This window comes from Panthera tigris, chromosome F3 (assembly GCF_018350195.1).
Source record: "Panthera tigris isolate Pti1 chromosome F3, P.tigris_Pti1_mat1.1, whole genome shotgun sequence".
NCBI lineage: Eukaryota > Metazoa > Chordata > Mammalia > Carnivora > Felidae > Panthera > Panthera tigris.
In genome coordinates, this window is record NC_056678.1 from 55866547 (window position 1) to 55938635 (window position 72089).

The following is a 72089-nucleotide window of genomic DNA, read 5'->3' on the forward strand; positions in this document are numbered from 1 at the left end:
TATATGTATACATATATATGTATATATATGTATACATATATATGTATATGTATATACATACATATATATATATTGTTTTCAACTTGTGAGGACTGTGTGATAATGTAAAAGTGTCTTTTTACCTGTTAGATTAAATAATCAGGATTTTTATTTTCATTTGTTCATGTTTTATTTATTTTTGAGAAAGAGAGAGAGAGAAAGAGAGAGAGAAGGACGCAGACAGAGCATGAATGGGGGAGGGGCAGAGAGAGGGGAGACCCAGAATCTGAAGCAGGCTCCAGGCTCTGAGCTGTCAGCACAGAGGCCATTGCAGGGTTCGAACCCATGAATCGTGAGATCATGACCTGAGTCGACGTCTGAGGCTTAACTCACTGAGCCACCCAGGCGCCCCAATCAGAATTTTTAAAAGTGTATATAAAATGATTGGAACTATATTTTTAAAGATCTTGGCATATTCAAAAAGACCAAATAGCAATACTAAAATGCTAGCAACATATTGCCTGTAGTTCCGGTGATAGAACTATTTGCATATTTGCACATACTATTTATGTTTCCACTTTCCCCCTAAATTTTCTTTAATGAGCTTGTTCCTCTTTAAATAGTTCTTTAAATAAAAAGTAATTTCTTGTCAACTGTGTCCAGTGACATTATCTACTGCCTAATCTAAATCAAATAAAACAAATTTATGGAGCCTGAAGTTTCCCAGTCTCAGATCATAGTAATGACATCTTTTTTATTTTTCTTCGGCACTCCCAGCTCAACCGAGAAACAAGCAATTTTAAATAGAGAAAGAACTCTCTTGCCAAGAATCTTTAGGTCAATGATCAGGAATATATAACATTTTAGAGTTTAAATATTTACCAAAGATTGAGATGATTATAAATTCACTACATATATATATTCTTACAACCATACTTGGTTTTGGTTAATGGTAACGCATCTTCTGTTTGAACTAGTTAACGATTCCCTGGAAAAATCTGTTTTTAGAGTGTAAAGAGGAATAAAAACCACTTCTTCAGGCATCTATATCATGATATGCCTGGAGCCTACTAACATCAGGCCTAAAAATAAATCAGATATAGTCCATCTATCTATCCTTTCCATTACTCTTTGGTTTCAATTTTCATTAGGACTCATGTTTGAGGGGCTAAATATGACCACTTCCAAGCTGTTTGGAGACACACATTCTCTTGGGAAGGAAGGGTATGCAATGGAAAGGCAGTAAGCCTGCTCTCTACCACTGTGAGTAGGACAATTCACAAAATACACTCAGTAAGAAGAGGTTGCAAGCAAAAAGAAGAAGAAGAAGAAGAAGAAGAGGAAGAAATCACAATTTCTCGTTGCACTAACACATCTGTATTCACTAGCACAGCTCCATTTAAGATTTTGAAAAAGTAGTTATGGACGATGAACATGCAGCGATCTGCTTTTTAAAGGTGACTACCCACGAAACAAACTCCCGTGACCAGCGTCAGTTGCTAAGCACTCGCGTCTAGAGGAAGGAAGCCCACATCTGGTTGCACGGATGTGTTCGCTGCTGACCTCTCAAAACTGTGTTTGCAGGAACACAGTGAGTACTGCTCTCTCCTATCAGTTTGACACCTCGACAACTCAGAGCCGGTAGGATTCTTCATCAATCACCTTGATCACAATGGCTGTATGGACAGGGAATTTAGGAGAGCTGATCTGCCCTGTCACTTTGGGCTATGTGAAGAACATTGTTCTTTTTTTCTTTCTTACTTTTCTTTAGGCTATCTCATCCATCAACCGAGCTGCACAACAATTGAGACCCAAAGCTAAAAAACACATATAATGACACTTGGTTAAATGATAGGGCACCGCTAAACCCACAAGGAATCAGGCTAACCATTCAGTTTGATTTACAGAATCAGTCCCCCGGTTGTTATATACTCACGTAAACAAATGAATGTTTGCTATCATGCATCATCTGGCTATAGGCTCTGGTCTTGCAAAGACTTTAAATGTCCAATGTAATGGGATACATTTTCAAAATTAAACCAAAGACTTTGAAATCTTGGAATAAATCAAAAAGTACATTCTTGGAAAAGAAGAGGTGCACACAGAATATCGTAGTGCTGGTAAGGAAGTTTCGACATGGGAGGCAGATGCAGGTGTATGTAGCCTATTAGTTCAAGGGTAAGCAGTGCCTAGGTGTGTCAGCCCAAGTTGTGGCGATGCATCGTGAGAAATACAGTGAGCGTGGCTGCAGTGGCTCCTAGAGACAGCTGGGAAGCCTCTGAGCTCTGATACCTTGGAGGTCACATCTCCCTCTGAATTTAAAGGTGCCTTATTTTGTCTTTTACATCAGTGAATATGATTAAACTCCTACTGTTGTGTTAAATTTCCAAGATTGTAAAAAGTCAGGGGAATTAAAAAGGTCACTGCAGTATTTCATTTCACTAGCAAATCTGTGGAATAATGTTATAGGAGGACAAGGGAAATTGCTTGAACAGAGAATCTGTATCCAAATTCTGGAAAACCTAAGTGGGAAAACCTAGGTGGGAAAGGTATGTACTTACGTACCTAAAAGGTACGTAAGTACAGAATGAGACTCCTTACCATGTGGTATTATACAGCCAAGAAAATTAGGATGCCATTTTAATGGCAGAAAGAGACTAGATTCTGGTCACTTAACATGAAGATTTGCCACCTGTTAGTGCCAGTGGCCCTCTTTCTGTGAACACCTGAAGTTGTTGATAAATTAGAAATGTCGATTCTATACCTCAAAGCCATAAAGTAACTACACAATATAACCTTTCCTATTTCGGTAAAATACCACTATTTTACACAGATGGAAGTAAAAAATCGGATATAAATACGAAATTAAGATATAGTGAAATCAACAAAAATTGAATATACACATGCGTGAGCAAGTCTGCACCTCATTTACCCAGGAACAAAATGTAAAATCCTTTGCTTAAGTCTATAAGATGAAAAAATATTCACGTGGCCCATAATAAAAATAACTGCAGTGCATGTTAATGCATATGTGTTCTGAATTCTGGTGCGAGTCGAGTCCCATTAGCAATATGATACTTTGCGATATTTTGAAATTCAAGTTGTTTCAAGGACAGACCTTTCAAGGCTTCCAAAAGGACTGCCTCAACTTTAACCTAGTTTAGTGTCTGCACAACCTCAAACACCAACATCGTCCAGCTTCAAAATAAGCTAATAGTCATGATGTTTGATTGTAGAGAATACATTTTCAAAATCCTACAAGTCTTTGATATTAGAATTTTGGATAGGATTTTTAGGCTTTCCAAGGTAAACGGTGTGCTCTATTAATCAACATTTGCTGAACTCTAAAAACATGTCGGGCAAGTGCATTATGGGTATTACCTCATTTCATATTCTCAAAATTCCTATGAAGTAATATTATGATGCCCATTTTATAGATTAGGAAACTGAGGTAAACAAGCTAAGCAAATTGGATGAAGTATAAGGTAGAGCTGTAATATGACTCCGCAGCCCAAGCTCTATTATATACTTATAGACTTATATATTTGGTGTCCTCTTTTAGGTAGGCACGATTTAAGCCCCAAACCACAAAGTCCTTCATTCAGTCAATTGTGTTGTCAACAATCACGTGGTTAGGAAAATAGTTTGATGACATTCACGTTAACAATTTTTGGTCTTCTTCATTTTCTTAATCGTCTACTTAATCAGAACACCAAGCTGATGACTATGAAAGAGTACGCGTTAATCTGCTGTCCAGTAAGGGTTTGGTGAACTACATGAAGAGCGAGCCACAGGATTCTCAGCCAAGGGGAACTGAGCCCTGTTACAATTGTGTGCAACATGAGACACACACTCCCAACAGACGAAGCTCCTAATATTGCCCATGTTTGTCTCAGTGTCACCTCATAACCTCGGGACGACAAATATAAACATGAGCTATGGTTTGATAGAAATGACAGGTAATTTTACAATATACGGAAAAGGGTCAGAGCAGAGTGTTGGCTTTGGTTGTCCTGAGATCGGCCCCGGAGCCAGGGCATGCGGGCAGCTGGTCTACGTAGGAAGTGACCGTAGGAAGCACGAGTAAGAAAGCAAGGGGAGTCAGGAGAGTGGGAAGCCCCAGCCAGGCTGTCCTCTTAGCTCTCACTGGGGGCAACTGGGCTTCATCCCACGGGGACCTTCATGGGTCCCATGGACATGTAGGTTGTGCCTCAGAACGGTCCCTCTCAAAGATGGAGAGCTGGAGCATTAACCCACAGATTCCTGTCCAGCAAAAGTTGAAAATCTCCCAGGGATCGAGGTAACTGATTTGCACTTCTCTGCTGCGCTCTAAGCAGACTCTGGAGAAAGCTTTAAGGTAGAAGAGTGGAGGGAGCCTACAGCAGCAACATCGTCGTGCACATGGGAAAAGTGACCTGAGGAGTCAGAAGTGAGCAGGAGACGTGCAGCCAGGCACAGGTGTGCCCTGTGAATTATTTTTCTTATCTGTCCGTAGCCTCACCTACTGACCTTTGTTTAGGAGAAGATAGATGTGTATGAGGACAAAGAGTTGGTAAGTCTGAGGTCATCGGGACTCTGCAGGAGTTTAAACTAGAATTGTGACCTTATTGTTCCTGCCATCTAAGCGACTGACCTAACCAGTGTGTAATCGTGGGTTTTTTTTTTTTAATTGCTTTAATGGAGTATAATTGACATACGATAAATTGTGCATAAAGCGCATAATTTGCTGTATTTTGACATATACCTCTATCTATGTATATCTATATCTGTACCTATATCTATCACCACAATCAGGACAATGAACATACCCATCTCTTTCAGTTTGCTTATTTTTTCTAGATGTTATAATGAATTCTCTTCCATTTTTTATAATAACAACTATTATTATTATTAATATGAAGAGTGACTAAGCATGTGAAATGGCTATTACCTTCCTTTCCCAGTAAGACTTCATTTCATTTCCAACTGTTTATGAATAGAAAAGATCATGTGGACTTAGGCATCAAGCAGACCTGGTTGGAATATTGGCTCTTTCTTCCAATTGCTAGTTGTGTGTCCTTGATCCACCCACTCGTTTCGGTATTTGTAAAACAGGGATGGTTAAGCCTATCTCAGATGTGAGGATTAATACAATGTCAAGCACGTAGGGGGCTTCAGCTCAGGTCATGATGTTGAGGTTTATGAGTTCAAGCCCCGCCTCTGGCTTTGTGCTGACAACCTGGAGCCTATGTCTCCCTCTCTCTTGGCCCCTGCCTCACTCACACGTTGTCTCTCTGTCTCTCTAAAAATAAATAAACATTTTAAAACTTAAAAAAAAAAAACAAACCCACAACACCAAGCACCTAGAGGTACAGCCACCACATCATAGACACTCAGTAAATGGTTGTTTTCTCTCTTACTATTACTTCAAGGTTTGAAATGTCTGCAACCGGAAAGTTATTCAATTTAAAATCCGATTGTGTAATGCTTTGAGCTCTTTAAGGACCTTCCATACTCCAATAATGGACTATTTAATCCCATGATAATACTTTTCTTCTCTGTCTTCTCCTTTCGCATGTGACCAGACAGTAACTTATATGATCAAATGGTAACCCATTCTAACAATACTATTTTGAGGGGCCAGAAACAAAACACTGATACAATCTTTCCCTTTTAGGAGGTCCCGGTCCGGCTGACATTCTGAGGACATTCTGAGGACATGATCTGATTCATTCTGATTGTGTTTGCATTCGACAGGGTCCTTTACAGGGGTATTTTTGTACATAAAATATAGCAGAGGTTACCACACCTGGCATCAGATTTATCTGGGATGCTGTTTGTTAAGAACACAGATTATTGGGGTGCCTCAGTGGCTCAGCTGGTTAAGCGTCAGACTTTTGATTTCAGCTCAGGTCATGATCTCAAGGTTCAGGGGTTCAAGCCCCGCGTTGGGCTTTGCACTGACAGCACGGAGCCTGCTTGGAATCCTCTCTTGACCTCTCTCTGCCCTTCCCCTGCTCGTGCACATGCTCTCTCTCTCTTGAAATAAATAAACTTAAACACACACACACGGATTATTATTTTTTTTTACACACACAGATTATCATACTCTATTCCAGACTAACTGAATCAGAATCTCTCAAGCTGGGAGCCTAGAAGATTCCGATTCACTAATGAAGGGGAACAGCAGCACTGGACGACCTCGCACTGGCGTGTGACAACCACAGAGAAAGCGCACGGTATACTAGAAAGTGTAGAAAGCCTGTGGTTTGGTTTGATTTTTGTTATGAACGAGTTTGTATGCCTTTATGCAACATGGAAATTGGAGACAGGATATTGAAGCAATGCTTTCGACTGTTTAACCTAAATAATTGGCCTCATTCACCCTCATGCTGGCATATTCAACCTCCGTGGACTTGGGGGACGTTCCTGAGCAAGCACAAACGTCTAGTGAAGAGTTAATTTCCTTTCTTGTATTTTGGGCTCCTGTGAAAGCTAACGTAATTGTGAGACCAAGCTCTGTTTAATATCAGCAGATGTACTTTCTAAGTTTTTCAGTGTGATCTTTGTCTAAGTATTCAAGGATTTCGTGGTTATCCGTAGCGTACTCGGTCCATTTGCACACCTGTGTAATCCACACCTTATGCAAGTCTAACAGGGTGCATACTATGAACTGATGTTTTCTACCATAAGCACGCATTAGGTAAAAATGGAAAAAGGTTCTTTGACATTGAAAACCATCAAGCTCAAACACCTAGAAAAGAAGTATTTGTGGGTAACTAACAACTTTCAGATTGCAAAACTAAGTTATTTCAGACTCAAATAATAGTCCTGGATAAGAGCTTTTGTGGTAACTGGATTTTTAGGTTAATTTGTGTAACAGAGAAGCCATTTGTGTTTCTGACCTCTCTATGTGAGTTGGCCTTTCATGTAAATAAATAGAAAGATCGTTGAGGACTTACTCTACCTTGCAGCCAAACCCTTGGCATACTTAACATTTACTATGTGCTCATTAAGTATCTGTTGATTATGTGAGCTAATCCATTCATTCATTCATTATTGAACATTCAGTGAGGCAAACCCTAGTCTTATGAGCAAACTAATATATGTGTTACACACCCTAAAAGAGTCTTCATAAATATGCAACATTAACTTACCTCTGGTGATTTTCTATTTCGGTCTTGTTCCAGAACAGAGTGGTATTTCTAAAACTGTCAGAGTAATCTTTCTAAAACTCACACCTAATCAGTAATCCTTCTTAAAGGCCTTCAAAACAATGGCTCCCATGATGAAATTTAAAGAAGAATAATAATCAAAAAAAAACTTCCTTGGCCTGATATATCAGGCCAACATGCAGTGACACTTTCCCACATCTCGAATCACGTGGTTCGCCTCTGACTTCCTAAAGTCTTGGCTGGACTGCCCACCTTCTCATGTGCTCCCAGGCCTCACCTCATCCATTCTATTTTCTGCCTGCTCAAGTCACCTGTATCTGCCTCCTGATTCCTCGAGTCTGTGCACACGGGTCTCTCTTTCCCTGAGGCTTTCCCTGACCCTTAGCCTGAGTTCCAAGCCACCCGTTGTGCTCCAGGGCCCCTGATCACACTTCTCTCACTGTGCAATGCACTGTGTGTGTCACTGTGAGAACCAACTGTCTCCAGGAGACGATGCATTAGCAAAGAGCACAAATGGTGTTATTTCTGTGTCTTCAATGATGACTATGGAGTCAAGCACGTAGTAAAGGTTCACAAAACACATAACGTTTATAGAGAGTTGACTATGTAGCAGGTAATGTGTCACATGCTTTGCGTGGATTATCTCATGTAATCCTTGCAGCAAACCCTAGAGGGGGCTCTATAATTATACCCACTTTACAGATGAGGAAACAAAGGTATAGGTAGGTAAGTAATGTGCACAAAACAAACAGCTAGTAATGGAAGAAACATGATTTTTTTTTCCCCTCTAAAACATCACTGAAGTACGAGAGAGAAGCAAGTCTAGAATTTGGTTAGAGGCCACAAAGGAATAGAGTTCTAGCTCTATTGGATCCTACTCAAACCATTTAAACTCTCTTGGTCTCAGTTTCCTTAAATGTTAAATGAGGGGAAAGGGTGCTAACATTTTTTGAATGGCTATTGTGTGACAAGACTGGGACTGTGCTATACTTTGCATGGATTATAGATAATGAGGTAGGATAATAGCGTCCCCATTTTAGAGATGGAAAAACTAAGTCTCCAACAGATTAACGTGGAGATACACATTTTCTAGACACTCTCCTATCTTAAGATCCTGGACTTAGATCTGAAAAAAAAGGAAAAATGTAATCATTGGAAAGCTTTTGCTAAAGAAGTCAAACTTATTCAGGTGGTTAAAAAAAAAGTAAATCAGAAGTTACTTCTGAATTTAACTTTTTGGATACTCTATAGAAAATGGAGAACAATATTTATACTGGAATCACAAGTTTAAACAAAGGCATTGTTTTAGTTCAAGCTGCCATAACAGAATACCATGGACTTGGTGGCTTAAGCAACATTTATATCTTTGAGTTCTGGAAGCTAGAAAGTCTAAGATCTGGTGTCTGATTAGGGCTTTCTTCCTGGTTTGCAGATGGCCATCTTTATTGCAACCTCATATGGTGGAAAGGAGGGGAGCAGAGAGAGAGAAATCTGTCTCCTATCCCTTATAAGGGCAGTAACCCCATTCATGAAGCTCTACCCTCATGACCAAATTACCTCCCGCTGCGCCCCCCCCCCTTAATACTTTCACTTTGGGGGTTAGGATTTCGACACATGAATTTCAGTGGGACACAGACATTCAGTTCATAACAGACATCAAAAGAATATCAAGTCAATAATGATTCCTGTTACTCACTCTTTCTTCCTCATATGCCTTTGTTCAGAGTTATATTTCTGCTCTCCAGTTTCAGATTTGTGAGTTTATCCATGCCTGTGTAAGAATATTACCTATTGTGCACAGTAACCTATGCACCCATATTAATTTCCTTCTGAGTGTGATTAATAATTAATTTAGCTTATAGGTGCCAAATAACATACCATGGTTTCCTGCTTGCCTAAGACTATAGCAAAAGTATAGTCTGTAATCAACATATACATAAAATCTCTCAATATCACTTCAAAGTCTTTCTTAAAACTGTGCTTCTGTACAACAGCGAGATCGCTTGTGAATACAGATATCAGGACATCCAGAAGAGTGGTCTACTCTCCACTGATTGCCTGAGACTCTGGATTCATTAGTATGCCAAGCGACTCATTAATGTTTGGACTGCTCTTGTCACAAAGTAGCGATGGTGTTCCCATCATATCATTTACTTCCATGCAACCAACATCTTTAACAAGGTCCATTTTGAGGGCCCCAGTAAAAGTTTATGAATAAATGGGGAAATATTGTAACTCTCACCCCCTTGAGGTAAGGGCATACCTCATTGGAGGATTGTATTCAAAGCTCTGGCATCTCTCTTGAAACCCTGAAAAACTAGAGGAAAGAAGTGACACCAGGTTCTAGGTGTGCATGTTCTTATACACTCCTGTGTTTCAGACTACTCTAACTTGTGTCTCACAGAGACAAAACTACAGACCTCAGAGCCTGCTGAGTACCTTCTTTCCATGTTAAGAAGATGCATGGCTGGAACTGTACAGTGAGCATCCTGATTTGGGGAGGAGAAATAACCATTAATATTCAAGTCCATCAATATCATTCCTAAATTTCCACATCAGAACATCAGAATAATCAGTTTACAGGCTTTCTATTCAAAACTTGGATACTAAGTGATGTCTTGCTTTCCCCTTAATAATCCCTCCTCATTGGTTGCATGAGCAACCTTTAGGAAGCAGAAACTGACCCATTACCTTCATCTCCTTCCTCCCCCTAAATTCCTTGCCTGTGTGGCTAGCAGATTCAACATTTGCGGTTAAAGAGAGTCAAACCAAATAATAGAAGCAAAATATTCAGCCTTAAGGGTTGAGGTAGCCGTTTACATGATCTGTCTCTGATAGAACAGGCAATGGAAAGGAAAAAAAAAAATCTACATTTTGAAGGCAGTTTTAATAAATATTTTATATGCTTCTATTGAAATATAGTGGTATTTCACAGAGACATATATGCTCAAGTTTATCCATTTTATCTTGAAAAAGAAGTTTTCATTTTCACACAAAGTAGAACAGTAGATAGAAATAGAAACATAACAGCAATCATTATAAATGTTTATAGACATAACTAAAGCCTTATCTAAAGTTCATCCTGTTTAAGGACATGTTTTATGTTGTACAATTCCTCTTAGAATATCAATCTAATAAGCACCAAGTGAGGCTGAAGACAATGCTGTTATAAAAAATGGAGAAAAATGATTAAAATATGATAATTATACTGACAGCTTATATGCTCAATCTAATCAACCAAGCTTCCAATTTGTCATAATGTACACTCACTCATACATTATTGCTTAATTATAGCAACACTTCTATTTGGAAAGGTTGTCAATCATGTGAATACCCATCATTTTTCTTTTTTTTTTTTCCCTTAAGAAGGGGCATATTTTAAGCAAGGATTTGAAGCCACCGTGCTATTAATTTAACCCTTGGAGTACTCTTTATGCAAAAACCACAATTCCTATTCAACGTTTTTCTTTGTACACAGATTAATATAAATTTACATTATGTAATATTACTCTTTTAAGTCAGAATTGATATTCATGTTCAAAATAAAATTAAATGTTGGCAGAATTTGATGATTTTAGGGTTATTAAGATATCTACGTGCTTGCAATAAAAGACAGAATACGTAGCTTTTTTTTTTTTTAAGAAAGAGAAAATTTGGCCTGAATGCTTCCAGTTTGCCTGTGATCCATACTGATCAAGAAATGAAATGCTTGAGGGTGAATTCTAGATAGCTCTCTAAAAAGAACATAAATGCTTATAGCAATTAAACGTTTCTCTCACCCTTCACTGCATCTTCTCTAATTCCATCATTCGTCTTCCAATTGATAAAAATGCTTAACATATTACTAAAACAGTCATGTGAGTGAATCTTTCAGGGTCACCTACTCAGCGTTAAGCGACCTGACCATATTGCTAAGTCTACCCTAGCAAAAATGAAGCAAAGTTGAAACACCTATTCATAATATTTAAAACACTGAAACTTTGCCTCAATTATTTTGAACATAGCATTGATTTCATGAGATACATATATACATCTTTATATATATATAAAGATGTTATAGATTAAACAGATATATATTATGTATATATGACTTACATGTATATAGTTTATTCTCAATTTTTTAACCTAGTTTACTTAATAGACCATTTTGTCAAGATGGTGAGATCAGATTATTAGCTAAGAATTTTTAAAATATTCTTATTGAGTGTGGGCATTTGGGGTACTTAGGTATAATTGGATAATTATTTCTATGACTCCATTCAACCACCAGGGTAGAAAAGTCCATAGAAAATGCTTTTTATTGTTAGAAAGAGGGAGGGAGAGAGAGAGGAGAAAGACTATTTCTCCTTCATTTCTCTAAATATTCTCTTCTGCAAGCATAAAATAAAGAAGCAGATGTGCACATTTGCAAGCCTCCATTATTCCCTAAAAGCTGGTTTTGTGATGATGAGACATCCTGATATGTACAATTGCAAATGTGGAATACGAGCCCATATGTCAGTGGTACCATATTCCTACCACTTTTGTGAATTACTAACTCTTAAGCAATTATGTCAAATGTTCTATTCTTTAAAGACTTAGGTGTAATACAAGCTGCATCCAAGGACGTAAGGACATGGAGCGCATACCTCACTGTTTTTAAGGGATTAATTTAAAAATTCATTACAAGTGTGAAAATACAAAAACCTAAAAGCATAATTAAAAGTGAGTAATAGTTTCATGGGGCACCTGAGTTAAGCGTCCGACTTCAGCTCAGGTCATGATCTCACGGTTTGTGAGTTCGAGCCCTGCGTCTGACTCTGTGCTGACAGCTTGGAGCCTGGAACCTGCTTCAGATTCTGTGTCTCCCTCTCTCTCTGCCCCTTGCCCACTCACGCTCTGTCTCTCTGTCTCAAAAATAAAAATAAACATTAAAAAAAATGTGTTTAAGTGAGTAATAGTTTCATAGCATTTGGAACTATAATACTGCTTGCAACGTTCGACCAATTTCTCTGTGCTGGAATGCAACAGAGGCTTGCACCACAGGTCGGGCTCCATAACCAGTTGGTTCCATTTTTTAATTAAAAAAAAAAAAAGTGTACTCTTTTCCTTTCTAAACTAGAAAATTTTAACTAATAGTTATAGATCATTGGAAATTGAAACAAGTGACTTTATCAGATCAATGTGAATATCACCATTAACTTGAGCTAAAAAATAACGGTGTAAATTCTCAATGTAAATTATTTTTGATGTTCTGTCAGATACAAAGTGAACATGCATATTGTATTCAAAAACTGGAAGGGGTAATGTTTTACCATGCGAGATATCAGCCAGTAAAATCCTAAACCTCCTTTTGGTTGCATTCAATTGTGGAAATAATGTTTGTATAGTTTGTTCCTGCACCAAGGTGTGCATTTAAAATAAGCCCAATACGGGGCGCCTGGGTGGCTCGGTCGGTTAAGCGTCCGACTTCGGCTCAGGTCATGATCTCACGGTCCGTGGGTTCGAGCCCCGCGTCAGGCTCTGGGCTGACAGCTCAGAGCCTGGAGCCTGTTTCGGATTCTGTGTCTCCCTCTCTCTGTGACCCTCCCCCGTTCATGCTCTGTCTCTCTCTGTCTCAAAAATAAATAAACATTAAAAAAAAAATTAAAAAAATAAATAAATAAATAAAATAAGCCCAATAAGGCAACATGTATAAACATCTACAACTTACTCTGAAATGCTTCTAAAGAAAAAGGTGAACGTGGTCAAATGTTACTTGTAGAATCTAGGTAGAAGGTATATATATCCACCTACCTATTTTTTACTGTACAATTCTTTAAACTTGTCTGTATGTTTGAATACCTGCAGATTACTTTTGTAATAATATGTTGAAAAAATAAATTCAAGAATATATCATTGATTTCTTTTCTCCCAAGTAACAAAAATCAATGTTGGAAAAGAGTTACAATCTTGGTATTTGACCTGTTTTCCGGAACTGTAAAAACTGTAATAGTTCACCCCTAAAGTAATAAGTTCAGGCAATTGGAGATACCCAACATATGATGGTAACAGGCCATTTGAAATCATAGGACATGGGGGGTGCCTGGGTGGCTCAGTCGGTTGAGCGACCGACTGCAGCTCAGGTCATGATCTCACGGTTTGTGAGTTCGAGCCCCGCGTCTGGCTCTGTGCTGACAGCTCGGAGCCTGGAACCTGCTTCGGATTCTGTGTCTCCCTCTCTCTCTGCCCCTCCCCGACGCACGCTCTGTCTCTCTCTGTCTCAGAAATAAATAAACGTTAAAAGAAAAAAAAAAAGAAATCACAGGACAAACTCTGATGGTATCAATGATGTCATGAAGAAAATGTTTTCTCTTTTACCAGATCACAAAATCTCCCATAAGCACCTTCCTCTCTAGAGCCCAGGTATGTTTATATGGAGAAGGTGAGGTATATTTTTTCCCCTTCTACTCACTTAGTGACTGCAAACTAACTATAGTCTCAGTTTTCCCTGTTTCTTTCATTTTAAATTAAGATCAGGGAGTATATTGTTTATTTCTATCTGTTCTGTGTAAATAAAATGGAGTGTGGATTTGCATGAAACGATAACCTCTCATATTCTCCGCATTGCCTTTTCCCGTTTACAGCAGTTTTTTTAAAATGGCCATGGATTCATTCACAGCTTTCTCATCCAGAGTTGAGGTCTAAGTGCCCTGTCCTTGAATCTGGGCTAAACAGCACTTGCTTGTAACCAGTGCGATGGGTGGATGTGAAACCATACGATTTTGAAGGCTAAATCAGAAAGGCCGTGGAGTGTCCCCTGAGTCTCTTGGGACAATTGCTCTGGGAGAATCCAGTTGTCTTAGTACCTCAAGAATGTCATGCTATAGAGGCCACGGGGGGTACTATGGCTGACAGTCTCCCAGCCACCCCACCAAGGTGCCTGGAAGGGGAATGAGGCCTTTGTGGATCTTCTGGGCTAGCCCATCTATCAATTAAGTATCACTACACGATCTTTGTCACTAAGACAAAGACCGGAAGAATTGCCCAGCTGAATTCCTAACCTATGCAACATAATTGACTGGCTGTTGTTTTAAGCCTCTATGTTTTGGGATAGATTGTTATGCAGCAATAGTAACTAAAACACTAGAGAGAGCTGTTCCGTCAGTTCTGATGCCAATTCATCTTTTCTAGTAAACATGAGGGCTCATAAAACATGAGCCCTCACAAAACATGAGGGCTCACCAACTAAAAGCCAAAGTCTCCAACATGAGCTTTCACTAATCGTCGGAGAAAAAAATAAATCTCTTTTCGGTCATTCTATACGTCATATGTGCCTGAGAGTGGTTCTATTCAACGTTAAACTGAAATATTTAACAGTCTTAATAACTGCAAAGTATGGCATTGAGATTAAGCGATATTCAACAGTTGAGTCTGATGAAGTAATTTTTACCAAAGAATTCATTCAGCTTTCTCTTTGAACGTATTTATCATTAATATTGTGGCTGGATTTATAAAATTATCTGGAAAAGTTCAATTTAATTACCAGAGACCACTGAGCTTCTTTGTGTGTGTTGGGGGGCGGGGAGGGGCGGGGGAGTAGAATTGTTATAACTTTTTGCTTCTTTCATACAACACAACTGGAATAATCTTTGTTTACTATGAAAAAAGGCAGGAAAGTGAGTCTTGTTCCTGGGTGTGTGTCCAACAGTGACCAGAAAATGCAAGGAACTTTTGATAGTCAAAAAGAATATTGTGGAGAACTTACGTTGGCTGTAAGGAAGAACAACCTGACATGGAGAATATTTCAACATGATGCTGGAATCCATAATAAATTTTGATCAAATTTCAGCCAATTGGATTAAGAAGAAAAAAACCAACCAAGCCATTTACATGGTGGTGTTAGATCTAGAAAGCCTGTTAATGATTTACTGAATTCTTTATTGACCTGATTAAATTTACCACACAGTTTGATATCAACATGGGTGTCATTAAGTACTAAAGAGAATCTATAATCTCATTCCATGGAGATGTTGAAAAATGTGACACCTGCCCTCCTGTCTCAAAGAAAGAGGCTCTTTTGAAAGAGAAAACAATAAACAACGTTGATGCATTCAGTTTTTTCTTGTTCTTCTAGGGGCACCTGGGTGGCTCAGTCGGTTAAGTGACTGACTACGGCTCAGGTCATGATCTCACGGTTTGTGAGTTCGAGCCCCACATCAGGCTCTGTGCTGACAGCTCGGACCCTGGAGCCTGCTTCAGATTCTGTGTCTCCCTCTCCCTCTGCCCCTTCCCCACTCACACTCTGTCTCTCTCTCTCTCTCAAAAATAAACATTAGTGGCGCATGGGTGGCTCAGTGGATTAAGGGGTTGACTTCGGCAGACGTCATGATCTCACAGTTTGTGAGTTCAAGCCCCAAGTCAGGCTTTGTGCTGACAGCTCAGAGCCTGGAGCCTGCTTCGGATTTTGTGTCTCCCTCTCTCTCTGCCTCTCCCCGACTTGTGCTCTGTCTCTGTCAAAAAAAAATGAATAATCATTAAAAAAAATTTTTTAATACAAAAACACTTTTAAAAACTAAAATAAATAAACATTAAAAAAATTAAAAACCAAAATTTTTCTAGTTCTTGTAACCAATAACTAAATACATACGTGAAAATTGTTACTATATGTGTATACATATATATTTCCAGGTTAACAGAAGTAGATATGTTGAACTTTTTCTCCTTAGCTAGTATGATTAAAAAATTCAACACACATTTATTTCAAGCCTACTATGTGTCTAGTGTTATAAATAGGGACTTCTATGTTCTCTATCTTATTTAACATCGCTATTAAATACTCATTTTCATTTTCCTTGTAAAAAATAAAATCTAATTCCTCTGTTGCCTGAGGGAAACCACTTAACCTTTATTTTTCAATTTTATTTAAAATTAAGATGATAATATTTACCTCCCAAGGTACCGTGAATACTGATTAACTAATGTTGGCAAAAGATCTTGATCAAAAAATATTGAAGCCCTAAACCTAATATTATTATGTTTTTCTTCTTCACAGTCCTCTTAATATTATTTTTCTTTTTTATTCCATTTCCTATCAGTAAATTACATTTAACTCAAAACAATTTGGCATTGGCTATACCTACTAGCTATTATCAAGTTCACTTGGCTAGAGATATTTATGCTCATGTTTGTATATACATACCAAAGTGTATGTACTTGTTCACAAAACATAGGTGTGTTTAAGTGAAAATGGTATGACGAAGTTCTTAAAATATTTAGGATAGCCCCAAAGCACTGCAGATGTTTTAGAAATACTCAGAATAGTATTGTTCTTACCTTTCTGCGGTTTACTTCATAATAATTAAGCAACAATTTTATATTCTTAATCCAAGATCAAAGCTCTTTCAAGGCTATAATTGAATTGGGTTCTTGTCTGAAAATAATATTAAAGTTTTCAAATATAGTATATTTTATATGGCTTTCATTTGGTACATGCTACTGTTTGAGTCCTAATGCCTGTAGCAATGAAAGAACCTCAGAAGTTCTGAAATAAAAAGGAAGTAGTTTGCAAGTAAACAGAATGAGTGTATCCATGAACTTGTAGTATGCTTCTCTTTAGGCACTGTTATATGTTATATATTTTTTTAATTTTTTAAAAAAATTTTTTAATGTTTATTTATTTTTGAGAACAGAGAGAGACAGAGCATGAATTGGGGAGGGTCAGAGAGAGGGAGACACAGAATCCGAAACAGGCTCCAGGCTCTGAGCTGTCAGCACAGAGCCCGACGCGGGGCTCGAACTCACGGGCTGTGCGATCATGACCTGAGCCGAAGTCGGCCGCTTAACCAACTGAGCCACCCAGGCGCCCCATTAATTTTTTTAAGTTTATTTATTTATTTTGAAAGAGACAGAGACAGCACGAGCAGAGGAGGGGGAAAGAGAGAGGGAGAAAGAGGGAGAGAGAGAACCCCAAGCAGGCTCCATGCTGCTAGCACAGAGCCAGACACGGGGCTCAAACTCACAAAACTGTGAGATCATGACCCGAGCCAAAACCAAGAGTCAGACGCTCAACCAACTGAGCCACCCGGGCACCCCATATGTTATATTTTAAGTGAAAAAGAAATGAAAAAAAAAAAACCTCTCTTTTAACTTCAATGTCAATGTCAACCTCAGTCCCTTCCCTTCCCTTTCTTTTCTATTTCTAGCTTAAAGATCTATGAATTGTGAGGTGATATTGCAAAAGCACTATCTTTCAATATAAAGCAACATATATGCCTTGATTTCTACCATATTCTGAGATTTAAAAAATTAATTCAGAAATGTGCCTGCTTTATCAGACTCAAAGCAATTCTGTCACTACTGTCAATATAACAAAATATTGTATGTATAAATCCTTATGAATCCTCTAAGATACAGTACAATACTAACACAGTAGACAAAATCTGTAAGGAGCTTGCAACCTATATTACAGTTATAGAACATATATAGGAAGCAAAATACTATTAGAATCAAAATGGGTTGATGTATTATAGCATAGGTTCAAAATTAGGACAAAAGAGGGATGTTTGTATGACCTTGGACAATTGATGAAGCCATCTTAAATCAAGGCAGTGATATTATATTAGAAATAGAAAATGAGACAACTGAAGTGAAATTGTTTTAAACCTCTATACAAATGGTAGACGTTATTATAATTATATAAATCAACGTGAACTTAGGGGAAAACCTGTATGTTAAACTACTCCATGTTTCAAAAGGATGGGATATGGGGAAATGATGCAAGTCTCTATTCTAGATGGGAAAGTTTTCATAGAGGGACATTACAGTGCTTCAGACCTAGCATATTGCATACTTCATGTCCATGTTTAATATGCATGCACAGGAATATCTCATGCTTTCAGGGCAACATCTCCAGAATGGGAATAGAAGGACTACCATGGAGGAAGCTCGGGAGGATCTTGGTACTGCAGGAAGCCATGTTCATGAATGAGAGGGGTGGTTTGTAACCCAAGGGTTCCTCCAATTTCGGGGGCCCACCCTTGTCTATGACTTTAGAACAAACACTTCTGCACAATGATATTTAATCAACTAATGTGGAATCTAAAATAGTCAAACTCATAGGAGCAGAGAGTAAAATGGTGGCTTCCAGGAGCTTAGAGGAGAGGAAATCAGGAGGTAATGGACAGAAGGTACAAAGTTTCAGTTATGCAAGATAAATAAGTTCTGGAAATCTACTATATACCATAATACATATCGCTAACAATACTGTATTGTGCATTTAAAATTTCCTAATGATGGAATGATGATCACTTAATATAATATTATATCTGAATGGTGAAATATTTTAGCAATAGTTATTTTTGTCTTTGTAATGAGATTTCTTCTAAAAGGCATGTATATTTTGTGAAAAATCATAATTTTCCAAACAATTTGGGAAACTAAGCACATAGTAAAGAAAACTTGGCTAGGATTAAAATGAGTGAAAACTTTAAAAACGGGCTGTCATTCTTCACTTCCATAAATTAAAAATAGTAAAATCTGATAATATTATTAAATATTATGAGGGTTCAATGAGATAGGGATCTTCATACACTGCTAGGAAGACTTTGACATGACTGATCTGGAAAGCAAATGGGCAATATGATCTAAAAAGGTACAGCCCTACACCCTGTAATATGGGTTCTGGAACTCTATCTTAAAAAAAAAAATCAGAGTTTTATTATAGTAACAGTAACATTTTGGAAACAGGCTAAAATTCAACAACAAAGAAATGACTAATGAGTAATCGTATACCCATTAAAAATCATATTTGAAAGCTAATAACCTGAGAAAATGCTGATTACTCAATATGAAATTTAAAGAAAAGCAGAATTCTAATTTGTATACACAAGGTTTCAATTTTATAAATCATATACTGAGCGTGTGTGTGTGTGTGTGTGTGTGTGTATCTATGCATGCATAGGAAAAAAGACCATTGGTATAAACATATCAGTAACTATTTCTCTATTTTGTAGGATTGTGCTTAATTATTATTTTCATCTTCATACTTTTCTGTATTTTCAAGGTTTTCTACAACTAGAATGGGTTAAAAATCTCTCAAAAATTAAGATTTTTTTTTCTCATTAGGAATTAACATGTTTTGTCAAAATTTATTCTAAGAACTAATACTGAATTTGTGGGAAAAATTATGTACTAAGAAACTTATCACAGAATAATTTATAATCTTAAAAAATGAAAAAAAATATATCTGTGATGCCCATGAACAAAAAGGATTACAAGTTATGTGCGACATCTCCAAAGAGAAGGTACTGCATGAATTTACACCTAGGACCAGGATAATTAGGTAAAAACAAGGAGAATGCTTAACTGGAAAAAATAATCATCAAATGGCATGCAAAGTTTAATTAAAATTGTTAAATAAGTACAAATATATATGCACACAAAATATTAGAAGAAAACTTGCAAACACTAATTGTTATGCTATTTTTGTGTTCAATAATGAGTGAACTTTTTACTTATTTACCTTCTTTTCAAACTTTTCTGTATTATGCTTATTTCTTTCATTATGATAACACCTATTTAGAAGACAAGCCATGACGTCTGAACCAGGGAAGAACGACGAGCATAGTCATTCACTTCAATTCTGGTTCCTCTTCTTAATCTCTCACCATGTGGACGAACTCACATTTTCAGCCTCACTTTGAGAAATGACGTTTGTCGGTGTAGGATTGTGGACTTTAATATTGAGTTTACAAGGTATTGAGTTAACGTGACTCATTTACTTCACATTTCAAGATGTGTGTATGGTAGCCTCCTTCCAACCTTCTCTTATCCTCTTGAATCAAATATACTGATGTTCCAAATGTCTGTGGAGCCTGCCTTTTGTAGGAATCCTGCATCAGAAACCACTTTTAAGGATAACACACATGGGCTAACCTTAAAAATCTCCATCATTTATAATAACATCTCATATATGTTAACACGATGAGACACAGAGTCAATATTTTGTGAGATAATTTTATTCTGTGGCTAGGTTCTTATTTAAGTTATCAAATAATTAACCTTCACAATAAAGTACATGTATGTACTATCTTTTTCTTCTATAGAATTCAGGCTCTATTGAATAAGCAAAGTTACCATCTTATTAAAAGGAGATTTTCTCTGACACTTGGTTTTATTTCTTCACTTAAGATAATGAAATTGTTTTGAGAGTGTTCCACTGGTTGGGGTGGAGAGTGACAGGGAAAGAGAAAAAAATAAATAAAAGAAAGCAACACATATTTTGGGAATTTTCCCAAACGGGTGAACAAAGAGTCCATAGGATGGGTGAGTTGCTCAAGCGAGGCCTTTGGATCAAGTCCTTTCTTTGCCAGGTTCATACACACTCTCCATTTTACTTCACCTATTGCCAAAAAAATGGGGGAAGGAAATAAGAGAGCACAAGAGTGACAAATTGAAGATGAAATATACTTTATATGTAATCTCATTGGATAAAATATATATAAATAGTTGGAAACGTCATGTTAATTACTACCTTGTGAGTACAAAAGTATTTGACTCAACACTAATGGTCTTGATACTCTCACTGAACCATAACTAATGTCAAAAATTTGCAAAATTTCAAAGAAGAATATCACCTATAATATCCATGTGTCCTAACATCAAGGTCATTCTCTAATGATGAGGATTTTATCCACTTACATAATTTATGTGTAAATGAAGAGTATGGATGCTTTATGTTTCTGAAGGAAAAAAAAAAAAAACCCACTTCTACCAATTCCAAGTTTCTGATCCCAGGCAGTGCTCCCATTAATAGAATTCCAAATGATATCACATTTCCAAAAACATCTCCTTAGAGTGACTTGAGGGCTGTGCCAGTCTCTCCAAGAATTGCCAATTACTGTCTTGCATTTCCTCCGGAGCTGGATAAAAATTACCCATCTCCAATTTATCAGCAGATACATTACGGTTCTGTGGCCGAGAGTAAAAGAAGCTTTTCCTTAAATTGCCAGCTCTCGGGAGACTGGCCTTTTCTACTGGTTAGAAGATGTAGCCCCTGTTACCTTGGCCTTCATCAGTTTGAAGACTTTATCTGAGGAAGCAGTCCATACAACGTCCTCTTTACCTAGGGGGACAGGGTCAGTTTCCCGGTTCGGGTCAGGGGAAAATCCCTGTCTTTCCAACCCGTGTCAAGACGCGCCAGTGGGATCTTGGGAGAGTGTGAAATGGAGTCACCCAGACTGGTGCCACGGGGCGTCAGAAGCCTGCTCAGTGAGGAACAGGCTTTACACCAGACTTCCAGACTCATGAGTTGAGTGAGTGAGCCCTCTCAGCTTCCGCTTTTGTTCCATCTGGTATCTTAGGACCCTTTGCAAAGCCGTAGGAGCCCTAACAGTGGATTGACGCTGACAGCAAGTGCGAGGGGCAAAGCCTCCTGGTTAAATGACCAGCATAAAGGAAACCTAAGTTCCATGTGCTGAGGCACCTGTGCTATGGCAGGTCAGTCCAAATTAGGCTCAGAGAGGTTGAACAACTAACCCTGGGTCGCAAAGTTTCTAAATGGCAGAGACAGGATTAAATCCTGAGTTGGTTTTTTACCAGGATCCTTGCTTTTTTAACCACGTACTTAAGAAGGAATGATATTCTAGCACGTGAAATTGTGTGTTCTCACTGGGTGGTCAGAGAATAAAGAAATCACTGAACCCCTGAATTCAAAAGCTCAACCAGGGTCATTATTGTGAAGAACGGAGGAAGTTATATCCTGCAATGAATAGTTCTGTGCATTGTGGGTTTCTAATGGGAGGCACACAGGCAGAGCAGAGGTGAAATACGGGGGGTGGGGAGGGCTGTTGGAAATAAAGATCAGAGTCTAAGAGAAGCAGAAATAATCCAGTAATACGGCGGAAGACGAATAGCTTAGGATGTACTATAAACAGATAAGTGCAGACCAGCTCAGAACTGTGTTTTCAGCTCTTGTGTGAAGCAGCGGGTTTCAGGCTGCAGGTAGTAACGGCCAAGTTTTCACCTTCACATTACACCCAGCTCTTCCCCCAGAAGATCATTCTTTGAGCTGAAAGAAATAGGAGTCAGGAGCTGTGCAGTGGCGCATGCCTGCTCAGCTTATTAAAACATGGGAAGAAGGCAATATTTCACCCCCCAGAAATAAAAAAAGATAGACAAGTGAGAGCAGCTAATCCATCGGAAGAAATTAGCAGGCAGAGTATGTAGCTGTTTGAAATGATGAACGAGGCTGAAATAGCTACACAGGCTAACATCCAGTGGGATAATTACTCCAAGCTCTCGGGCTAAAATCTGTCTGGAAGGAACTGGGAGGCTTTGATGACTCAATTTCAATGGGCATGCTTATGAAATACATAGTAAAACCTATTAAAATTGAAATTGTTCTTGGTAGGTATTCTGTGACTGGGCTGCTGACCCTGTCAGGCGGCTTTTAATAAGGTACACACTATTTTTATTCTCAAAAGTGGCATGTACTTTAGCTGCCCACATACTCAGTTTTAACCCTATAGTAACCTGCTCTCTGATTTTTCCATATACGTGTGTCGGGCACACTCGTGTTCTTCTTCTACCAAAAAAAAGTGGGTCTCCCAATGAATGCAGACATTGCTGGCTTTCGCTGTAACAAAAGCTGCTCCTTTATTATTCTGTCAACCAGTTTTCCAGCTTCAGGAACAGCACCCATCAAGCTTCATATCCACATCCAAGCAAATGTTGCCGTAATACATACCTGCTGATTTAAAACAATTTTGTTTTTCCCTTAGATAGAGTCTATTACGTGATGCCACAACCATCATTAGGCTATTCATGTGGAATATACCCAAGTATAATCCCAAATAATCCCCACATTCTGAAATATGGGGTGCCTGGGTGGCTCAGTTGATTAAGCATCTGACTTTGGCTCAGGTCACGATCTCACGGTTTGTGAGTTCGAGCCCCCACGTCGGGCTCTGTACTGGGCTCTGTGCTGACAGCTGGGAGGCTGGAGCCTGCTTTGGATTCTGTGTCTCCCTCTCTCTCTGCCCCTCCCCCACTCATGCTCTGTCTCTCAAAAATGAATAAACGTTAAAAAAAAAATAAAAATTAAACATACATTGAAATAAGTAGACCCCCCAACTCACATGCCTGGGCAGAATTGTTTTAAGGAAATCCTCAAAGGTAAGAAAGAAGCTGGAAGCTAGAGAATTGCTAAGGCCATACTACTTACTGGAAGTGTGCCCTTGCGAGCAGTTGGAGAAGACATCTGGGAGCTTGACGGGCGACGCTGGATCTCACGCTCCGCCCCGGACCTGCTAAATTAGAATCTGCATTTTAACAAGATTCCTCAGGTAATATGCATATACATTAAAGTTTGAGAACTGCGCTTCTCCTGCACACCTGGTTTTAGATTTCAACGACCGTTCATCATTGAAGCAGCTCTGTGCTCAGCCACACCTTTCTCAGATAAAGCCTATTTGGAGTTGTTTCACTTTCTTTGTAGTTGTTTCACTACAAAGAAATAGGGAAAATCCACTCACACTCCTGGTATTTCTAAAATCTTCCTCCGTTCAAATATATTAAAAGACAGGGGCGTCTGGGTGACTGAGTCGGTTAAGCCTCCGACTTTGGCTCAGGTCATGATCTCACAGTTTGTGAGTTCGAGCCCCACGTTGGGCTCTGTGCTGACAGCTCAGAGCCTGGAGCCTGTTTCGGATTCTGTCTCTCTCTCTCTCTGCCCCTCCCCTGCTCATGTTCTGTGTCTCTCTGTCTCAAAACTAAATAAAAAAATTAAAATAAAAAATTAAAATTAAAAAAAAAAAGAAAATGCAGAGTCAAGGTGATGAGGAGAAGGAGGAGGAGGAGGAGCAGAAGAGGAAGAAGAGGAAGAAGGAAAAGAAGATTCATGTAAGATCAGCTCAGACACCTTTTTCTCTCATTTACTTCTAGATTAGGGTTACGCCAGTTGGTAAATATAAAGGCACTAGGAGTTGTTAGTTGATCTCTCATACATTGTGTTTGTAGTTCTGGGGGTGGGGCACAGGTCCATTCATGCTTCGTGATATTTGCTAATACTTTTATGAAGCCCACAGTCATAGAATCCCTTCAGGTATCTTTAAGGATACGTATATCTTTCCCATCCTGCTTTGATATTCTGTCATCCTGTATATTCCACACTAATACTGATCATCCCTCAACCTGCCTCTATGTTACTCACTCTCTATTCTACAGACTGGTTCATCCATTACTACCTCCAATTGTCAATGACCTTCACCCAGCCTCCTCTTTAATTATAAGTTCCTATGGCCACTCTCTGAAGCTGGTTTTTGTTTTGTTTTGTTTTGTTTTGTTTTGTTTTGTTTTTCTTCCAGCAGGTCCAGAACCCTGGAAGTCTTAAATTCTTCCTGCTCTCTCTTCCTGTTGAACCCAACTTGGACTCAATTTCCTTTTTTTATTGGTATGTCTAGCATCTACCACCCAACCCATCACTCGATCCAGGTACCTGCATAATGTTTAAGAAAAATCAAGCAGTCATGAAACCCCTGCAAGTATGTAATTTCAGATCTCTGCTGACCCTTAACCTACTCTCATCGCCCTTAACATACTTCAGCTCTTCATCATTGTCCTCAAACTCTCTTTTCAACTCCTGCCTCCTCCCAGTCGTCAAGACACAGGAAGCCTCCTGTTTCATACATAGAATTAAGGCATTATCTCTCAAATGCTACCACCGGTTTAATGGTGTCTTTCTATTCATGCTCATTCCTAACTTCCTTCCTTTCAATCTTAGAGAAAAGGAGATCTGCACTGACTCCAGCCCGGTCTGTGCCCTTAATTCCTTTACCTGCCAACACCGTGACTTTGCCCCTCAATCATCTCCTCTCACGTTCTCTGTTGAATCTTCAATGGCTCTTCCCCTCCTCTCTCTGCTAATTCATTGTCCCCAACTTGGAAGCAGAGCCCAGTGTCTCCCAGACCAAAAAGACCTGGCTTTCGCCTCATAGCTCTCTAGCTTCAGGCCAGCTCTCCCTTTGTATTAACGTTCCTCTAACGTGTCGTTTTATTAATTTCATATTCTCAGTGCACGTCGACCCACTGCGTATTGGACTTCTGTTTCCTGGCTGCACTTGCCGAAATGTCAGTCACCTTCTGATTGCCAAATCCAGATTGACACTTGATCATTTTTCTGTATGGTATTTGACACCTACATCTACTTTTTTAGCCTCCAAACTCTCTATTCTGCTGGCCGTTCCCACATCTCTGACCGTTTCCTTCACTCTTTCTTATTCAAGCGTTCCTTTGCTTTCTCCCACCTTTAAATGTTCCTACATTTATCCCAAGACTGTACTAACTTGTTTATATGTTTTTTCCTGAGAGATTAGATTGACCCACTACTGCTTATGGTTTCGGCAACTATTTGTATGCAGATGACTAACAGATTCACACCCTGAGATCATACCTCTCTTCAGGTTCAGGCTCATTTATTCAAACCCTCTGTCGGATAGCTCAGTCTAGGTTTTACTCAAGCACCTAAAGTTTGGAAAGCACTAAGTTGCTTTTTTTTTTTTAAGTTTATTTATTTATTTTGAGAGAGACATAGAACGTGCAAGTAGGGGAGAGGCAGAGAGAGAGAGGGAGAGAGAGAGATGTCTGCACGGAGCCGGATATGGGGCTTGAACCCACAAACCGTGAGATCCTGACCTGAGCCGAAGTCGGATGCTTAACTGACTGAGACACCCAGGTGCCACTTTACTCAAGCACCTAAAACTCAGTATGTCTAATATGAACCCATCCTTCCACCAACCTGCTCCTTCTCCCATGTTCCTAGTCTTCGTGGTACCACATCCCCGAAACCCCCAAAGTTAGAGCTTACCCTTGACTCCTCCCCCAACAATGGATTATAAAGGCTCAGTGATACAAATTTCCTGAATATCTCTGGGCTCTAATTCTTATTTGCCCTTCCTTCTTGTTCAGGCCATTAGTTTGTCTCATGAGGATTATTACAAAACCTCCTGCTTCTAGTATTAACCTCGCAGATTCAGCTACCACACAGCAGAGGCTTATGTTCATTCATTCATTTCACAAATATTTATTGACAGCAAATGTTTATTTACAATATACAGTATAGAGGGAACAGCTGTTATGTTAACGACTAGATAAGGATGATAGCAATGTAAAATTAAATGCTGTAAAGCAGGGGTCAGTCACCTGTTTTTGTACAGCCCATTGTCCTATGAATGAATTTCATGTTTTTATGTGGTTGGAAAAATAAAAACAGAAGAAACATAATATTTCGTGACACAGGAAAATTGCATGAAATTCAAACTTTGTATGCCAAAATAAAGTTTTATTGGAACACAGCCATGCTCAGTAATTTATGTTTGTTCTATGGCTGCTTTTATGTCACGGAAACAGAGTTGATTAGTTGTGATAGATGTATGAAAATTCAGACATCTGAAAATACTCACTATCTGGCCCTTCACAGGAAAAGATTACTGATACCTGCAATATGGCATTTTAAAATTTTAATCATAACATTACCAAAATAATGTCCTGGGGAAATGGATTAGACACGCTTACATCTTAAAGATTCTAAAAAGCTTATTTAATATTACATATGTTCAAATAACATTAGTTTAATAGACATTAAATGTAAAAATGATCTCTCTGGTTAGTTTAATAAAGAGTTGTTGAGTATTATGCATCAAGTATTTTTCGAGACACTGAACATACAAAGATAATAAAAACAGGCCACTGAGGGGCGCCTCAGTGGCTCAGCTGGTTGAGCGTCTGCCTCGAGTTTTGCCTCACAGTCCTGAGATCGAGCCCGAGAGTCCTGAGTGTGGAGCCTGCTTGGGATTCTCTCTCTCCCTCTCTCTGCTCCTCCCCTGCTCACATTCTCTCTCAAAATAAATAAACATTAAAAAAAAACAAAAAAACAGGCCACTGAGCTAAAAGAAATAGATATTTCTGTAAAATTAATCAGACTGAGAACAGCCTTACAAAGGATTATAGGTTATGAAAGAGGAGGGGCCATCAGTCAAGCAGGAATGTTCAGGAAAGTCTTTCCGGTAGGAAGCACTGCTCAGCTAGAACAAGACACAGTGTGCTCTTACCCAATCCAGTCCCCGTATGCAACATTCTTCTGTTACAATCGTTGATTCTTACATTCTTAGTGATAAGAATGATTCATGTATTTTTAAAGTTTTAATTATTTTTTTTATTATTGAAGGACAATTGACATACAACGTGTATCTTTTAAAGTAACAGTATTTTAAATTCTCCATTACTATTTCGAAACCTGCTGTATCTGAAAGCTTTCATCATCACACAACTGCTTGCATACCAGTGTCTTCACCGGTTTAATGCCATTGCCATTTGAGCCTGCAATCATAATGAACGTGGAAAATAGCATAAATCTGATGGATGGCGCATAATGCAAATATTTTATACTTGTTAGCTGTGTATGTGTGTCAGATAATTGTACATTTACTACTCTTGGATCTCAATTAATTCATTCAGGATGATTGGATATTAGTGAAAATCAAAAAAAAAAAAATGCAAACACCATAATAATGTTACCTGAAAGGGTATTTCATTACCTATAGAAAGTAGGAGACATTTTTCTCATTAGCATCTTCTACTGAATTAGGGTTTTATGCTGTTAGAGTATTTGTGGCTTAGTCAAAGCTCATAAAATAGACAGTAGCCAATAATGGAGAAGAATGATTTACTGGCAAGGAGCCATGTCTCTAAGTCTTTTTTTTTTTTTTTTTTACATTTATGTAGTCAGAAATTACTTGGACTCATTTTTTCACATCTCCTTCAGGAAGAAAGAGAGAATAGATATATTTTAACATCACTGACTTTTTAAAAAGAATAGATATACATTTAAAGACCTTCATCCTTTTATACTGGCCACTAAATTTCATTTGCATCGTTCCAAGTACCAACTGGAGGTAGATATATAACATGGTTTTTTGAAAACGTCATTTTTCATTTGTTCCTCCTGTTATATTTTCCAATTCTACCATCTAGATAAGGAAACAATTTAAGATGGGCTGCATTAGTGACTTGGGTATGTACTAGCAAACAAGATCAGAAACAGGACTCACTTTTGGGGTGCCAGGGTGGCTCCACTGGTTGAGTGTCTGACTCTTGATTTCAGCTCAGGCCGAGATCTTGAGGTTGGGGACAGAGCACCGCATGGGGCTCTGTGATGAATGTGGAGCCTGCTTTGGATTCTCTCTCTCTCTCTCTCTCTCTCTCTTTCTCTCTCTGCCCCTCCCCTGCTAGGGCATGCATGCTGTCTCTCTCTCTCTCTCTCCTTCTCTCTCAAAATAAATTTAAAAACATTAAAAAAAAAAAGAAACAGGAATTAGCTTTAATAAATCATACAGGATATTGTGCTAAAAAAGCCAAAAAATTAATATGTCTTAGGGTTGCACAGCCCTTTTTCCTGGGGCTTTCTATATTTTTATGGATGAGTTTATTTACATTTTATCACAAGATGATAGTCTCATTTTAAATATAATGTAGAATACAATGAGGTATAAAAGATTATATTCTTATTTTTATTTATTTTATTTTATTTATTTTTTATTATTTTTATATGTAGTTTTTATTTGAGAGAGAGAGAGACAGGTGAGCAGGTGAGCGGGGGGGGGGGAGAGAGAGAGAGAGAGACAGAGAGAGAGAGAGAGAGAGAGAGAGAGAATCCCAAGCAGTCCCCACGCTCGGCACAGAGCCCAACGCAGAGCTCCATCTCAGGACCCTGGGATCGTGACCTGAGCCAAAATCAAGAGTCAGGCACTTACTCGACTGAGCCACCCAGGTGCCCCCCAAAATACATTTTTAAAACACTTTCCCTTCTTAGAAGTAGTATTAAGTAGCATATGCCCCGGCCATAATAATGGTTGGCATATGTATCATTTAGTAAAAAAATTTCAGAATTCTATGACATTTATAACAAACTGTTTAATTACATATTTTTAATGTACATGGACAATTCTGGCCTCAATTCATGTAATTTAAGTTGAAAACTAGATTTTCAATTTTAGAATGTCTAAGATCTTACAAGTATCCACTGGAAGAATCATACTTTGAATTGAAAATATTTATTCAGTGATTTTTATAAGTAAAACCCTGTGACAAGTAATTGAGTATACAGAAGTGTTCTCACACCGCTTATCCTCAATGATGGAAACAACAAAGTAAATAGGATATATCATACCAAAGAAACAAAAACAAAAAGAATGAGCTAGGCTTTTTCTCTGGTAGAATAATAGAACTTCTTGCATGATTACTTAATTATGCACTGTCTTAAAATTAATTTCCTATGTAATACATTATCAAAAATATTTATAACCTAAAAAGTACTGTTTTGCTTCATACAAGAATGTGCTATTTTGATATTCTATGATGGTAGAGTTTCAAAGGTTTAGGAAATATAAAAATTAAGAAAATGCCTTTCCAAATAAAGTTTAGTCACTATAGCTGGTTTAATTCATAAGTGTCTTTTTATGTTTTAATGACAGGATGACTTTCTGATAGCGTCAATATCAGCAATTCTGACGCCTTCTTCAGTTTTTAAAATCTAGTTCTCTAGTCTGCCTCTCATAGCCTCACAGCCACTTTGGTATTGAAAATCTTTCCTGCCTTTGCCTTTTTTCACATAATGAAAATTTACTCAGTTCTTTGGAACCTGTTAGCAGAAATAAAATAACCCTTTTCCTTATATGTACATAAATAAAAATTGCCTGGTTCGTCCACTTGTATATACACAATCCCAAATCTTACAACGTTAGCATTTAGATATTCAGTGGATGCTTCACTGATACCTCTATTGTCCAAACCTACAAGAATAAACATTATTGGTATTTTCTCAATGTTCGGTCATAATTTGGGTTAGTGAAATCCCAAAGTAACAAACAGTTTTCCGAAGAGAACTATTTCACAAAGTCCAATTTAATTTGCTAGCAAAGTAATATTCGGACTGAACGTAGCAACAATAGAGAAATAGGATGTTCAATTTTTTCCTTAGTTAATAAAAAATGCTATATTTTCAGTTTGAATGGATTCTCTCCTCTACGTACAGATGTCATTTTTCACACTGCTTGTGGAAACAGCGTTTAACATTCCTGCCATTCACCTGTTTCAAAACAAACCGTTTCATAGATCAGGATTATTTCTTTGTACAAATAAATGAGTGCCGTTAAAAGAATCCTGTTTTTGGACTTCAAAGCGATCAAACTTGACAAGCAGTGCAGCTCCTGGCTGTCTGTAGCTAACCCTATAACGGTAGGTGTTAATGTACAGCATTTAATGGACTTCTAATTTCCCTGTAATTTAGGGAGCTAAAAGGAGCAAAATATGGCAGGTAAAGAATTACAGTGTTCCAGATTTTAGGAAAAAGGTGCATTATTAAGTGGGAAACATTCAGTTATAAGAAAGAGTAGAATCGCATTTCCTAAAAATGTTAAATATAAATTTTCTCACTTCAACATTTTAATACAAACTCCTGAAGCTTTGGGGGAGGATCATATTTCTTTGCTTTTATTTTTTTAACCTCTCTGCCTTGGAGGAATTTAACTACATTTTTAAGCAATGGTCCATAGACATTATAATTTCAGTTCTCGGAAAGTTATCTTGCAAAGTGCAGTTGTTAGTCAGAAATCCTCCACCAAAAACCTATCAGATGTAACAAGATAATTCAGAAAGGTGACTGGTTGCAAAATAAATCTCAAAACCAGCAACATTTCCATAGACGAGCACTAATCAGAAAAGTCAATGGGAACATTACGATTCCGTTGGCATTAACAACAAATAAATGTGTACGAGTAAGACGTAAATACAAGCAAGGTACAGGCTTTCTTTCACAAAGCAAATCAGAACATTTTCCTGTGGGATACGAAAGAAGACTTGAAAACAATGGACTTATTTCTAGCTAGTAAGATCTAACGGCCAATTTGTCCTAAATTAGTTTGTGAGTTAATATACATTCTTTCAGAATTCAATGGGATTTTCTTTTTTGCCTTTATAAAACGATTCCATGTTCACCACAAGGAACTATAAGCCTCTGTATGCACATGTACATACACACCGTGTGTGTATATGCAGTTGAACTTTGAACAATGTGGGATGCCGACCCCCACGCAGTCAAAAATCCACGTATAACTATTGACTCTCCCAAAACTTTACTACTAATACCTCCCGTTGACCAGAACCCTCACCAATGAGACAGTCGATTAATGCATATTTTGTATGTTATGTGTATTGTACTCTGTACTTTCACAATCAAGTAAGCTAAAGAGAAGAAAATGTTATTAAGAAAACCATAATGAAGAGAAAATATGTCTATAGCATTATACTGTAAAAAATCTGCATACAACTGAACCCAGGCAGTTCAAACTGAGTTGTTCAAGGATCAGCTGTAGTATAGAGAATGATGAGGGGAGAGTTGAATTTTTATGTATTTCAGGTTATGTGTTATAAAGCTACAACATTTAGGGGCGCCTCGGTGGCTCACTCGATTGTGCATCCGACTTCGGCTCAGGTCGTGATCTCGCGGTTTGTTAGTTCGAGCCCCGCGGTGGGCTCTGTGCTGGGAGCCTGGAGCCTGCTTCAGATTCTGTGTCTCCCTCTCTTTCTGCCCTTCCCCTGCTTGTGCTCTGTCTCTTTCTGTCCCTCAAAAATGAATAAATGTAAAAAAAAAATTTTTATAAAGCTAAAACATTTAATAAAATATCATTATCAGTTCAACGGTTAAGAGACAAAACAATGATTAGAAAGTCCCAAATCTACCTAATTTATGTTGGAGTTTAATATATGATAAAGGAGGTATTTTTGAATCAGTGAAGAGATGCCAAACTATTCATTAAAATTTTCTGGCACAATTAAAGCAGGTTGTCATTATCCTCATTTTACCGATGAGGAAACTGGAGCACAGAGAGGTTAGGTAAGGTGCCCATAGTCAAACAGCTTGGAGGCAATAATAGGTGTAGGACTCAAACTCAGGCAGGCTTACTCCAAAGTCTGAGCCTTTACCATTACACTGTCTCTTCCTAAGTTTTTACAACAATCTTATTTTACAAGTAGAAAAACTGAATGACAGAAAAGTTAAATAACTTCCTAAGATTACATAATCAAGTAATTCAGGCCATCAGAGTAGTCATCTGATTTTTAAAAATACGGTTTGTCCATTAAATCTGAATTTACAAAAATCTAAATCTTTTGATGTAGGCACATTATTTTTATAAGACAGTCTCATCAATTATTATTAACTACCTAATACAGTGTTATTTCTAGTATTTGGGTAAACTGCGAGAAGAGATATCTAACATAATCAACTATGGCCCTCCAATTTAATAGAAACATGGATAAAAATTATTTACATACTGTATCAAATTTTCCAAAATAGGCTGTGTTCAGATTTCACCACCTTTGAGAATATTTGGGGGGCTTTATTTCACTTCCTTTCCCAACCTAATGATAAAATAAGTTGTTTCCCCCTTCACTGTGCTATGTTTTTCTTTCTTTTATTTCCTTCTATCTCTGGTTGAGCACATACCCCACTGGATGGTAGTTACCTGTAAAAATGTTTTTGTGTCAAGATACCAGGAGTGAAGCAAGAATTATTTGTATTCTCAGAGCATATTACAGTGCCTATCATATATTAGAGACTCAATAAATATTTTGCGTTATCCTGAAACTGTTCATCTATATTACAGTATAATATATATAATATATATACATATGTTATATAATACAGTGTAAAATATAGAGTATCTTTCTCTACAGTACAAAGCTGGAGGCTCCTTGGAAATAGACAAGAACATTTGTCATAATCTCCATAATCTCTGGAAGATGTAAGAGAGCTAATAAAACATCAGAAATAAGAATTTTAAAATCTGGTTTCAGACCCTGGGTCTACAACTGTTTATTGATTACCGAGCTTCCTTCAATCCTGGAAGGATTCCAGGGTGTTTGTGAACTATAATAGAGAACAATTTAGTAGAAATGTCGATTATGATGCCTACTTGTACTATCAGTCAATGTTGTTTATCCTTTTAACATTAATATAGCCGGGGCATCTGGCTGACTTAGTTGGCTAAGCGTCCAACTCTTGACTTTGGTTAAGAGCATGACCTCATATTTCGTGGGATCGAGCCCCGTGTGGGGCTCCACACTGATAGCACAGAGCCTGCTTGGGATTTTCTCTCTTCCTCTCTCTCTCTACCCCTCCCCTGCTCACATGCCCTTTCCCTCTCTCTCTCTCTTTCTGTCTCTCAACATAAATAAAGAAACATTTAAAAAATCTTTAATATAGCCATTTATTAAGCTATTATAACACGTCATCTCTTCTGTCAACCACTTCGTGTACTGTATCATCTAATCTCATGACAACGCGTCAGATGAGCTAATGATATCCTCACTTCACAGGTGAGGAAACTAGGAGGGTCAAGCTGCCAAGGTCACACAGCTAGAGAGTAAGAAAGTTGGAATTCAAACTCAGAAGTGCCTGATTACAACTGCTGATCATGGCCACTATAATTTTTTCTATAATGCAATACCTTAAAAAATTGCAAATTGCAATACTCTAAGAAAGCTATATTCTGAAACATAGACAACTAAGAGATATAGATTCAGATGTAGATAAAGACTTCTTAGATGACTTACATTTCACAGAACATTTTGGAACTGAAAAAGAACATGTACTACCAGAGTCAGGCTTCAGAGCATGCCCAATGGTTTCCAATTTCTTTCTCTAGTCCAAATTTTGTTTCTAATCTAGAAACTACTGAATATTTTCACTTGAGTGTCTCAGAGACTCCGCAAACTTGACAGATACAGGCATTTATTTATTTATTTATTTAGTGAAAGCATGAGCATGGGAGGGGCAGAGAAAGAGAGACAGAGAGAGAATCCCAAACAGGCTCCGCACTGTCAGCAGCGCGAGCCTGATGCAGGGCTCGAACTCATGACAGCAAGATCGTGACCTGAGCTGAAATGAAGAGTCAGACGCTTAATTGACTGAGCCGCCCAGGGGCCCCCAGATTAGGCTTTTGTCTTTAGAGTTCTTATGACTGGATTGTACGACCCCCCCCCACCCCCCCCGCCTCCAGTTCACTCCTCGCTCATCTACTTGACATGAATTAAAAGAAGTGTTTACTGTCTGCTTCCAGACTGAGGAGGTTGTGAATGCACTGATGGCAGAAAATTTATCTTCTTCAAATTCTGTGTTATACTTTGCAGTACCTAGCTTGGTGCCTGGCTCCTAATTAAAACAAAACAAAACAAAACAAAACAAACTTCTTTATATGCATGTGTGTGCCTACCAACCTGTCTAATTGGTCAATTGAACACAAAAACTAACCAATTTAAAGACAGTTAATTATTTGACCATGGGTAAAGTATTCCGTTTTTCTAGTTTTAGTTCATTTATAGCTCGCCTCAAAGAAATACCCCAAACCTTCTACCTAACTGCTGGTTAATTTTTATACTGAATAACACTTTACTACAAATGTAATCTGTAGGCAAAATGTATTCCTCTCATCTCAACCCCTTCCCAATTTAAAAATACTGTCTACTTCTAAAACACTATGGAATTTTGGTGTGACCACATGAGGAAAAAAATTCTGTAGGTTATTCCTTTGTTTTTGCCTTCTCCAAAGTATTAAATACTTTGGAATTCAAATTCTCTGCCCAAAAGTTAAATGTTAATTTTTAATTAAAATTTTTTAGAAGTTAATTTTTTTTTAAAGCTAACTACCTATATTTATATTTGTCTAACAGAAAGATTTTGAAGACCTATCACATGGAAGGCACTTTACTAGTCCCAAGGATAGATTTATAAAGCAAGATCTCTGAACTCCAGAAGCTCACAGGGTATGAAGGCTGATAATGTTCACGTTCAGGGAGGCAACATAGAGTCTCCAGTTAAGTGTTTTTGCAACATAGAAAGTACTCGATCAATTTGTTGAAAGAAATAATCAGAATATGATATAGTAATTACCACCTTATTGGTTTATACAGAAATCACATTTAGCATACTCTCTGCAGCTGAAATTATTTTACAGAACACAAAATTCCAATAGATTTACTAAAGAGGTCTTGATTTAAAAAAAATAATATCTCTAAGTCTGCCTACACCTGACATATACAACAATTTTAATAAATCATAACACATTGGGTCGGGGGGAAGCAATTAATGCCAGATTAAATAAAAGGTAACTGATAGAAGCGAATTCACAACCTGAGTAACTGCAATTATTTTAGATATTTCATTTTTACCCTAAACCTAATGTCACTGGATTGTTTTAAATGGCCTTACCGAAGCAAGGTGATTGTTTTGCCACAGATTAGGGAAATCATGGTTTATTGGCCAAGTCACTGACCTTCCAAGATCCTGAGCTGAAATCCCGTTAGCACAAGTTGTTTTAATGTGAACTTGATACAGAAACTCAGAGCCTGAGAAAGGAGATCTGAAAGGCACCTTTCTAAAAAACAATTGATTTGCTTCATTTCATTGAAATGGCTAATGCTTTGATGGTTCATATTTACAATGGCTTGTCCTGCTCTTCAATGGAGTTGATATGTTGGAGTCTTTAACACCATAAACTTGATCAGAACTTCCTTAGTAATAAACAGACTGGATTTCAGGGGTGTGCCCCTCCTCCTCGGGCCTCTGGAGCCCATTTGCTTACCAATTTGTAGCTAAAGACATCGAGAATGGTGTTCTTCATGCTCAACTGCTCCAGGTAGTTGAAAATAGTTCTGGGAAGCTCAGTATGCAAACTGGCTTGGGAGCCTGAAAGGCTTCAAAGAGAAGAAAATTTGACCTTCCTTAGAGAAAGGCTGTTGCTCAGTGCAATTCACTTCTAAGTATGGAATTTCTGTAGCATTCCTAAAACACATGAAGAATGTCTATTTTCCCTGGAAGCCACTCCCTAAATGACTGAGAAAATTAAAAGCGGGGATTCTTGTTTGTACAGTTTGCTTAAATACCGAAGATGTTTCGAATTTCACAGTGATTCATGTTGAGGCCCATGGTTGAAACACGTGGCCTGTTAAACAGCTAGGGACACATGTCTCTCCTACACATCAATGCCCATAATGTCGAGGCTGAAACTTAACAGCTACTGAAGGGCCAGGGGTCGATAGGCTTGTTTTTCCTTTTCAAATCCACTCCTTTGGAGGTGTTCTAGGTGTATTTTCTCTCTTTACTTTTGAACCACAGGTCCAATTCAATCATGAACGTGTTGGAACCAAGCTATTACATTAGTACAAAAATGCTGATTCTCTCTGCCCCCACCTTTTCCTTTTTGTAATGTTCGAAGGTTTTCACTGAATGCGTATTTCCTATGCCAAGGTGCAGAATCTCACCCAGATTACTTTTCTATCTGTTTGCAAAGCAATTTTGCCATAGCAGCACTAGCTAGGGTCTGTTATGGTGAGTTCAGGGTTAACCTAACAGTCACCAGCCAAAATCCTAAAAGATAAAAGAAGTCCATGGGAGTCATACTTCAGTAATCATGAATAGAAAATTATCCTCTGCTGCTCTGTCGAAAATCCTTGACAACTAATGCCATCCCAACCTCTCTACACATATATCCTGCCTACAAAAAGAATTCCGTGAATGCTTTATGGAAAAAAAAATCTCGGGCCCCAAATTAAAGGATCTGTTTGTACCCATTAGTGGACTCTAACTCAGCATCTCACCCAGATTTCAACATAATCCTTCCATGATTCCCAGCTCTATTTTTAGTGTATGTCTCCTGTATTTAACTTGTTTCTCTTCATGGGGAAAAAAAAAACCCCAACTTATTGGGTCTTCATTAATACGATGGCAATCATAACAGCGTGATTAATGGTAAAAGTCATCGCAGGAAACAAACGCAAGATGACATGATTTTATGTCAGGATTTCTTAAGTGTTGTTAATTTGACTGAAAATAAGCAGCTTGGGAATTGTTTAAATCATTTTTGAAAACAAATCCAAACCTGAAGGTGGATCAGAAAGCTTTTCCGTAAGGGTGTTCATGAGCTAGGGAACATTCCCAAGGAGGAGCTGAGCCAATTAAAAAGCAAAATCACATTTTAAATCAAATTAAAGCACAAAATTATAAAGTTGTTTTATTATTTTTACTGTATATTAGGTATGGGTATGTGAGTATGTATATATGGGAATAGCATATGCTGCTTCTTTTTTTAAATTTTTTAAGTTTTTATTTATTTTTGACAGAGAGAGAGAGAGAGAGAGAGAGACAGAGTGCGAGCGGGGGAAGGGCAGAGAAAGAGGGAGACACAGAATCCGAAGCAGGCTTCAGGCTCCAAGCTGTCAGCACTGAGCCCGATGCGGGGCTTGAACCCACAAACCGCGAGATCCTGACCTGGGCCAAAGTCAGAGGCTTAACTGACTAAGCCACCCAGGTCTCCCACTTATACTGCTTTCTTATGTCTCAGTTATATAAATTACACAGCAATTAATAAAAACAAAAAATGTAAAATGTCCTTATTTCCTTATATTTTAATGTTTATTGTTATAATAATAAAACATGCAAATAATTTTTTTTCTCATGTTTTTCTTTAGGAGCTTAGTTGCCAGTTAAATGAGAGAGTACATAAAGTAAAAGTTAAGAGGATAATTAATTAAAGCTAAAGTATACATACGCATTTAATAATCAGAGTATTTCAGGCTCTGTAGATATAAATATTATCAACAAAGATGGAAAATTAATTTAATGTCTCCAAATATTTGTATACATATACATATGTGTATTTATGTCTTTATATAATATCTCAACTCAATCAATAAATAATGGCCTGGCAAAAATATCATGAAACCTTTTGCGTTTCAACTATGATTCCTAATCTCAACAAAAATACTCAAGGAAATTTTAAATCTCCTCCTGACTATCTCACCGGATTGCTAATTTACACTTCAGAAGTCACTTATCTTTCCTGTGTCTGTCTCAACTACAAAACTGGGCCAAAATCCTTCCTTCTCTGTAGATAACTTCTATAAAATCCTCAAAGTAAAAATTATGTATCAGGTACAAAATGAGGTTGTCAATTCTCCTATTTCTTTGAAGAAGAGTTAATGTGAAATACAACTTGCACAGTTACAAATGAAAGGTGGAAGTTGAAAGAAAGCAATAATCGATAGCTGTGAAATCCCAAAAGCTACCGAATCCAATCGACAAGGGAAGAGTTAAAATATGAGAACTCCCAAAAGCTTAGATGACTTTGGAAACACAGATCAAAAACAAAGAGACGGAAAGTATAATTAACTCCATTACTGCTCAGTCAAATGAAAACAGCCATGACATCCTTTCTTATTTATGACACCAGCAAATAGCTCAATTCCACTCCTGGATATTGCTGTAGGACAGCACTGGCTCCACAGTGGGTGAAAACAGAAACAAGCTGCTAAAATTTATGTCACTAGATCACATTAGAGATGTAAGATTTATGCAGAAGTCCCATAAAGAATAAGTAGCTTTTATATCTTATAACAATTCTTGTTCTCCAGCAAACAAAAGTCTGGATGTAGAAATATCCATGGAGACCTAGAATTTTCCAAAGTGCACTAGAATAATTGAGAGTTATTTACCTAAATCTACATTTTATCTCAGATATTGGAACTTGCCAATAATAATAAAAAATCTTAAGTAATCAAGCCATTTATTACCACTTATGAAATATTTTTATTTATGAGCCGTTCTTAGTGACGGGAGAACTCATCAACGTGGTACATATTCACCATTGTATAGAAGGGACAATAGAAATAGCAAAGGGACTATTCAGGTCACACACAGCGTTTCTTCCTGGGGTGTTTTCGATTATTACCTACCTCTGTTCTCATCTTTCTGGTCAAATTTTGCCTTCTTAACCATTTTGGTAATCCTACTGCCTGGCACAGTACCTAGCAGGTAGTAGTTACTCAGTTTTCCCCATAAAGAATCCCATTGTGCATACATGTTCTATTACTATTTCTTTGCACCTATTATCAATGCCTAGAACAGGCACTTTATTCACAGTAGGTGTTCAAAAAGTATTATTTGTTTGCCTGATTTTCTGAGTTAAATAAGTAGTTTTACAGTGATTTAAAACCTCTTTGTCACAGCTGGTGGAAACATGAATTGGTACAACCATCTGAATGGCAACCTGTTTTTCATACTTCCGGTCAAGAATGTTCATAGCAGTATAGTTCCTGAGAACAAAAACGGAAGGATGGATAAAGAGTGGTATATTCCTATAAGACAAGGTCATAGGATAGTGGAAAAGTATCATTTACCCCCGCACAGCTTATCGTGAATGACTCTCCCAAATAAGATGTTGAGAAAACAAAACCAAATTGTACATCATTAATTACGTAAAGTTTTGAAGCATGAAAGCAATACTATACTATATTATATACTACATGTTATAATTATTTATTTTAAATGCATAGAGGTAAAAAGCACTGCGTCCTGCAAAATGGTTGCCTTGGCACAAGGAAGGATACTGCGGTCATGGAGAGCTTCAGGAACCCAGGACACTGGGGAGTCCAAATGTATTTGTAGCATTTTACTTTTTTTTTTTTTAATGTTTATTTATTTTTGAGAGAGAGACAGAGTGTGAGTAGGGGAGGAGCAGACAGAGAGGGAGACACAGAATCTGAAGCAGGCGCCAGGCTCTGAGCTGTCAGCACAGAGCCCAACGTGGGGCTTGAACCCACAAACTGCAAGATCATGACCTGAGCCGAAGTCGGATGCTTAACTGACTGAGCCATCCAGGCGCCCCAGTGACGTTTTACTTTTTAAGCTGGGTGGTAAGAAAACGAGATTTTTAACTACTCTTATTCTCTTCACCTTTCAGTAGCTCTGTAATAGTTTTCAAAGGAAGAAGAAAATAACATTAACAAGATAGTAGTTACTCTTCCATCGGATAAACATCTTAACTAGATTCTTCTTACCATCCCCAAATTGTTAAGGATAATACCACCTTGAATAGAATGGCGTGTTGACATGAGGGGCATCTTTCAGATCATGCCTGGCAAAGAGATGCGAACCTCAAATACGGAACCCGGAAGAAGAGAGACAAAACTGCAGAAAACAAAGGAAGCCACTCTCTTGAGTCACTCAAGAATAATATGAATAGAGACCATCGTGGCCAAGAAGCCATCAGATGCCAGTTCTGCCAGCGATCTCCATCTTGAGAAAGACCCCCTCTGCTCACATTCCTTCTATAAATTGGGTAAACACAGAGCATCATCCAAATAACATAGTTTGAAAATAACTAGGGACACTGTTAAAGACTACACTGGGACAAAACATGTAAACCAGAACTATCCTGGGCAAACTGGGCTGAAGAGGCCCACTGACCAGCAGGTTTACCTACGTGAGCGAATTCTACAGAGGCAACTGTGGAAAAGAGGAAGTGTTGCTAGACTAGGTTTCTAACAACATAGACACTTGATTTGAAGTGCTATTTTTAGATAAACTGGAAAATAAGCTAACAAAATCCAGGTGGACCTAGAGAGAAGGGAAGAGAAATCGTTCTCTTTCACGGTGGCCTGTCTGGAGATTCTGTCTAAAATTGACATTTGAGAATGGCATGTGAAGGCATTGAACTTAGAGTTATGGTGACAGTTTTAAAAGTGTTAAGTGGTTATTCTGGGGACTGGAATAGCAGACGAAGGAGGAATAATCATGTCCATATCCATTGACATAGTTTGAGACTTTCTTTCCTATATATATGCATTATTTTTATAATATAAAATATTATATAATATAATATAAAATATATATAATATATATAATATAAAATATATATAATATAATATAATATAATATATAAAATATAATATAAAATAATGCATATATATAATCCATATAATATAATAAAAATATTAAAAATTTAGAAAAGTGATAATACGCAGTACTGACCAATGGATGGGGTAAATATAGTAATACCTAATATTTATTGTGCATTTAAATGCCATGTGTTAAATGTTTAATATAGCTTATGTCATTTAATCTTCAAAACAACCCCGTAGATGATCATGCCCACATTCTAGATGAGGAAACAGATGTTGGGAGGTAATGCAACTTGTCCACAGTCACGTACCTCGTGAGTGCTGGACCTGAGTTTTGACCAAACTCCAAAGCCAGCCCTCTGATACTATTCTTCTGTTCTGCTCCGCACTTGAACTTGAGGTTGCAGAGAGTATATACTGGTACAGATTTTCACGTGGTATTTTGACATATGTATCAAAACATTTAGTGTTGAGAAATTTAGAAATTATATTTCTATATGTTTGTGCTAAGAAAGCATGGTAAAATGCACCAATGGATTATCAAAGGAAGCACACCTCAGCAATGCATGTGAAAGAAAAAAAAGTCAAACTCATCAAAAGGAGATTGAGTTGTAAAAATTATAATGTCTTCACACTGTATAATATTCACAATCCATATTTATTTACCTGGAAGATTTACATTAACAGTGTTATATTGAGAAGGCAAGTTGTAAAACAGTATGTGTCTATAGTTTTGTAAAAAATAAAAATGTCTGAACACAAACATTGCAAACAGTTTAGAAGTCTCTTGCTCTCCCTTGCAAGGCCGCTCCCTCAGAGAGACTGTCTTTAGCAGCCTGACCTAGGTAATGCCTCTTCTGTTGATTTTCCACCATGATTCTCTGTTCTCAGCCTTCATAAGAGTGTAATATATACTCATTTGTTTGCTTTCTTGTTTATTATTTGTGTCTTTGACCGATTTTATGCCGGCCAAATGTAGGAACCACATCTGTACTGGTCACCACTGTTTACCCAGGCCCGAATGCGATGGAATATGTGCTCGGAAATAATGCCCAATAAACTCATTTGGAAGTGATTTTCACTTTCTACTCTATGCCTTCATCCATTGTTTCAGCTTTTACAAGAAGAATGGTGAGTACTGCAATGGGCGAGAGGGGGGTGTGGAGAATAGTAAAGCTATTTTATTGTGGCTAACCGATCAATCGATTAATCAATCTAGCAATGCAGAGGCAGTCTTGATGAAATTTAAACCCCTACTAGATTTGCATCCACAAGACTTTCCTACAGCTTTTTTTCCTGCTCTGGCACTTTCCAGGTGGGAGCATTATTCCCTACCCCCACATTATTCCCCCACATACTCTTTTCTTTTTAAAGTTTCTTTTTAAATTTTTTTAAATGTTTATTTATTTATTTATTTATTTGAGAGAGAGAGAGAGAGAGACAGAGTGAAGCAGGGGAGGGGCAGAAAGAGAGGGAGACCCAGAATCGGAAGCAGGCTCCAGGCTCCAAGCTGCCAGCACAGAGCCCTATGCGGGGCTTGAACCCACAGTCTGCAAGATCATGACCTGAGCTGAAGTCGGTTGCTTAACTGACTGAGCCACCCAGGCACCCCGTCTTTTTAAAGTTTTAAAGCACAGGTCTGTTACTCTCATTGAAACATGTATGTCATTGTTCATTTTCAGGGCAAAAAACAAAAAACAAAAAAGAAACGCTACCTGCCCACGGGAAACAAGAGAATCTTCCAATCCTCATGGCCCTGAGTGGACCAGGGAGAGTCAAGGGTCAAAACCTGTACCACTGAGGCCACTGAGGATTTGTTTTGGGTTTTGTTGTTACTTGTTTTGCTTTTGGCGGGCCATCAGGAGGTAGAGGCCATCATTGAAAGGGCTGCTTTGCCTTGAATTCTTCTGGAAGAGAACAGGCTGACCTCGCCCCAGCCTTCTCCTGTCAAAAGAATAGTCATTCCATAAATATCTGCTGCAAAAAAGAATGAAATAGTGAACGTGTAAAACATTCTTTTCATTGGTCTTGCTGTGGCAGTAAAAGCCATAAAAACCATAACTGAAAAATATAAGATTTGATAAATATTGAGTTTGGGGAAGAAAAAAATGTATTTATAAATTAATTTGTTTTCAATATAAGACCTTGTATGTAAGGTTCCAACACAGTGAATTTTTACAGTGAAGCTATAAACTCTAAAATGGGGATTATGAGTGTGGACAATATAATTTATAATACTTGCATAGCTTTCAATTATTCAGGTGCTCAAAGCCCAACAAATTGAATAATGAACAGGGGTAATGAATTGAACCCGGAGAAGAAGATAACAGAAAACACGGGGTAGCCATCACTAGGAATTCACATACAGAAGTCGCCCTGAAAGAAATAAACTTGTTTGAAGGACACATTTTCTCTTTCAAGCCAAAACAATTACGGAATAGTAATGCAAGTAGGAATTGCTTTTAAGAAATACCTGTGAAAGGTATAAAGCTGCTAAAATAGTATATTTCAGATGACCAAACAGAGAATTAGAATCATAAATTGGCCTGTTACCTTCTCTGAGAGTGTCGGTCCTCTATTTCATTATTTTTAACAACATTGGGGGCGGGGGCGGAGTGGGGGAAATGCGGTCATATAAATTATTAAGCAGCATCGCTTGAGATTTAGGCTTGGAAGTGTGTTGATATTCCACAGACCCTGAAGCACAGAGTTCCTAACGGTATTTCATACAACGCTGCAGATCAGAAATTTAAATAATGAAATGGCTTCTGAACTCACTGTTCGGACCTGGGTTGGATGATGCATGTATGTGTCTGTTACTGAAGGTTCTGAAGGAAGGGTGCATACTAAGTGTTGCATCAACTCCTCTGCTTCAAGGGATACTGCAGACCAGCAAACTGTGCACTCGGCCAAAATCAGGGAAAGATTCAAATGGAGTACAATTAGCTAAAGGCAATAAAAATTAACCATTCGCCCCTCCCCCCCTCCCCCCCGCCCCCACCGCCACGCACAGCCCCGAACCTGCACGCACAGCATTCTGCTACATGAAGTGTATTTATCGAAGCAACTTAAAAATAATCTTTTTTGTAGAATGTTGCAAGCCAGAAGGCGATACTGTATAGTAATCAGTGTATTGCCCCTGAGGTCAAACTAACTGGTTTCAAACCTCAGTTTTATTGTTTTCTAGATGTGTCTTAGGCAAACTACTTAGTTTTCTTCTTTTTTTAAAGTTTATTTTTATTTATTTTGAGAGAGAGAGAGAGAGAGAGAGAGAGAGAGAGAAAGCACAGGAGGGACAAAGAGACAGGGAGACAGAATCCCAAGCTGCTCTATGCCATCAACACAGAGCCTGACACAGGGCTCGAACTCACATACTGTGTGATCATGATCTGAGCTGAAATCAAGAGACAGACGCTTAACCCAGTGAGCCACCCAGGCACCCCAACCTACTTACCATTCTAATCTCCAGTTTCTTTATCTGAATAATGTAGATAATAACAATACCTACCTCATATGATTACTGAGGGTATTAAATGAGATAATACGTGCAAAACACTTCGTATAGTTCCTGGTCCACAGTTGGCATTCAAACAGTATTGGTTCACACCACTGGGCAGCAGCTGCATTGGCCAAGGTTGTTTGAATGTATTTGAGACACTGGTATCTAATACCTGTACATACGAGCTCTAGCATTCACAAGAACTAGTTAAATGATTACTGTTGGCTTGGGGCTATCAGTGGTGACTAATGCTACTGTGCCCTTCGTAACAATTTTGTAGCAGCAAACACAGGATAGTTTACGGGGACACCCCGTGCTTATTTACCTTTGACAATTATGCTGAGGCAGACAAAAGGGACTCAATAGTCTGATAAGAATCGTCAAATATGTGTTACATCTGTTAAACTGCTATGCATGTGTAACTTGAGTTTGATTGTTCTGATCCTAAAATACGGTTCTACCCAGCGGGCTTCATGATAATTAACCCGAATCTGTCCTGGAAGTACAAGGTCGACAGTGCACGGCTCCAAAAGCAGTGAGTCTAGTGGGAGAATTTCATAGAAAATTCTCAGCGGTATTTCACCACTCAGACAATAATTTAAAAAGACTGAGGTGCATCCAGACTTTTCTCAGATCCAAATGTAAATCTGCTAGAACATCTGGAGTGTTTTGCATTTTGTTTTTGGTCATTCATTAATCAAGGGAGCATAGAAGGTGAAAACGTGTAGTGACCTTAAAGATCATCTGATCTGACCACTTTATATCAGAGAGGAGAGAACCGGGATCGAGGGGAAGCTGTGCTTCAAAGAGCCGAGATTCAAATAGATTTTGTTCCTGGGTCCTAAGCATATTCTCAATGATGTGAATGGCCCCCGAACTATCCAGAAAACTTCAGTGGTGTAGATCATAAGGTATCAAACCTTATTTCACACTTTTATCTCACAATACCTAATACATTGATGGCCCTCCACATATTTATACAAATCCCTGGCCATGAATTTCTTTTTTTTTTTAATTTTTTTTTAACATTTATTTATTTTTGAGACAGAGAGAGAGCATGAACAGGGGAGGGTCAGAGAAAAAGGGAGACACAGAATCTGAAACAGGCTCCAGGCTCTGAGCTGTCAGCACAGAGCCCGACGCGGGGCTCGAACCCACAGACTGCGAGATCATGACCTGAGCCGAAGTCGGACGCTCAACCGACTGAGCCACCCAGGCGCCCCCCTGGCCATGAATTTCTTTAAAATAAAGCTTAAGATGTCTGTTCACTAGAATTCTCTTCACATTCAGCATTTACGTACATACATCAGGCGTTTCATTTCTCCTGTTGATATTTATGCTTCTTAAATCTCCAATTAAGATGTAAGATATTTAAGTGCAGGCACCTTTTTTAAATCACTTATAAGTGTGGAGTACATTCATTGTGCGTTCCCATCACATACCTCCGAATGCAATGAGTTCTAAAGGGAAGCATTTCAAACTACTATAACTGATGGGTTATGAACTCTGAACTCTAAGAAACCTTGAGAAAAGATTTTGTTTAAGAGTGACCTGGAACAACAGAAGGACAATAATTCACAACATGACCTTGGATAAGTCAATTAACCTCTTTGGACCTGGGGGTTTTTTTCACCAGTAAACTGAAGGGGTTGGCCAGTATGACGTCTAAGGAGCCCTCTGCGTCTACTACCCCACGATTCTGTTACTTCATTACCATGGTTTCTCAGTACAGTGTTAGGTTATACCCGTCACCCCTTCTAATAGCTATTCAATCTTACTTCTAAAAGCCAAGTCCCACTGGTGTCGGAGGGTGTGATTCCTGTTTCTAGTGCACAGTGGAGAATTCAGTGGTGGGGAACAGATGAGGATCGATGCCCCTGTTATGGCCACAGCTGGGAAGCAATTTCAACCCTCGTGCAGAGGGGCGCTTTGCTCTGGGGCTGGGAGCATTTGAGACTGGAGGGGAATGACCACTGGTAGTATAATCCCAACAGAAGAGCTTTGTGTTTGGGGATGTTTTTGCCAGGATGTCACTCTCCTCTAGTGAGTATGTGATCTGAAGGAAAAAAACAAAAAAACAAAAAACAAAACTGATCTGTTGATCTGTGTTAGCGTGTGGAAGCTTCCACCCTATTCCGCAGAGTACAGAGATGGACCCTGTAAAATCACAGAAGAGTAGAAACGCTCCCCTTTGCCCTCTATCTCTAGCTTTTCCCTCAAACTGAGATTTATGGACAGAATCAGGAGGCTTTGCCCTGCCCCCCTGGAGTCCCTCAGAGTGTGCAGAGATTTATAAAGAACCAAAACTCCTCCCCAAATCATAACACTGGCATGAAGAGAAGGCATCTACAGAGGGGATTAAAAGGAAGAAAGAAAACGGGTTTGGGTAAGAGTAGTGTGACTATGCTACTCGAATAAATCTTGTTAGATAAGAATGTCACAAAAGAAACAGCCAGAGGCAAGAAAAATAGGACAATTCTACAGCAATATTAAAGGGGTAAAATGCTATGTGCTTTTTCAGTTGAAGTTAAGTTTGAAGGTTTGAATACAACAGGTGTCATTGACAAAGTAAGGTTGCAAATACCAGTTGCATCCTTGGACAAAGCTATGACTCACCCAAAAGTCTAGAGAAAAAAGAATAGACATAGACAATGTGAAATGACCATCTCCTCTTCATTACCACAAACCACTCAAACATGGTTTTTCCCAAACTGCCCACGGTTCTCCATTCATACCATAGTAATGTTGAGAAATGGGCTTCAAGAACAAGCAAGCTCTCAGAAAAGTAAGCCTATTTGAGAGAGAAGGATAAAACAAAATCTCTTAGATAAGGAAGTTTCCAAACGGCACACTTCCAAACTGTGCCATTCATTCCCTCAATAAAAACTTGAGGAGACAGCGATAATTATGAATGTAAAATTCCTATCTTTAACTGGATTGTCAAGTCTCTATCTGACTCGGACGGCAGAAGGCTGGAACACTGGGCCGACTGTGGACAAGGAACTTAATCTCTTCAAGTCTCAGCTTCCTCATCTGTAAAATGAAAATAATAGAATATTTTTTTAATGTCCAATCATTTTTGAGAGAGAGAGAGAACAGAGACACAGACCCAGACACACACACACACACACACACACACACACACACGCGCGCGCGTGTGCGTGTGTGTGAGTCAGGAAGGGCAGGGGGGAGAGGGAGACAGAGGATCTGAAGCAGTCTCCACGCTGACAACAGACAGCCAGCCCCATGTAGGGCTCAAATTCATGAACCATGAGATTATGACCTGAGCCAAAGTTGGATGCTTAACCAACTGAGCCACCCAGGTGCCCCAGAAAATAGAATATTTTTAATAGACTGCCATGGTACTGAAGCCAGATACTGGACATAAATGGCTGGAACAGTGCTTGCAACATAGTGGGATCTCAGTAAATGACAACGAGAATCATTATTATCATTGCCATCATTATTTCTCTGACATAACCTATGTCCTGTTAGCTACCTTCCAGTTGTGTACTGATAGTTCTACTTTGATACAGGTTTCAAGCACAAGGGTAATTCTATTACCTCAAGAGTAAATCATCTTCTTTTCTTATCAGTTTCAACACAGGGAGATCATAGAAACAGGAAGGGTCATACTCAGCCCAAACTAGGGGCCGTCCACTCAAGTAGTCTACCTCTAAAAAACACTATCAACAAATTGTTAGTAATAGTGCTAATTGTTGCCATTTATTGAGCCCTCAGTGTATACAAGGCTTGCTAAGGACTTTTATGGGTTGTTTCATTTAATCCTTACCAAAACCCCTATGAAGGTGGTATTTTTGTCTGCATTTTCCAGATGAAGGATGAAGTAACAGTGGGGAGTTGCTTGAGAAGAATGTATTACCTTACCCAAAGTTGACACAGCTAGTCCCTCTTCTGAGAAAGTTTTATGCTTTAAAAAGTATTGAAGGTCTAGTTCTTTTCTGAAAAATCATACCATTTTTTGAAATCTAGAGAAGGTTGGAATTTGGGGGTTTTAGTGCAAAACCATCATCTGAGAAGGTTGGGACCTGAAGTGTTCTAAACACTTAAACAGTAAAATCCCTGGGTTTGGAGCCCAAGATATATATGCTTCAAAGTTCCCCGAATGATTTTGATGATTTTTGGAAACCATTGCTCATCTTAATCCCATTTATAGTTCTAACATACATGAATTTTTTACATTCTTTCTTGATCAATTTGTATTTCATTCCAGGGCTTCCTCATAGAATACTGAACCCCTCGAATTAATTATTAGGTAACTGAAATTATAAATCATAATTTAAAAAATTTGTTTGAAATTTATTTAGACTTAGTTTCAAATGGTGGCTTCTCTTTACAGTATTTCTGGCTTTATAAAGATGGTCAGATTTATTGGGGCGCCTGGGTGGCTCGGTCGGTTAAGCGTCCGACTTCGGCTCAGGTCATGATCTCACGGTCCGTGAGTTCGAGCCCCGTGTCGGGCTCTGTGCTGACAGCTCAGAGCCTGGAGCCTGTTTCGGATTCTCTGTCTCCCTCTCTCTCTGCCCCTCCCCTGTTCACGCTCTGTCTCTCTCTGTCTCAAAAAAAATAAATAAACGTTAAAAAAAAAAAAATTAAAAAAAAAAATGAACGTTAAAGATGGTCAGATTTATTTACCCACATTCTTGTCTTCAAGTTCCTTTTCAGAGGCGAAATTTTAACACTCTTATTACAGGTACTTTCCTCCCATCTCATGTCTTCAACCATTTTAGTTACTTTGACGCTCGTTCAGTTTTGTAGATTATATATGAATGACCCCCAATGAATCACACCTCCCAATACCCAGACCTGTGTTAGTTCCTTTCTATGTTGTCTCTAGACTTGGCCATGACTTCCTTTGGCCAGTAAGACACGAGCAAACATGAGGACAAGAGCAGTGTAGTAAACAAAACTTGGGTTTTGGGGTTAGCAAGACCCAGGTTCAGTTCACAGATCTGCGATATGTTAGCTGAGGCAGTGAAAAAATGATTTGATTCCTCTGGTCTTCATTTTGAGAAGGACGTTGCAGTGGTAGAATGGGACCCGACTTTGAGTCCTTGTTCTATCATTGTGGACTTGTGCAAATCAGGTTCCCTGATTTCACGTTTCTTAACACTAAAATGGATATAGTAAAACTTACCCTGTAAGTGTTAATATTATTCACTTAGCACCTCACAGGCAGTAGGCACTCAAGAAATTGCAATACTTGTTGAATGATTCTTTCCTATTAATTCTCATTCTATTTTTTAAAGAGAACAAAATGTTCACAAATAATCCACTAAAATTTTCAGTGGCTCATCACAGTGTTCGTTGCATTTATGTATTACAGCTTGATTCAGCACGTCTTTCATAAGTGAGAGATATGTTGTTTTCACTTCATAGAAATGAGGACATTTTTAAAAACACACAAAATGAAAATTTCCCATCTCCTACCAACTTAATTTTTTTTTCTTAATGTTTATTTATTTTTGAAGGACAGAGAGAGACAGAGTGTAAGCGGGTGAGGGGTAGACAGAGAGGGAGACACAGAATCCATCGGAAGTGGGCTCCAGGCTCCCAGCTGTCAGCACAGAGCCAGGCATGAAGGTCAAACTCACCAAGCTGTGAGGTCATGACCTGAGTCGAAGTCAGACGCTTAACTGACTGAGCCACCCGTCGGCCCCTCCTACCACCTTAAAATTAACAATCATTAACACTTTTGTTCCTAGACATTCAGACGTTTTTCTGAAAACCTGGAACCATACTGCTTCACAAATTCGCCCTTTTTTCACTTAAGAACACGGTGAACAGCTTTACATGTCTATAAATATATTCCCAAGACAGCTTTATCAATGGCTGGCGCATATTCTATCGTATGGCTATAATTTCTTTAACCAATCCTGATGTTCACCTTAAAAAGTAGCTACATTTTGTTTATTTGCCATATACAAATCAAGTCAATCATCAGACTTCAACAGAAAAAGATTTCGTGTTGACTTTAATAGAAAAAAAATCTTCAATTGATAGATGTCATATTGGAAACTAAAATTACGGACTCAGTCATTAAATACACATTTGGCTTGTATCTTACCACTACCCAGGTCCCTGGCTGGGGATGTTTGTTGACTAGGGAAGTATATCAATACAGTTGCACTAATGGCCCTCCTATTGCTCTGGAAAACAAGTAACCTGTCTTTGTCCCAGAGAGAGACACTCCTGGGACTTTGAGGAAAACTAAGTCTATTTTTTCCCTTTCTATGGACTTGTAGAAAAAAATATTTTCCGAAGCCAATTTATAGGTTGGAGGCAAATAGAATTGGATTGAAAGGGAGAGATGCTGGTATACTGAGGCAACTTGACCCAAGCCAAGAGAAAGTGGGAGGAAATGCTGCTTGGCCTTCTGGCCAACCCCTGCCTTGAGAAAGAAGCAAGTGACCTACGGAACCGGCCTGATGGTGAACATCTGTTTTTATAATAAACCGCTTCTTCAAGCCTGACTAAAACACGAGGGCTCCCTAACAATTCTTTAGAGATAAAACCAAAAATAGGAGGACAGTATGCCTCAGCAGAGTATAGGCAGGAGATTTAGAGCCGCAGCACCAATGACACATCAGACACTAATTGACTCGCTGTGGGTCAGGCACCATACTTCGTGCTTAACTCACATCTACCTCATTTGGTTCTCACAACAACCCAGGAAGTAGGGACTGATATTATCATCATTTTTCGGAAGAAGAAACTGAAGCTCAAAAAACTTAGTGGCTTGCCTTCCGTGTCATAGGGGTCAGAGATAGCTGGAAGTCTGGTGCCTGAATCGATGTGCATACTCTCTGCTAACCTGACTTTCCAGAGCATGAGCCATTCTTCTCCGAGACAAGGCTTCCATTTCACCTTCATCCCTCGATGGGATTACTGTGTATTTCAACCTCACCCTTCCCTGGAGGCACAGTGCATGTCTTGTTCAAAATTGCCTATGTGTGCGGCACCTGGGTGGTTCAGTTGGTTGAGTGTCTGACTTCTGCTCAGGTCATGATCTCATGGTCCAGGAGTTCAAGCCCCAAATGGGGCTCTGTGCTGACAGCTCAGAGCTGGGATCCTGCTTTGGATTCTGTGTCTCAATCTCTGTCTCTCTCTGCCCTTCTTTCCCCCCGCCCCGGCCCCCACTGTTCATGGTCTGTCTCTCTCTGTCTCAAAAATAAATAAACGTTAAGATTTTTTAAAATCACCTATGTATGCTAAACCAACACCATATGCATATTTATTCTATCATATCCCAAGATTTCCTCCAGAAAAATCTTTTCCTGAAGATCAGTAGCTTTATTTGAAGGGAGCTTTAGCAATAATAATATGATAGCAAATCCTTGAAAATATTATGGCAAATCTGTCCTGCATAATGCATGTATTCATCCTTTCATTCATTCAGAAGACATTTATTGCAGGATAATTTAGTGATCGGGAGTGCAGGCTCCAAACCACACGACTTGTGTTGCAGCATCAGCATTACCCTTCTCTATTTGGATGGTCTTCCACAGTTGGCAGGGTCTATACACACAAGGGGACAATTAGATGAGAGCTTCAAGTCAATTGCCTAATCTGAATTATTCAGTCACTTATCTATCAGCTTTTGTTGTTATTGTTGTTCGTTCTTTTTGGAGAAGGTATATGCCTCAATTCTCCACTGCATTCTGAAGTTATAGGCAGTACCTCAACAAAAATTCACATGGAGTTCTGTTTCCAAACTTCATGTCTCTAGCTGCCTGGGGGTAGTTTGGTTCTTCACTTGAGTTTACTCATGTCTTTTGTGTTGAGACTGCATGAGGATAAATGAAAATTAGGCATATGTGAAATGATCATCAAGATTGGAAACAGAGAGAATTTGGAATGGAATGCTGTTCACTTTATCCATTCCCCTTGTGAGAACACATCATCCTTTTCAACAATTCAGAGCTTCAGCAGAGAGAGGGTCTGTAACGCTGCTAAGAAGAACTGGTCTGCCATCTGTAGAATCCTGGCGCTCAAGGCAAGTGTGAGATTTCTCCTCTCAGTGATTTCCTCACTTATCAGACATCACATTGAAGGGACCTTTGTAGACCTACTGAAACCCCCCTCCCTTGACTATGGTTTTCATAGCCATGAAAATATAATTAACATGTGGAGATACTTGTTTTATATTTTCCGTATCAGGGGAATATACATGTGGATGCACTCTGTTCAATAGAAATAAAATGGGAGCCACATGGGGTAATTAAACATTTTCCAGCAACCATGTTGAGAAAACTAAGAAGAAACAGGTAAAACTCACTTTAATATTATATTTTATTGAACTCCATGTATCTCCAATATTATAATTTCATTTTGTAATCAATATGAAAGTTATTAATAGGGTATTTTACATTTTTTTATATTAAATCTCAATTCTGACCAGCCATCTTTCAGGTGGCTAATGGCTATCTTATTGGGCAGTATAGGTCGAGATCATCAGAAAGGGGCTGCAGATCATTAAGAGTAAGTTAAAATAAAGTGCCTTCTGAAGAGAAACCAATTTCATTTGACTCAAAACTGGTTAGTTTCTACTGAGAGACCTGTATAACTGGAGTTATACACTTACACTAAAGATAAAGGTTTTATGTAAACAGGAATCTACTCTCAGCTGATGGAGTCAAACTATAATGAAAGTTTTTTTTCACAAGGTCCAAGGTCAAGGATATTTCTGTAGACCACAAAACTTTTCAGTATTTCTGTACTATAAATAACAAATGTTCCATAAAAAGTTACAACTGAGTAACAAGGATTAATTGTAGAATAGTATGTTCAAGTTTGCTTGCTCCCTGTATAAAAATAATTTGTCAAGCAAAAGCCTTCATTATGGATACCTATTAATTGTACAATTCTATTTATAGAAAGTTATCCCAAGGGAAAAATTTAAGATGTATATAATTATCTGTCTATAGGGAAGTTTACTTCATCACTCTATATAAGAAAATACAATTGTAGGTAATATAAATGCCCAACAGTATGAGGTCGGTTACATAAATATGACACAATATAGTATTGTTCAAATATTTAAAATTATTTTGTAGATAATACTGACTACAGAGACATTTTTATATTTTGGTAATAAATAGATTATTTTGTAAATAGTTACTGTTTTTAAAAAGTATATACATGTATACACATATGCATAAAAAACTGAAAAGATATTCACTGTGATATTAATGACTGTGTGTGGCAGAATTACAACTAGTTTTTCTTTTTTGCATATTTGTATTTTCTAATTTTTCTGCAATAAATACCTATTCTCTAATAAAACAAAATCAGTGAACTTTTAACATAAAAAGATACGTTTATCTATTGATTATCCTTTTAAAACAATCTCTCTTGGCCTAAGAAACCCAAATGTACAATTTATCAAGGAAAAAACTAGCATAGGATTTAGAAGAAATGCCCATAAAATATTAGTAAGTCAATTGTTAATAGAAAGTACTCTCCCTAGACTCAAGGATCTCAGGAATTCACACCCCCAAGTCAGAAGAAGTTTACAATAAGAAATCTGGTGTGGGAAAATTTTTTTTTTCATGGGACCTCACTTAACTGCAATCAACTATGCTGAAAATGTTAAAGGAAGATCTGGGATCTTCATCATTTGGACCAGCTATCTTGCAGTCTAAAGCAAAGAGAAACAATATTTTCTAACGCTCTTTGGTAATTTGTTGCAGACTCCGGGTGCTAATGATCAGAATTATCGCCCTCTGCCACATACATATTTCCTTAATGTACAAAGTCACAGGTGGCCTCTTCTGAAATATTCATCTTAATTTGATTGCCAGTTTGTGTGTTGGTGGGTTTTTCCCTTATTTTCTCTAACAAGCCAAACCCCAAAGAACCATATTGATTCACATTTACCTAAACGTGAAATAAAAGCAATAATCTGCTGATTTTGAATGGGGAGGAAGGGACTTCTCTGTCAAATCACCAAAATGAAAAGTTCTACATCTACAGAGAGAAGCAAATCACCATTACAATTCTAAACACACTTGCAGCGTTCACTACATTGAATATTATTCACTGAATACTTTTATCTTTCCAAGCTAAAAGAAAGGGATGCTAGCTCATTCACAACAACACCAAAAGTGAAGCTATTGGCCGTTTCTCCTCAAGTGAAACAGGCAAGTATTATAATGACCCAATGATGCCACTCTTAGATATTTACTCAATAGTAATGAGACCATGCTTTCAACACAGAATTACAAAAGAATGTTCATAGCTTGGGTAATATAATAAAGAACTAGAAACAACCCAAACCGCCATCAACAGGTGACTGGTCCTTCATACAACGGAATAGTACAACTGTAAAAATCTGCAAACTGTCAAGTGCAAACACCCAAGTAAATATAAAAAATAATGTGATAAGCAAAAGAAGCTGTACGGTTACATCTACATGATGTTGTAACACAAGCAAAAGGAAACTGTGGGAAAGAAAGCAGGTGGAAGTCTGACAGCTAATTGCCTGACGGAGACGGTGGTTACGTGGGTGTACATTTCTGTCAAATCTCACTGAACTGAGTGCTAAAAGCTGCTGCACATACAACAAAATAAATAAATAAATAACATAAATTCAAAATTAAATAAAAACTTTTAAAAGGAAGAAAAGTAAAATGGTCACCTTTATTCAGACTCTAGTTATCCATGTTCTTGTGTGACAGCATTCTGTCTCTTTCACCTATTTCACAGACATTATAACTGCCCCTTACCCCCAGCAAGTCATGCTAAGGATGAACAATGAATGGTCTCTTGATGACCATTTTCACGAAGCAGCTAATATTAACTAAAAATATGGATGGGCATTTGTAGGCCACTCACACTTCTCTGTCATTTCTATAATAGTTTTTTTTTTCCTTGCAGGCATTCAATGATGACAAATGATTTTTCAAAGGGTAAACAATTAGTATATAAGATTCAGCACATTAAGCAGACTTCATGGTCTCTTTATGAATCTTGAACTTGACAATTTCTGGAAATTTTGAATCAATGGGTTTCTGGTTAGTTTCCAATGACATTTAACAGTTAGACTTAAAAATACAGAAGAAAGCATTATAAGTTTTATCCAAAATGATTATGGCCATCATTTGAATAAAATACAGATTTTGCAAGCTGTAAAGCATATCATTACTACACACTGGCCTAAGTAAGGTTTGGTTCACAAACTACAGAGCTTGAACCAAGTCATTAAATCTATCTAAAAGGGCCTCATTTGAGAAGCAATAAAATTTTTAATCATTTTATTATTAAAAGAGTGTTTAATATGTAGCTAATTAAATGCCAAAGGCAGGTTATCTGAGTTTAACCTTCAAAAAGAAAATGATGTATCAAAGTCTGCCTCTGGCATCATGGGATAGAAATGTCATCCTCATAATCATTGCGTGACAACTAGCTGGTGGCCTTTTCTAGAGCTATAGTTAAATTACCTGATTAAATTAATAGCCATTTAGATGTTTTAGGAACTGCACAGACCTATACTAAATGAAAATTAGGTCCATTACATTTTCTGAGTGGGCTAGATAGACCCTAAAATAAAACACGTATGCCATTGCCCACATTACTTAGATTAGGCAATTAAAAGCTCTTTCTAAAAAGCGACTAATTCCCTATAATGTACAGACAACTGGATTTACACTAACGACCAGAAGTAAGTTTTTTTCTCCTTATTTCTCTCCATCCTTGAACAAACTCTCTGTGTTTGTTTATCCTAAAATAAAAGATTAAAACTTCAACATATCACCTAAATGGGTAGCTAGATAAAACTATTTGTTATTATATCTCTAGAAGACAATGAACAGTGATTCTAGGAAAGTAAAACAGCAAATTACAAAGCACAGTAGAAAATCATCCTAACTGGGAATTCACCAAACCATCACTGAAGCTTCCTAGGAAACAGCTTTCAAACTATTCAGTCTCAGCTACCTGGAATGAATACAAAAGGAACTCATGCGTTCTTTCTTTCTTATGAAATCCAGATAATCACATAAACATATCAGAAAAATGCAAACAGTATATTAAACTATTAACTTATTTAGGAACCAAACTGTTACTTGGTTCTTATTCCTCCAGCTGCAAATGAATAGAGATTTAGTGTAAGTTTTAAGAACAGAAGTTTTGGTCACTGCTATGTCCCAAGAACCTAGAATAGTGTCTAATACATAATAAATATTCAACAAATATTTATTGAATTGAAGGCAAGTCTGAAATTTTTTCTCAGCTTTAATTAATAACTTATTTGAAAGTCAGATTGGAATGTCAAAATCCTTCATTTGGACAGTATGTTATAAAATTAAACATTTGGCAAAGAAGTTTTAGTCCAGTGCCATTTCATATACAACTATGGAGTAAATGAAATGCCACCAGTGTGGGGGCTTCCTTTATTTATAATTAAGATTTTGCCTAACTTCATTTCTTCTCCCTTCATTTCACACTTAGCAAGGATATAAAGTTCTATCTTATTCATGAACTTTAAGGGGTTCAAGACAAACACAAGCTCTTAAGAATACTTATTCTCAGAATCCTCCCCAAAAATATTCCAACTGTAATGCATTCCAAGCACTGTGTGATTTTTCAATGTTATCATGAAAGAAAATTCCTACAAAGGAACACCATGGGACAATTCCATAATAGAGAAGACAAAGGAATGTTATGTTTATAGGAATGCACAGAAATAAAAATTGAAGACTTTCAGGAGCCCACAGGCTTTAGAATGTATTTTGTTGATAGCATGCAATGCCCCACAGACCCCAAAGCCAAAGTGTCCTGGGAAGACAGGTGTGAAGGACAAGACCCAAAGTTTCATGGTAACATAAGGAGGAAAGAGGGGAATAGAATATCCAGATGACCATAAGAGCTCCAAAACAGAACATATTGGAAAATGAAGCTTAGAAAACTATTTTCAATTTTATTTTCAGACTACGCCTTTCTTGCTCTAGTTGTCTTGCATATCAAGGGTTTTTCTGTTTGACATACAATAATATTGACAGGAAAATTCCTTTATGCATGCACAGAAGTCTGTTTCAGCCTAGATCCATTTTGAATGTCACTGGAGCTATTGAGAATAGTTTTTAAGTATGTAATTGATTATGTACATCTCCAAGGAAATCTTGGAGTTAATTCATTATAAAGGCTAGAGAAATATTTAGTCTATTCACTCTACACACACAATGTTTTTACATTAGATCTAGTTTTGAAACATTGCAGGTAATGGTAATAACCATCACCTCCGGTCCACCTGCTATGTGCTCTGTACATATTCAAGTTTTCTACCCTCCACACTGTTGACACTTAGGCCAGATAATTCTTTGTTGTGAGGAATGTTTTATGCATTATAGGTTATCTAGCAGCATCTTGACCTCTTCTCTAGTTGCGTAAACCAAAAATGTCACTAACCTTTGCCAAATGCCCCTTGGTGGAAGGGGGTGAGTAAGGGGACACAAAATCATCTCCAGTTTAGAACTACTGGTATAAATAACAATTTATCGGTTACCTATTTATTCTCGTAACAATCCTGCATGGTAGGCATTATTATGCCTATTTTAAAAATGAGAAGACTAGGATTTATAGAAGGATTTACGCCTGGGTCTTTTAACCACAATCTTTCTTCTGCTTTATTATCTATATTCTCTTCACTATATGAAGATACGATACTATACTATTTTATACTATACTATATTATCTCCACCTTTAAGGAGTTGGTACTCTGAATTTTCTAAAGGTTTAACATTCATTCCAGAAGCATCTGTATGATATAACTCTAGAATTATAGTATACTATACAACCACATTGAGTATGTGAAGGACAGTGGGTCAAGATTTTCTCTTAGGGTTGCTCTGCCCCACGGATTCTGCTCCTATTCTACTGTTCTATTCTGTTACGGCCTCAGGACAATGACTGGATGGCAAATAAAGGCATCAAAACCTTTGAGTGACTTTGATTATTGGCCAATTTTCAGAAGAAAGGGTGATTTGTATGTGTTATATGGGGGAAAGAGGAAGAATTCAAATAAATCTTTGTAATTTATAAAAACATTGTTTTGTGTTCCTACTGAATAGTAAGCTTCGTCTAATCTTACAATTGTGCATCAGTTTGCATACTTGTGAATCTGGCAAAAGATTTAGGGATTCTCAGTGATTTTACAAATGGATTAACATGGGAAATGATGGAAGAACTGTGTTATCTCTTTTTCCTTTTGTGGCCTGCTTCCTCATATCATGCTCCAAATTGCCTTTGAAAAGTCCTGGCCGTCTGATAGAAGAGTTTCTTCCCTATGTTCACCAAAGGCAATGGTTTGGTTTTACATTATACACATTTTTACCTGATTACCTAGCACAGAAGCCAAGGGTCAAAAATTTCTGTTGAATGAATGAATAAGTAAATAAATGAACCAATGTCAGATGAATGAATAATTGGCATTTTCTTGAATTCTGACTACGAATAAAACATGTTTCACTGATATTGGTTGCAATGATTCATCTGCAGAATGGAACAGAATATTAGAGATGATCATTTCTTCAATTTCTAAACTTCAGCCCCCTACTCCCCACCGCCCCCAATTTATGAGTGTGGGTGGGGGGTGGTGGTGAGGAAGAAGGTAATATCAATTCTTTTTAAAAGAAGAATAGGTATTTGGGAAGTTTGGGTTTTCACACTTAAAATATTCATTATCTGGAGAAAAAAAAAAGCATACAGTATAAAGAAAGAGGGAATGATTACTTTTTACCTGCTCTTCTAAAATAAAAGAAAGTCTGAAGTTTACTTGTGGATGTTATAATATGGCTTTTTAATCTGTAGAAATCACCCGTATCTATTATAATCCAATTTTTAAAAGACTTGTGTATACAAATTATCAGAATGAACAGCAATTTAAAAAACAGTTATTTGGTATGATTTGACAAAACAGAATAAAGCTTCACTTTACAACTGATTGTGTTGCCCAAGAATTTTGAATTTCTTATAATTACGAAATATTAGCATTAGTGTTAGTATTTAATTTGCTGGCATTTCCCTTATTCCTTCTACAAATATATTATGATTTAAAAATTATAGAATGCCATGTTTTTGGAGCTGAAAGTGGCCCAGTATTATCCACTCCAAACCACATCCCCTCCTTTAAAACAAAACAAAACAAAACAAAACAAAACAAAACAAAACAAAAAAACCAACAACAGTTGAAGAAACAATGAAACCCAAGTAAAGCAGTTAGGTTTTACCTTTTTCAACTAAATAGAAATTTAATTGAAATTTTAACATTTTAATTTGTAAAATAGGTTTTTATTCTGATGCTTTGGGTCCAGGGAGCACTCCTAGCATTATCAGAATTTCTAGAAAAGATTCTTCCTCTATATTTGTCATTCAGATAACAGGGGCTGAGATTTCTGCCAATTAAGGCAGGGAGCCTCGGGTTAACTTCTTAGTCATTCTCTGCCTCAGTTTACTTTCCTAGCAAATATGTGCTTCAGCTACGATGCTCTGAAATTCCTTCTAGCCTTATTTCTCTAATTCTGATTCATATTAAATATCCTTTTTTATAAAAAGCAAGCGTCTTTTCTTAACCTCAAGGTGAGTAAGGGTTAAAGTCTATTTTAAATATTTCTTTTGGAAGGTTTTTGTCCATTGTACTGCTATTTGATTATCCAAGAGAAAGTTTCTATGAATACCTCTCTTTAAAATGACTTTTGAAGTGGAGAGTTCAAATCTATAATGAATACCAGGAATGAAAGGGTTTCACACCCTAAAAGGAACAGGTCATGACCATCAAAGGAGACATACTGGTAGTAAATTTCCCAGGTAAGACACCACAAACAGCAAATATTTATTTGTCACCCACTCTGTGCCCAGTTCTCATTTTCTTTTACTTTATCTCTTTAGTGATCGAATCAGCATCTTGACTTTGAACTATCTGTGTGTCCTTATTTCATTAAATAAAATCTCTCTTCTCAGATCTAGAGCTTCACCAACAATAATTTCCACACATTTGTCCCATGGACACCTCAAATAGAGAAAGTCTCAGATTCTCCTTTCCACCCACCTTATAATTGTACTTTCTTCCAACACTTCCCACCCATGTGCAGAGTGGCTGCTCTCAGTCTTGTAATTCAACACACCTGGAAGATCCTGAGAGCAGATGAAGGACAATGGGATTGGAAAAGAAGAAGTGAACACACAAGATGGAGAAAGAGAAGGTGAGAAAACAAGCAAAAGATGGTTATAATTGTCCGGGCATGACGGGATAAAGGTTTGGAACAGGGAACATGCGTGACCACTCTGTAAACGAATGAACGAATGACTAAATGACTATGTGTATGCAGTTTGTCTGTTTGGTTTACCAAGAAAAATAATAGGACAGGGGTGCCCAGGTGCCTTAGTCAGTTGAGAGTCTGACTCTTGATTTTGGGTCAGGTCATGATCTCAGGGTTGAGGTATTGAGCCCCCCGTTGGGCCCTGCGCTGAGCGTGGAGCCTGCTTGAGATTCTCTCTCTCTCCTGCTCTTCGCCGCTCATGCTCTCTCTCTAAAATATAAATAAATAAATAAATAAATAAATAAATAAATTCTTTAGAAAATAAGAATAATAGGGCAAAGAAGAGACATTGAAAGGAATAGAACTGATGCGTTAGCTCTTATTTAAAATACGTGGTATCATCAGTTTTTATTTTTTGTTAAAAAGTCACAGAGTGTGCTCATTTCTATTAAAAGCGTGGAGGGAATGTAAAATCTGAAAATCATGACCATTTTCAAACTAATTGCGGTTTGGCTCCATGTGGTTTGCAGCAAGGAAGATGAGTGCTGCTGTTTCGGTGTGGACTCCACTCTGAGCCACGCTTTGGAAACCTCAGCAACTTATTCTTCACTGTGTGGCTCTTGAGAATGTCTTTCCTAGGCTTGGCCTATCACCCTCAATTCCCATTCCTGTGTAAAACCACGTGGCGACGTGTCCAAAGATGGAATGTCGACACAGTGATATTTTCTAGAAAATTAAAGATATTTCTGGGCCAGCTGATGGGCATACATGAATTTTAAATTGCATCTTATGCTTAGCTATTAAAATATGCCAGTAACATAAATTCCCCTTTGAAGCTATTCTCCTATTTCTTTGAAAATAAAATGTTGGGGTGTCTGGGTGGCTCAGTCAGTTAAGTGACTGACTTTGGCTCCGGTCATGATCTCATGGTTCCTATGTTCAAGCCCCGCATCTGGCTCTGTGCTGACAGCTCAGAGCCCGGAGCCTACTTCGGATTCTATGTCTCCTTAGCTCTCTGCCCCTCCCCCACTCACACTCTGTCTCTCTTGCAAAAATAAGTAAACACTAAACTTTTTTTTTTTAAAGAAACAAAATGTTAAAGAAAAGACAATGTTACAATTGTAATGCAGAAAAAAGATAAGGTTCTCAGAAGAGTGTCTTGTTCTGGATCAATCATAACTAAAAAATATCTGTCACAATGCCTTAAAACTTCTTACATGATAGGGGCGCCTGAGCGGTTCAATCGGTTAAGCTCTTGATTTTGGCTCAGGTCGAGATTAGCCCTCACGGGGCTCTGTGCTGACAGCTTGGAACCTTCTTGGGATTCTCTCTCTCCCTCCCTCTACCCCTCCCCTGCTCGTTCTCTCTCTCTCTCTCTTTCAAAAATAAACTTAAAAAAACATATGGGATTAATAAATCCTGAGACATTTCAATGTAATCTCTCAAATATTATGTCACACAGAAAGTCAACAGTGGTGAGACGAGGATTCAGCACTCCTGACCCAAATCCTCTCCCTCTTTCATGCTTACCAAATGAGGTTTCCAAGACCTTATAAAATCACCAAAAGGTGTCCTGCCCTGGTGTCTCCCATATAAAATAGCTGTTGAGGTCAATGAGAGTTCTTTGTCTATAGCAATCTCAGAGATGGCTTAGAGGTTTTATTCCGCCGGGAAAAACAACATGTTCGCCAATCTGATCTGGGTTCATTTGCTCTACTTTTGGAGGAAAAAAAGGAGAATAAAAATATACGTTCTTTCTGTGATTTTTCTCCCAGACATTTCCCTTTTTATTTCTCAGGCCAAGTAGGCTGCCATCTGAATGGGAATATGAGGCGTCATGACCTTTTTCACCCACCCGTTATGCAGAGTCAGTTTTCCACCATTTAGAATTTAGTGCATCTTTGGTGAAGCCTGACAGGTACATGGAGGGTCGGTGGAGGAGGTTGGAGGAAGGTAAGAAGGCTAAGAAAGCAACCACATAATTTACAATCCTCATGCCCGTAAGAGCACAGCAAGCAGGTAAGGTCGAGCATGCTGTCACAGAGGCACCAGCCAGGCCTCCAAAAGCTACAGGATCTCATTTCATTATCCCATGACCTGCACTGCAGTGCACAGACATCTCACTCTAGGACCATAGCTAATCTACTGTGACAGAATGGGACAACAAGAGCAAAATTGTATACCTTCACTTCCCAGTAACAAGGAGGCTGAATGCAAACCACAGAACCAACATTGCCTGGGGGCCAACATTCTTTTGGAGAACAGCCATGAAGAGTTAGAATCTGTAGAACTTAATGATCAAACTCTGATTCGGTGACTTCACAGTTGTGACCACAGTGCTACATAGCTCTTAAGGGCATTGGCTCTGGGTTCAAATTCTTCCATCTGTGAGCTCCATAACCTTCACTTTGACATGTCTCATTTCAGCTTCCTTAATTATAACGTGGTGATCAGAATAGAGCCAAATGCTTAGGGTTGTTAAGAGAAACGAAGAGACTAATCCATGTAAAATGCATAGCACAGGACATGGTCTCTAGTAAGCACACACTAAATACTAGCCTTTAGGATTATGACAGATACTTCATCAGTGTGTCTTTGATATGCCTCCCTATTTCTTAGGTCAAGCTACGTATTTTTTGGCTACTCATCTTTCGCTACTAAAGAGAGTCTCTTCAATTTCTATAGATTGGCCTAATCAACTTGCCAAGTCACGACAATGAAAAGCTCACATCTTGACCGATGCCATCACAATTATCTGAATAACTGAGGAAATAGTTACAAGTGTGGTTCTGAAAAGGAGAGATTAATCAAATGTTCCCAGCGTGCTCCAAACATTCTGCCTTCATTGTTTATAATCAGTTCTTACCCAGCTCACCTTGGGATAGTGTAAAATCACAGTACAGAAACAACTGAAGGAAAATAATTAATCTCATGTGCTGCTTTGCCATTTAGAAAACACAATATCGCAGCAGATCATAAATAATATCTTATAGTAAAGAGTCCCATTAACATTAGAGAACGCTGCAGATTCTGAAACTCCTCATTCAGATTGGGCTTTGTATCAGAGATTCCTTTTGTTACCGGACAGGGAAATAAAGGGGGTAGCAGTCAACATTCACTCTTTACCTTTTAGATTTGAAAAGAAAATGATCCACAGGGATATTTTTGATCTACAGTGAAATGTAATATTCTGTTCAGGAGGTGACATAAGTATCACTATTTTGGGCGTGGGGAGGTGGCGGCAGAGAGGACCCTGCATATTTTTTGCTTGTTTCCTCTCTCATCAACTGGAAACATGACAGTGTTAGTAGCAAACCTTCTATCCAGTGTATAAAAACCCAGCACTTAGGCATTTTTGAGTGATAATTCAATAGGATTAAATTACACTCATGTGACAGGTCAACCTCACTAATGAGGTACATTTCAGTAAACTGTTGACAGAACTGTCTGGAAGGTTTCTTTAATTTACCAACATGTAAGAACATGGGAAAAGCATTAGTCAACTAGATGAAGATGAATAAGTAGTGAGGTCTAGGGGTATTTTACATTAATATCTGACAACCTGAAAGGGTTTTTGTCACCTGCTCTGCTTAGCCCAAGGCAGGCACAGAAAAACTGGTACCTGTTAGTGTGAATGACTTACCAAAGCAATGAAAGGAATTATCCTAAAGAGGGCTGAGTGGAAAATATGTTAGAGATTTCTTTTCCTTCCAGTTAACAGGAAGAGTGTTCCTCACAACATGGGCGATGGTTGCAATAAAGTTAAAAGACTGTTTCAAACCTCTTCAGACAGCTACACCAACACTTTCATTCTTGGGATCCTTTGAGTTTGTCCTTACAGAGGAAAACACCTATCTTTATATAGTCATGTATTGACTGGGAATAATGTAAGGTTATTCTTGTCCAACTAAGTAATTTATTCCAAGCCAAGGAAAGAGAGAAAATATAGGAAACACGGAAGAACAATAAGAAAGACAAGGAAATCTGCTCATTAAGGTATCAGATACTTACAGAAAAGCTTTAATAGCTGAGATCACACTGGCCAATAAGAAGAGGGCCATGTAATCATTTGCGTCCTTTGGAAAATATTCTGAAACTATTGTTTCTCTAGTGGCAAGCAATATGGCTGAAGAGAAAAAGCAGATTAACTTCAGGTTAATGGATGAACATGGTAACCAACCGGTAGGGGTGTTAACAGATTCCAAAATAGACATCTGGGTTCCAAGATCTACCCGTTTCAACAGTTACTCTCTAGGAGCACCTGGGTGGCTCAGTTGGTTAAGCATCCGACTTCAGCTTAGATCATGATCTCACAGTCTGTGAGTTTGAGCCCCACGTCTGGCTCTGTGCTGACAGCTCGGAGCCTGGAGCCTGCTTCCCATTCTGTGTCTCCCTCTCTCTCTGCTTCTCCCCTGCTGGTGCTCTCTCTCTCAAAAATAAATAAATGTTAAAAAATTTAAAAAATAGTTATTCTCTATATCTAATCATACTAAAAATCTTAATTTACAGATGTCTTCATAAGACAAGTTATGCTATGAAGGAAAGGTGGGAGCAAAGATGGAAATACTATCTGACTGCATCTATTGGTCAGAAATTATTCTAAACAACTGAGCGCTTTAGAAGGATTAAGAGAAAAAAAGAATTAAGGCAGTAATGACGCCTATAACTCTTGAGTATCAAACATATTACAGGAGACTATGAATTTAGCTACTCCACGCCATCAGCCAATTTAGAAAGCACACCTATTTAGCTTTGAAAGCAGAATAAGCTTCATAGCATTTCCTTGTAGCAAGTTACATTTCTCATTTCACCTTGATATGGCTCTTGCTCTAATGATTTAGCATTTCCAGAATACACAGTGATTTGTTGGAGGTCCCTGGGAGACAGGCTAGGAGAGAGAAGATGGAAAGATTTAAAGAGTAAGAAACCAAACTTTTACACTGGGCCAGCTAGAAGTACACTACCTGAGTGGTAAGAAAGGTGAGGAAATCATTCAGTGTTGTTGTCAACACACACACACACACACACACACACACACACACACACACGTAAACCTTCAAGCTAGACCCTGGAGTAAGAGAGAAATTCTGCCAACAGAAAAACTCTAAGAGGTCTGAAAACACTGATAAGGTGTTTGCCAAACAGAAGGGAACTATCACAAAAGGGATACTGCACCAACAGGGTAAAACTTACTTTGCTGGTCTCAGATACGATTTCTGACTCTGAACATTATTTTCGGTATCAGTAATGATCATAATGACAATAATTACTAACATTTGCCCCATGCTCTGCTATTCACAAAGAACTTGCATCACCTCACTTGTTCCTGTGAGGTAAGTAGGGTCAGTTTTTTTTTATAACACCTGACAGGTGAAGAAGTTGACTTCAGCAATTCCCATTTCGGGGTGCAAAGCTGCCGAGTAAAACAGAAACTCAGGTCCTCTGCCTCCAAATCCAAGTACTTTTTTCACTGTGCTAAACTATACCAAAATATCAATTGGTAGAATATCCGGAGGCAAGGTTGCAGATTCTGATGAGGGCTGATACAACCCAAGTGGGAATCAAATATCCCAGAGGGCATTTGATCTGAGTAGTCCTTATAGAGAATTCCAGAGGAAGGACTCCAGATCTCTACACCCAGGCTAGGTGTCTGGGAGAAAAGCAACTTGATTCTTTTACTTTCCCCTGACTATGTAAAAGAAATAAAGAAGGGGGCAATTTCCAATGTACAATACAATGTTCATTTCCAATGAACAATATAAAATTAAAATAAAGACAAACTAGCAGCAAAGAAGATAATTTAGAACAGTTTAGAATTCACACCTATAAAATGTTTTAGTAAAAAGGTCTTAGTTGAAAATATTCACTTTAACAGTGATACTTTTACACAGAATGTGTATATAGGCGTTGCTAAATCTTGGCCACACTTACATATAATATGGTTCTGGGGTGCCTGATGGCTTGGTTGTTTGAGTGTCCAACTCTTAGTTTTGGCTCAGGTCATGATTTCATGGTCACGGGGTCAAGCCCCGAGTTGGGTTCTGCACTGAGCGTGGAGTCTGGTTGGGATTCTCTCTCTCTCTCTCTCTCTCTCTCTCTCTCTCTCTCTCTCTCTCTCCTTCTGCCCCCCTCCCCTGTTCATGCTCTCTCTCACTCTCTGTCAATAATAATAATAATAATAAAAAAAAATAATAATAATAATAATAATAATATGGTTCTAAACAGTTTTAGGTTAAAAAGGCTGTTCTGGCTGTTACTCTGACCATGTAACCCTCAACTATCAAATAATAGCTTGATGTAAATAGTTTTAAAATTAAAAATAGACAACCAAACTTTGTGTAATATTGACTCAGCTAGCTAATCAATGATTCTGGAAAGCTTTGATAATACTCATAGGTGATAATAGATTTTTTGACTGCTTACTATGAGTTAGAAACTGTGCACTTATAAGCATTATGTAATTTCATCCCCCCATAATTCTGTGGACGTTGGTGCTGTCATTAGCCACACAGAATATGCAAAAAGCCTGCTGAGGGCATAGGTACACTGTCCACACTGCACAGCTAGTCATCAGCAGGGCCACCACTTGAATCCAGGTCTGTATTATTCCAGAGTCCAGTCCCTTGACCATGCTGGCTTGGCTTTACTTTGGCCACATCCTGCTTCTCAGTGAACTTTCTAACGTTTTGCTATATTACTCATTCTGGCTATCTAACCTAAAGATAGCTTAGTTTGGAAAGACGGAATGAAGTTCAATCAACTGGAAGCAAAATGGAATATACAATAGATACTTTAAAAAGTCTACTTTCTGATCAATGGGGAAAGTTGGTGCCAAGCTGAGGAACCAGTACCTGGCCAGGAATAGTACCAGAAGTGGTTCCCTTTTAATCTTCCAGATAAACTTGAATTTGTATGCCAATATGTATTACAAAGATTTTAATCCTGTTTATAATAGGAAAAAACACTTGTATGGAACCAAAGGAATAAATACATTCTGACAATTGTATGTAATAGAATATATATAACCATGAAAAGAAATTAAGTAGATTCATATGTGCTAATACAGATCAATTACTAAGATGTATTGTTAAGTTCAAAATCCAGGTGTTAAGTAGTATGTCTGGTAATGTTACAAATATTTTTTAAAGGATAGATACCCAAACTTACATGAAATATCATTTATTTCATATATTATCCAAATAATATCATTGGAAGGATCTACAAGATTCTGACATTAATTGTCTCTGTAGGGGGTGTCTGATTCAGAGAAAAGGGAAAGGCTCCTTTTTTTGAGAGAGAGAGAGAGACAGAGAGACAGAGAGCAAGTGGGGTAGAGGCAGAGAGAGAAGGAGACACAGAATCTGAAGCAGGCTCCACGCTGCATCTCAGGCTCCAAGCTGTCTGCACAGAGCCCTATGTGGGGTTCGAGCCCACAAGCCACGAGAACATGACCTGAGCCGAAGTCGGGTATTTAACTGACTGAGCCACCCAGGCACCCCAAAACTACTTTTTAATGTATAATTATTGGTATTGTTCCCTGTGTCATGTGAATGAGTTACTTAAAATTATTTTAACATTAATAAAAAATAACAGGTTCAATGTTTATTGACCTGAACACTGGTTAGAGCACATGGGCCAGGTTCATCCAGAAACACTGGCCTTGGAAACAGATAAAAATGTTAAATTTGGTTCTATCATAAGCTAGCAGGGCAGAGTTTTTGTACAAGGTATTTAATCTCTCTTTCAGTAACGATTTCATTTATGAGAAATTGGTATCACGGTATCCACTCTACATCTACAAGTTCCTGAGAGATAATACACAGTAAAGCAGTCTCCAAAGTATGTTGTCGTTGCTGCTGTTGTGGTTACGTGGTGAGGTAGGTTCTGGTCCTGTCTGGAAAGACACGTAGTCAGGAAGGCGAGACTTACCATGGGTAGCCTGACGGGCTACGTTGAGGGGTCAACCAAATACTTGCCAAATACTCACTGTACTTAGTACCATATTCCTATTGTTTTGCAACTAGATGTGAAAATATTCATGACTTCCCTTTTAGAGGAAAATATTTGTTTGGAGAAATACTTGAATGAGTCTTTGGGGTAGAACCAAACCTGAGAGGGACCTTGGTGAGACAGAGAGAAACAGTCTTGCTCCTTTGAAAAAGGTGAAGAGGAGAGAGAGAGGGATGAAGGTTGAGACCAACAAAAGGTCGGGGGCTCAGCAATGTGACCCCACCACACCGTGTGTCACTGAAACCACAAAATGGCGAAGGCGAGCAGAGTGTGGGGGAAGCCAGTTAAAAGGCTAACTATAACATTCACAGGTTCTCTCAAGACAACGGAGGCAGGGAACATGAGAGGGAGACCCAGAGGGAGAAGCACAAGGAAGTAAAAACCCAAGGACGCCCATGGATTGAGATCCGGATCAGGTTTATCTTAGAAGAGTCAGGGGCAGGGGCCCCAGCCGACTTCAGGGTGAATGCTATTTCCCCAAACAGGTACTTGGCCATTAAAGTTCAATACGCCCTAATGTTAGACTGAGTTTACAGAGCACAACTCCAGGAGAGTCGGCCCAGAGGATTGATTATCCACAATCAGCAGCAGCATTTGTAGGTGAAGCGCAAATTGCCTTCCCTGGTGCTTGACCCTTCCAAACCATAATGATAATTGCCACTGTGTTGCAAGCTGGACTTATGAACAACTCAGGGGTTAGTGCCCTCCCCTCAGGAAGGCTACCAAGTAGTAGGGACTGCATACATCTGATTGTGACAAATTACTAGTTTACCTGCTAATCAGTGCACAGTAGGAGGTATTTTGTAATATCACCAAAGCAGGAAACACCACCAGTCTCACCTCAATAAAATGAAATGAGATGAAATGAAATAAAATAAAATCTACTGCTTCTATATACTTCTAGTAAGAAATGAAACAGGCTCAATTTTAATCACGCGAGCAATAAATCAAATATCAAATTTAAAACAATGAACTGCAAAGAGCCTCCTCAAAGTCACTTAGCATTGATAAATTAGTAATGTATTATTAAATTATTCATATCTTTTTTTTTTCCTTTGGACTATAATGATATACTGTACACAGCACTGATAATTTACTTAGGCTGAGTCCATTCATTTAATTATGCTGCTAAACTTGGTAGGCCAATTGGTCATCATGAGAGTTTCCAGGCAAGCTAATCACAAATATATAGAACATGTCCCTTATTGTCCCCAGCGGCTAAGTGCTAAAATGCTATTTAGTGCTCAGAAGGTTAATGTCCTGCTTATGTAAATTGTCCAATTTAGCATTCGGCAGCAGTATCATAAATTCTGGCTCCAGGATTTCATTAAACGTATGTTCAAACTAGTTGACCTTAAAGGTTAACAAGCACAAGTTAAACAGGACAATTATTTAACTCACTTCTTATCAAGAGACTGAAGCGTACTCGCCATTTAATGGCTCCGCATACTTCACAATTAGAATTCTTATAAGGTCTCCGATAAAAGTGCAGGTCATGAATTTTCATAAGGGTGTCAGATAATAACTATTTATCTGCACTTGTTTTTCTTTCTTATAAACTTAAACTTTGATCTTAACATTCAATTAGAAATGATTCCACAGAGAAGGACTAGGTGACTCTAGGAGCTAGTGTTCGCTTTCATCCGGGTCTGCACGAGGATTTAAAACACGGGATCTGCGTGGCCATTCGTGGAAATTAATGTAAAAGTCAGAGACTCACTGTGAAGTGTGCAGAGCTCAGATGAAGCATTTGGCCCAACACTGAGTTACAGTATCTCCTACTGTTTGGGGGCGTTAGATCAAACATTATTCTTTTCTTAAAAGGCCCTCAAATGCCTATTAATCTCCTGGAGGCATTGCATTGTCCTTTACACTTATATTATTATGGGTTGTAATATGACGTAACTGAAAGTTAGATTATTCCAGGCATCCTTTTCCCTGATTCTTGTTTTCTCTCCTCGCTCTCCTTGGGCATTTTGAAAAATGAGCAAAGCTTGGGGAGACTGCTATCCGGGGCCGTGGTGACGCAGAGACTCGGCCATGGGCTGACATTTCCTCACACTTCCCTATGTGGCAGGATCGGGCAGTGACTTCAGGCACACATTGCATCGGTAATCGCACACGAAGATTCTCAACAGTAGCCAGCCGCTGTACTCCAGGAAAGGCACAGGAACACCCTCTCCTTGCAGGCTCAACTGTTCCTACTACATACTCTTTGGGAGATAAAACGACGACTCAGAGCAAACAGGGTCTTATTAATAAATCATGCGCTGAATTTCTGTTAGGAGCTGAAATGGAGCAAAATGGGTCAAAATTGCCTATGGGCACATCTACTGGGGGCATAATAAATAATTTTTTTAATTTGGTAATACTCATAAAAATATAATTAAATGTAATGAGAGGAAAGGGACAGACGGGTGGGTAGGTGGGTGGATAGATATTAAATACCTGTGCTTGGCCCGGTTCTTCTTTTTGGACTTGTTATTCCCCGAGGTTGCTTATTGTGAAGAGCTATTTAAAGAAATAATACGAGGAAGAAATATTTGCTGGCATGAAAAAACGTGACAGTGTTTTATACCCTCTTGTGTTGCTCTTCATCCAAACTTCATCTTGTGAATATTGGCTTCAAATCCTGCCTGAAAGGGGGCATAAATAAAGTGAAATGGCTAATGGACTAAAAACACTTATGATCAGGTTTTCATAACTAACATTATTGATAGCTTCTTTTGCACATGCACTCACACATAGCACAATATCCATTCCTAAAGTAAGATTTAGAGCCCTATTTGCAATAAAAAGGCTAGCACATGCAAATAAAGAATGCGAAAGTGAGGCCAGCAGATGGCATTCCCCCAGAAAGGGAGAAAAATGCCCCCCCCCCCCACCAAGGCAAAGCTGACCACAGGGGAAACAGAACCCTTCAGATTTCAGCCGTGCCTGGGCTTTTCACCACATCCTGGAATGGTCTTCAGGGACAGAGAGTTCTTTAGTCCTTAATTTGGAAATGACCACTCCTTTCTACTTTATGGCATTAGTATTTGAACTTGGCCAGGTAAATAGGTATGTGTGTCTGTCCATTAAAACAATAGCAAGATTGTCATGCAGGAAATGTGACAGTAGAAATCAGGATGGTGGCAAGATGGGAATTATTTTCATAGGATCTGGTGCATTCCATGTCAATTTTAACACGGTCTTCCAGGTATTCTCCTCATTAATTTCTCCATTTTAGCAAACACTGTTGAAGAAAAACTTTCCCAATGCCTAGAAATTCATTTGATGTTGAAAAGTTTCTCACCAATAATTATTTAAAAATATTTTAGCTGTAGTTACAATTAGAAGATGCTAACAAGGCAGAAAGCATTTTATCTGTCTCTTGCTATTTAGATACAGTTTTGGGGGCATGACTTTTTTTCTGTTTTA

At 38.2% G+C, this 72089-nt stretch overlaps 1 long non-coding RNA gene across 1 annotated transcript; it reads right to left on the reverse strand.

The window, feature by feature from the left end:
• Positions 1-22752: 22752 nt before the first annotated feature.
• LOC122236029 lies at positions 22753-35932 on the reverse strand. The gene is made up of 3 exons (XR_006214234.1): positions 35789-35932; positions 23317-23401; positions 22753-22842 (listed from the first exon to the last, which is right to left on the reverse strand). It is a non-coding gene; the product is annotated as an uncharacterized LOC122236029 (long non-coding RNA).
• Positions 35933-72089: the final 36157 nt, after the last annotated feature.